The sequence below is a fragment of the Onychostruthus taczanowskii genome, unplaced genomic scaffold (genome assembly GCF_017590055.1).
Source record: "Onychostruthus taczanowskii isolate IOZ18803 unplaced genomic scaffold, ASM1759005v1 scaffold88, whole genome shotgun sequence".
Taxonomy (NCBI): domain Eukaryota; kingdom Metazoa; phylum Chordata; class Aves; order Passeriformes; family Passeridae; genus Onychostruthus; species Onychostruthus taczanowskii.
In genome coordinates, this window is record NW_024506773.1 from 2,555,343 (window position 1) to 2,627,431 (window position 72,089).

General features: G+C 38.5%; 1 protein-coding gene across 3 annotated transcripts; it reads right to left on the bottom strand.

Moving 5' to 3' along the window:
• Nucleotides 1-262: 262 nt before the first annotated feature.
• EZH2 (enhancer of zeste 2 polycomb repressive complex 2 subunit) lies at nucleotides 263-51,000 on the bottom strand. Of its 3 annotated transcripts, none has more exons than XM_041425202.1 (20): nucleotides 50,951-51,000; nucleotides 29,105-29,228; nucleotides 28,481-28,609; nucleotides 25,566-25,682; nucleotides 24,097-24,217; nucleotides 21,744-21,887; nucleotides 21,039-21,141; nucleotides 20,264-20,427; nucleotides 13,703-13,794; nucleotides 12,542-12,782; nucleotides 11,953-12,122; nucleotides 11,474-11,568; nucleotides 5,804-5,844; nucleotides 4,558-4,683; nucleotides 4,010-4,188; nucleotides 3,097-3,192; nucleotides 2,399-2,480; nucleotides 1,537-1,617; nucleotides 1,344-1,428; nucleotides 263-587 (listed from the first exon to the last, which is right to left on the bottom strand). In XM_041425202.1, exons 2-20 carry the CDS (start codon nucleotides 29,219-29,221, stop codon nucleotides 527-529), a joined length of 2,244 nt encoding a protein of 747 aa, XP_041281136.1. In that variant the 5' UTR covers nucleotides 29,222-29,228; nucleotides 50,951-51,000; the 3' UTR covers nucleotides 263-526. The 3 variants fall into 3 exon arrangements, with proteins under 3 accessions (XP_041281136.1, XP_041281135.1, XP_041281137.1); XM_041425201.1 differs by lacking the exon at nucleotides 50,951-51,000 and adding an exon at nucleotides 50,216-50,320 and having other exon boundaries at nucleotides 24,079-24,217; XM_041425203.1 differs by lacking the exon at nucleotides 50,951-51,000 and adding an exon at nucleotides 49,735-49,993.
• Nucleotides 51,001-72,089: the final 21,089 nt, after the last annotated feature.

The following is a 72,089-nucleotide window of genomic DNA, read 5'->3' on the forward strand; positions in this document are numbered from 1 at the left end:
GAGGATGTGGATGTAGCTGCATCCAAGGGAGCTGAGAAGCTGCAAGAGCTTGTTTCACCTGTTTCACTGAGGCACTGCAGCAGCACAAGCACCTGACTGCCATCTACACTGTTTCCATCTTCATCCTGATGTTAAACGTGACCAAAGTAACAGAAGGAGACAAGTATGGAGCTGCCTTTGCACAGAAGTTACAGGTTAAATTCACATTGCTTTCTCAAGGGGCTGACACAAAATTCCAACTCAATTCCAGTAAAAATGAAGAAGTTCAAGTATCCTTTATTCAAGGTTGAAAAATGTACCACACCACATTATTGCAAAAGTTCATAGGTACAAAACACTTTGCAGCTGGTGAGAAGGCAATAAAAAGTCAGGTTTTTTTAAAATTTGTTACTATAAATTACTGTTACAGTACTTTGCAAATACAGAATTTCAAATTGCATCATTTGTATTTTTCTAAAATTGCCCACAGTACTAGAAATTCCTGAAGATAAGGCAGCTGTTTGTTTAAAAGAAGAGGTAGCTGGTGTCAAGGGATTTCCATTTCTCTTTCAATGCCCACATATTTAAGGGCATCCGCTTGGCTATATCTGAAATACAAAAAAAACCCCACAAAATCACAAAAAAAACAGTACCATGGAACATTTCAGCTTCATTGTTCTGACAGAATGGCACCCCAGCCTGGAATACTCTCATGCTTAGATTTCCCATCATTCCTCACCAGCTGGAGTGTTTCCTCCTTGTGTGAATTTGCAGGTGCATAACACTGCTGACCCACTCAAGAAACTACTTTCAGAGGTGTTTGATCAAGAGGAGACGAATCACTAAAATTCCATACTTTTTCACCTTGAATCTCAGAGTCCTGAAGTTCATTTTCAGTACTGGAAAGCAACTGCATTTCTCCAGGATGACCTACACAGTATTGCCACTGGACAGCTTACTTTTTGCCAAGTAAGATGATTGTAGAGGACAGTTAAGGACACATTCTTAACAAACATTTGTCTGTAGTAATTCTGAAATTTCATTCTCTGAAATTCTTGCCTATTTCTGAATGATGGGGGAGTTAACTTGTACTGCTACCAAGGTAACCCAACCCAAGAAAGTCTGTCCCCATTTGTCACTACAGTTTGCTCTATACAAGCTGCTTTTCCAAGTTTGCAGGCTCTTAGCCAGCTGCATTGCTCAAATCAGTCTTGCTATGGCACCTGGCTTAACAAAACCAGTGTGGGGAGTGCTGCTTCTCAGCTGCTGAGACCTGAGGCTTGCAGGGGCCAGGCAGGCACAGGAATTAACTCTGAGCTGCACAGATACTGAAAGCGAATCCCATCTGAAACCCATCTACCCACCTGTAGTCAAAGAACAGTTCTTCACCAGTCTGAATGGCTCTTTTAGCAAATATTCCTATTCTGTGATCACCATTAACCATCATAACTGTTTTAAAAGAAATCAGGTATGTTAGTACAAATACTGATAAAATGCATCTTGAAGAAATACCAGTATTTCATGCATTGATGAAAAGCAAGTAAATGTGAAACTTACCTTTTGCATAGCAGTTGGGATTTACTGAATGGTTTGCAAATCTAATTTTGTTGCCCTTGCGTGTTGCATCAACCACAAAATCTAAGGGGGCAGAAAAAAACAACAAAACCCACAAATGTTGGCTGGGTCACCTACAAACACGTTTCCGAGTTTAATACCTAGTGTGCTTGGATCTTAGCAGATGAAGATAACTGCACAGCTTCTCCCATGGAAGAGCTGAACTCTGCTGTTCCACACGGTGCTTTTCCTTTACCTCCTGCCACAGTGGCACCACCTTAGCTTCCCATTGAAGCTTCTCTACCTTTATTCCACAAGGACAAGCTCCATAAATATGCTAAGTCAACACTGACATAAAGCAGCAGGGTTTTTTTCCTCATTTCAACTATTATCTAGTATTTTATGCTTGACACAGTGCAGTCTGTATTTTTCTTCTCAAGTGGCAGCAGTCACATACCACAAGTGGCTTTTTTCCCCCAACACAATTACCAACATAACTTACTGCTGATTTAGTTCAGTAAAATTACTTCAGACAACACCTGGCAAGCTTTTTACATTCTTTAGTCTACTTAATGTCCGCACACATTTTTACTCCATGAAGTTCTACTCCTCTTGTACAGTTGCTTGTGCAACAGGCTCCATCACTACATCTAGCTGATTAGCATTTAGAGGAAAAACCCCAAAGGCTAACTATCAACAAGATAAATCCACACACTGATAGGGAAAGATGTGTGGAAAAAAATTCTCATTGTTACCTGCTGTCTGCAGAAGAACAGGGCTGAACAAAATGCTAAGCATACATATTTTACTTATGCTGCCAAGGGTTGCAACTAATGCATACCATTATGCATACCGTAATACATACCATTATTCAAGTTAAACAGAAAGCTGCACATGTATTTGTCATACACTTTTCCTCTTCTGTCTGCCTCATCCTGAGAAATAATCTGAAAGAAACACCACTTGTAAAAAAGAGAAGCACTCCTCCATTGTGTAACCACAGCATCTTAATGTCAACCCCTCCAGCCTTTTGAAAGACAGGTGGGAGTTTTTTTATTCTCTGGGATTCAAAGTATTCCCAAACAAAGTGTTGTTTGCAGCAAGCATTTTGCACTTACCAAATATCCATACTTAGCTTTTAGCATAAATAAACTGTTTCAGAGCAGAAGAAAAGCAAGAATTGCTTCTCCTCTCAAAATCAGGATTGTGTACTGTACTCAGGGTTTTATTGCTACAGAATACTTAGTGAAAGCTCCTACTGACTTTCAGTACTATACTAAATAATTTGCCACCAAATTCCAAGCATGTCTGAACGGAAATTCCATCTAAAACAAAAAGAACATTCCAGCTTCTCCTTCTCACAAGAACCAGTTTCAAAATTCTTGTGACATTTCAATTGTGTCGCTCCTGGGGTCTGAGCCTGTGCCTGGAGTTACAGCCTGTGACACTGAAGTCAGCCACATGGCTCTGTCTGAACGTGGCACCAGGTTAGAGACAATGGCACCCATGGTCGGTCATTGTCAATGCATAACTTCACCAATATCCAGTGTTCTCCATCCTTACCTCACCACAGTATTCAGAGATGAATTCATTCTTCTGTACAGGATCTTTGATAAAAATTCCCCAACCTGCCACATCTGAAGGTGCCAATAGTAAGTGCTGTGGAATAGAAAAACCAAGAAGTTTTGATATGCCTGGCTTAGATTTGAGTTCAGGTTTTTTTCCATTTTGTTTTGTATCACTTTGTGAAATGTTTATGTTGGAACTCCAGGAGTGCAGACAAATCCAGAGTCTTCTAATGATCAAACACACACTAAAATTACAGCTTGTGGATCAGAAGATGTATGTAAAAGAAAAATGACCAAGTATTTGAAAACTACTAAAAATTTTAGTTTAATCCACTCAAGACACCTTGAAATGAGGGGGTTACATAAAAATTCATTTACTAAAGACTTCAACCTCAAAAGGTCTGCAGACAGGACCCCACTCCTCACTAGGCTCAGTAATCAACTATTTTGTGAGAAGACGTTCCAGAACTGAATGGGCTTTCAAGACTTTAGTAGACTGTACACAAGTTTATACATTAGAATCAACAACTGAAGAAAGAAACAGCTTCTAGACTCTGGATAAACTTCTTTATGCTGATCTGGGGAAAGACTGCTGAGCTCTTTAAAACAGCAGCCTGTTTGCAATTAAGAAGCAAAGCCTGAATGGGGAAAAGGAGATATTCTGCTGCCTTGATGCACAGAAAACACTGATTGGTACATGACAAAATGTAGATAGACTTAACAGCAGCACATGATCAAGCTAACAAGTGACAACTCCTTTCCTTGCTGTTTTGTTTGGTTTGGGTTTTTTTGTTTTCTTTTCCAGTTTGACAGTATGAGGGCAAAGAAATTCCATTCTCTGGCTTGAAAATATAAGAACACCTCAAAACCCAGGCAACAGACATGCAGTTGTATAACTCTGGACGTACTTTTTTGGATCCTCTCTGAATGCTGCAGTTCTTGCAAGAAACATTTTTGCTGTCCCAGTGGTCAGCTGCTCCACAAGTCAAACAGAGGTCAGGATCACACTCACGGACAGCCAGGTAACAGGGACACTGCTTGGTGTTGCATTGTGCTTTACAACGACACCCAGGAAAACGATTCTGGCCTACAAAGGAATGTGTGGAAAAGAAAAAGGCAAGTATGAAAAAATACAGAGTAAAATTAAGACTGTGCAGATTATAGCATATCAGAATATTTAACACAGCCACTGATATCTGCATAGGACATTCAGGAGTACTACAAATTCTTTCCTTCCCTGATTTTAATAACTCTTTCTCAATTTTAGATCTGAAGGCTGCTTCTGACTTCATGCAATGGCCAGTTACAAGGGCCAAATTAAACTGAACACGCTCACACTGTTGGACACAATTTGCTGCTCCTGTAACTGCCTGCAGCATGGACAGACTGGTAGTACAGAGCTCAGTGGTGGGACAGTGAGAGAAGTTTATAGACAACTTTTAAATGTTTTACTTACATTCTGAGCTGCACTGACAAAACTTCTCACAGAAGTTTTGAGCAATTACACATGGGCATGAGCTATCACAAGGCTGACGTGGGTGATCACATGGCTGATAGTTGTAAACGTGATTCGATGACCCATCTGAATAAAAATAGCAACATTTTGTAAAGTTGAAAGTTGCAAACAAACAATATACAGTTCCCCTCACTCTAAGGCAGAAATTTCTTTTCAGTCATTTAATTAAGAAAGCCCAAACATGAACAAAAAACCCAAACCCACAACAAGTGGGGTTAAAAACCCAAAAGACACAAAACCAGAACTGTAACCTTAGTGAGGTGTTTTACACCATTAGCTGCCTTCCTAGTGCACCTCGTTCTGCCATGGCTCAGCTGCTTTGAGTATTCAGAGCTGAAAGCTGTTTATGTGGAAAACTGAGAAACGAAACTACAATGGTATAATTTCCTGTCAGGACATGTTTTGGAATAGCACTGGTATTATTCAGCAAAGTAAATTTGCTGAAATACTGAAAGCAATTTTTAATGTGGAACAACAGTCAACTTTCAAACAGGTAACACTGGCAATGTAATCCCATTATTATTATTACTATACTACTGTGCTTTCCCAAGTCAATTTTCCAATACAGACAATGCTGAAGTCTTCTAGGCAGGAAAGGAACTACCAGGGACAAATCTAGAGCTTTACCTACACAGCAGCTATGAGAATTTGGCGCTATAGAAATTATATTTGCTATTAGTACTCCTGAGCTTGTTTTGGGTTTGTTTGAATTTGTAAATTTGTAAAAGTGCTCAAGTTAGCAATCAGCAACAAAAAATGAGAGAGACAAACTAATCAATTATTTATGTTGCTAGAAGTCCCAACTATTCTCAGCAATTTTTCAGAAAAAAAAAGACAACACTTTTTAATGCAGCTCCTATCCTTAATACCATTTTACCTGTGCTTCAATGAAGTCATACTGGACAGACAGTAAACTCAGCCTCCTTTCCTTTTTATTGAATTATACAGAGCTCTTCCAGCTATTTAAACCAAAGAGTACGTTTTGTCCCTACAACACGTGTGAGAGTTTACATTTTTAATTTTCATGCCCCTAAAATTTCTAGCTCCCCACAGAACATACATAATGGCCTAACATTAAAAAAACAAATAACCAGCCCCCCCCCACAAACAACCAGAACAAAAACAAAAAAAAGCAATAGTAGAATCTTAAAAGTTCAGGACATAAATTGAATGGAAAGATGCTAACCCTTTTTCAGCTGTATCTTTCTGCAATGAGCAGCCCACAACCTGCAAAAACACAAAACAAACAAGAAGGTTGACAGGAACTCCTCCTGCAGTGGGCTGGGAAAGGCAGCTGCATCTTGCACCCACACTTGACTTAAGATGAGAAAGTTTCTGGAGATGTGAACACCTGCTAACTGCACATGAGTCAGAGGGGCTGCAGCAGAACCACCCTGTCCCAGTCTAGGGCTTGACAAGATCAGAGCTCTGCAGGCTGCTCCCCCCACTCCCCACACCATTCCTCTAGTCCCAGGATTGCACAGATGAGCAGTCCCCACCCAGCCCAGCCTAGAGATGCTTAAATTCAGATGCCCTTGAAGGAAGCCCTGCCAAGAGCGGCTGCTGGAACTGCTTCTGGCAGGCAGGAGCAGCAGCAAGGGAAGGATACAAAGCTGCAGATCTGGAGGGTCATGCCTGAACAAGGGGATCAAAATGGGACAACTGTTTGCTGCACAGGACTTGGCCCCAGCACCACTCTGGTTGTCACCTACAGATCACAGCCAGGTCCTACCCTTCACCTGAGGAGCTCCAAGTACTTGACAGGAGACAGTGTCTGCCTGGCACAGCCATCCTGATGGGACCTCAGTATTCCTTCTGGCTGGACACTTTTCCCCAGGTGTCCTGGCTGGTGCTGCACTGAGCCTTTCCCCTTCTGCTTCAAAGCCTATACTCCTTTCTCTTATGTCCTTACAGTTTTTCTCCAGTGTCCCCTTTCTCAGGAAGCTCAGCCAAGTACACCCTTTGCCAGAAGTGGTGTTCTTGTTGTGTGGTGGATTTTATTATTTCTGTTTGTTGCTTTGCTGTGTATTTTTAAGAGTAACTTAGCTTTTGGTTAGCATAACATAATTCACTGTATTTGAAAGTTCTTGAAATTACATTTACCCTTTCATTTTGTATCCATTTCAGACTGCAAGCTCTTTGGCCAGGGAATGTCAGCTATTCCATAAATGGTGTGTCAGAAACAATCAAGCAAAAACACCTGTCTGGACCTTTAGTACCAAAAGGAAAACCAGACTTTTAATTTCATAGCCTTAAAATTAAAGGAGAAATCAGGTGTTTTATTTTTTCTTCAATTCTCTGCATTTTAGTTACCACTTGTATTTTAGTGAACACACATAACAAAAAAATAAGACTAAGGATTTGCAAAGTTTAGTATATCTTCCTTAGTATATCATGTAACAACATGAAGACAATATGGGAGAAGCCTCATTCCCTGGGCAAAATAATACATTGCCAGCTGCATCAAACAACCTCACTTTCTCTGCAGATTTACTGAGCTGCCCAAAACACTCATGAGCACAGGTACTAAAAGCTTCCCAGCACAGAACACCTACAAAAGCCATTCTGCCTTTCAGTGAATACAACACTCCACAGAAGTTTGCACTCCTTAAAAATATCTCCCACTGTAACTGCTTAAATAGGACTTTTTAGCTGCTACTTCTTTCATAAAAGCATAGCAGCTTTTACTTCAACTAAATGGTGTGCAGCGCCTTCCAACAGCTTCAGATAAATAAGATTCTCTATAAAATTGCCCTTCTAAAGCATTATTATGAGATTTAACTCAATAACCAATTTTCTTACAAGCACTGAAGGAGCCCATACAAGTTAGAAACACACAAAGGCAAACTTGTCCAAGTAACTAAGGCTGAGAGGAAAGAAGTCCAGAATCAAAAAGTACTTCCTATTAAGAGTGATTTACTCTAGAATAAAATGCTACCAACATATATTTATGAATTATGAGACATTGACTCCGCAAGAAGACACTTCCCATATGCCTAAAAGGAGTGCAATTTTAACTAAATTACTCTCATGCACACCAAACTACTTTCTTTCTTGTCTACCTGGTGTTTGGAAAATGTAACATACCATATTTTTGAACAAGTCTTTCACAGAAACTTGTCTGTCACCCCAAGATAATAAGAACCTACTAGCACAGCAAACTTTAAAAGCATTCTGTGGCCAGACTTCTTAAAATACTCTTTCATTAGCAATTAGCAGCTTCATTTTTTCTCCTAAGGTAAGCACAATCACAATGCACACAAATGCACACATACATCAACAAAGCATAAGTAGTAACAAGTCAAAGCAGAAGGAAAACTACAGGTGGCAGTCACAATGGGAAAGGCATCCATCTGCTCTGTCCCTCTTCTGGAGAGATTGGTGTCACAGGAGGGAGAGAGGGGCTGAAGACACACAGTGGCAGCAGGAACTGTGGGCAATGACAAAAGCCAGCAGGAAGCAGGCTGCCAACACTGACCAGCTCAACAGGAGTTTTGACTGGCACAATCCAAGAGTACATTCACTGCCTTGTAACTTCCAAAAACTGCCACAAAATGCTCAAGTTCCCCCAGCTAGTGCACAAAGCTGGAGCCTGAGCAAGCACTATACTAAAGGCAGAGTCATTTTTGTATCTGCCCTATATAAATCTGCCATCTCAAGCAGAAGCAAAAGGCAAGACCTGGTCCCATGCAGCAGGAAGCAAAGGCAAGGAAAAGACAAAGTTGCAAAAGCATTCACAGCTTGAAACTTCGTTACAAAAAGCCAACTGGAAACTGCGTAGCAAGTTTCCGAGCAAGCCGGTGGATTTGTACATCTGGAGGCTGACATCTGCAGGAGAGCCAGCTTAGAAATCAAGTGTTTCCAGAAGCATCATGACAGCAGCTGTCAAAGATATTGTTTTCTCTCCTAACAACCTATCAGATTTCTAAACTTTGCCAGTGGTTTTAGGCAGAAACAGTGTCAGCCAACCAGCACTAAAAACACTCTTTGGAAGAAGCTGCTCCAGCATTTCTTGCTTTGCACAGGGATACTCTGCTATCAGAAAGAGCACTAAAAATTCAAAATACATGCCAATTATGTCCAATATGTAGTTGAGTCTTTGCAGTGTTTGATTTTCTGGCATCACTCAAAGACTTCAGTCTCCCAGATCATCTTATCCACAGCCTCTCCACCACTCCAAGACTCAGCCTTCCAACCAGGTACCACACAAGAATATCTGTGCCAATGCCTCAGCTGCACCTTTTGTCTGATAACAGTGAGACTTTAAATCCCTACAAAAAGGCATCTTGAACTCTTGGCAGAACTATATAAGCTATTCAAACACATGCAGTGAACAGCAGTCCAGCAGAAGGAGGAGGAAAATGAGAAAGTGGGGGAAAAAAATATTTTCAAATAAAATTACTAAGTGGCCTCTGAATAGGGGATGAGGGAGAAGAGGAAAACCAAAATAACAAAGCAGCAGCTTTACATGGCCTTAAAATCAGTACCAAAAGAGAGGAAGGAATGCTGATTAGTTAAAGGAAATTCAACTCAGCTCCCAGCAATGGAAGAAAAATATACACATGAAAGAATTAACAGTACTGAAGTACACTTTCCCTCCAGCATACACCCATGCTTTTCAGAATTCTTTCTTCATTCAGGTTTTTTACTGGCTTCTATGCAAAGTACTCACTTCTCCTCAAGGCAGAGTTTTCTCAAAATAACAGGTTAATTTGATACACAGGCCAGGCTCTGACATTTACTGGTTCTCCAAAAAGCAATTATATTAGAAGTTGTCTTCTCCCACTGATCATCCTTATTACAGCTACCTTAACAAAAATGACACAGAAAGGAGGGAGACAAGACAATTTCTTATCCAAGAGGGGTGCAGTCTTGTCGGCTAGTTGCTCAGTATGTCCATAGGGCACCAAGATAATATGGGAAATAGGTAAAGTCTTGCAAGAAAATACTTTATCTGCTCTCAACTTGGTTACAAGAGGCCAGCATAGCAGCTTTTTGCTGCTGCTTTTCTCTCTGGTGACGCTGATTTAGCTCAAAGCCACATGCACACATGGAAAACCTGCAGACAGGTAAGAGCCCTGCAACAGAAAAGGGCAAAAGGAAAGGAAGGGCCTTCCTGGCTCTAGGTCTTGATTTACCCTAAGAGTGAGTAAATTCAACTAAAAGAAAGGTAAGAAACAGGAAGATTTTCAGATGGTTGTCCCAATTTCTAGTTGTGGGAGAACTTCAGAGTGCTCAAGTTACAGCAGGATGTAGGCAGGCTGAACTGCTTTCCTTTCTAAAAAGGCTACTGCCATACAAGAATGGAAACAGCTTCATTGCCACATATTCTGGGACATTATATTCATAAAATTATCTCCTTCTTTCAATGAGAGTTTAAAGAATTAAAGGGCATTTCAAAACTAAATTGCTACCAATAAAGTTTTTATATTGGCAACTAATAAGAAAGCAAATAAAATCAAGAAACCCCATGCAATGCAGTGTGCTTTCATTGACTTTGGGAAAAAAAACCCCCCTAAACTAAAAAAAGTCTGAGAATTCTTCCAAAACAATGTCAGCCTGATAATCATACAATCCATTTCAGCTGCAAAAATACATTTGAACATTTTAGCTGCTCTTTTAAATAGATGCAGTGGCACCATTTTTACAGCAATTTGTGTGAATCCGACAGCAAGCTAATTCTCAGCTACATATTCCAAACTTGCACCATGGCTAATAACCTAAATTTAAACAGCCAAGCCCACCAAATGCCCAAACACTTGAAAACTGTGCCAAGAGTACTAAAATCAATAGCTCTTGCTGAGAACAAAATCTTTTCCAGATGTTCACTCAATCTTTTCCCAGCTCACGTTGCCTGCTTCTATGGTACAAAGCAGAAAGATTCTACTCCACGTCAACAGGATCTTTGAACCAGTTCAGGAATTTCACTAGGCCTGGAAATAATAAGTAGACAAGCAAAGACAGAAGCAAGAAGAATTGATGGGAGAAGAACTGAAAGGACAAACCTGAGGGAAAATAAGGGAAGTTAAAGGGAGAAATAAGAAATTATATGGAAAAATGTGTACTTATTGCTTGCTAAAGAAATGTTTTTGCTAATTTTCAGTCAGCTTTTAGTCTCCTATGTTCTTATCTCTCAGAATAAAAATAATCAATGCAGAGGTGCATTCTCCAAACCTCAGGATTCTCAAATAAAAATGCATTTCACTGACAGACAGTAGCCACCAAGTTTTGAATTTCAACAGAAATTGTGTCAAATAATCGTCTGTTCTTCATTGCAGCTTCACTTCAAATAACAACTTGTTAACCTGGTTCTTTAGTTGGTGTTCTAGGTGCTAATGAAACTGGGGTGCTACAAAGGAATAGTGTCTCCTAAAGAAAAAGAAGGCAATCCTACTAGCTTGCTATCTGAAGCTTGCTAGAATGCACTTCATCATTAAAAAACATAGGTTTTAATTTTAAAATAACATATAGTCATTACTCAAGCCTATTGAAACACTTCTGAATTGAATGTTTATCACTGAAAAAAATAATTATACCGCACTATCTTGTTGCAACAAGCTGCACAGGTGATTTCTAATCTAAACAGGGTTTTGACTGCTTGCATCAATACACCTACAAGAACCTGGCTGTTAAAGAGCTTAAAAAGAAAGGAAAGGGGAAGAGAAGAGGAAGGTTATAGTTGTCAATGCAGTAAGATTTGGTCTGAAACTAAAACACCATTTTGTTTTATTGCTGTAACTTTTGGTTTTGGAAGCAAAAGAAGAGTTGCACAACTTTTCCTCCAAAACACTTTCTGTTCTGATCCCCTGTATCTCCAATTTATTGTTATGCTAAGGGTATTTAGTAACAGATTTACCTGTGTTTCCTTTTCTTCTTTCTGGGAGGAGTATCAACATCTTCAGCAGGGACTGGTGCAATAATACTAGATTCCTTTACTCTAAACTCATACACCTAACAAGAGATACCATAACACATCCACGATAAATCTCTCACTAGTACAAAGTTGCTCATATTCTAAGTTAGTATGATTTCCTCCAACCAACAACTTACAGATTATATCCAGTCATAGTCTCTTTTCAATACATTTAAAGTTGATTATTTTTGTCATTTAAGAACTGATACTCTAATTTAAACCTCCTGTAAATTTAATTTAAAAACAGTTTTAAAACTAACTTCTATGTATTTGTGGTATGAATTCTGGACCATAGCATTCTTGGGAAAACCAAGAAAATTAATTACTTTTCCCTTTTAGTAATCAATACTAGTATTTGTATACTTTAGCTTTAAAAGTAAATTGCTATGACTATTAGCAAGTAGCTTCTCTTCCCTTCTTACCTGTCTGCACGTTTTGGTCCCAATCAGTCTGGCAATTGCACAGAAGTTGTCATAGTAGGTGCCAATAAGAACTCTAAACATTGAAGCTTCTGCACCACTCCATTCCACGTTCTCTGGAGGCTCAATATTTGGCTTCATCTTTATTGGTGTTTGACACCTAGAATTCGCTTCTGTAATAAATAATTGAGAGTAAGACTACGTATCAACATTTACTTTGCCCTTCGCATTATGATTAACTGCAGTTAAAAAATATCCCAGGGTTTTTGTTGTTTCCTAAATGCCAGAAAAAACAAGCACTTTTCAGATGCCTCTTACAGAAACTAACAGCAGCTACTCAAATTAATGACCAACATGTAAATTGAGACAATGCAGACATTCTCTTAGAGTTTAATTCAACTCCTATTATTATTCTTCACTCCATTCCATACATTCCAAACACACATTTCCGAGGATCAGAAACAGCACGGATCTCCTAGGATTAGAAATGGCTTGACTTGTTTTTGTTGCGTTGGTTTTTTTGTCGTTTTGGTTCTGTTCATCCTCTCAAGCACCGCAGCTCACTGAATGAAGCAGCACTGCCCAGCCTTACCAGAGGAACTGGATGTTTCATCTTTCTTCTCTTCTTCCTCTTTATCGTTGTTCTCCCCGCCGGTCTCGGCGCCGGCCTCTCGATCGCTGTCGGTGTCCTTTGACTCCAGGACGTTGATGGTGGGCGTGCTGGGCCGGCTCGTGTTGTTGGGCAGCCGCCCCCTCCGGCGGCCGCCGGGGCGCTTCGGCGGGGTCTTGATGCGCTCCGCGGTCAGGGCAGCCGCAAACTCCTTCGCGCCCTCCTGAACACAAAACACCGCGGTTACAGCACGCAAACGGAGAAGTGCTTCCACTCGTGGGAGAACACCTTCTGCTCGCATCCTGAGTAACTTCCCACTGTTCTACAAAATAACCACGTGCACCAAGTCCCAGTTAAAGGCACTCCAACTGTGATCACAAGTACTTTTGATGCTACCATGAAAAAAATTTACACTTACAAAGAACTCGTGTCAGTACTTTTACTTTGGCTGCCAAGAGAAAAAATAATTCAGTAGAGAATTTCTATTTTCCCAGATGACAGAAATAAATTAAAATTTCCCACGGAAAACACCCATAAAATATGAGAACTCTTCTTGCACATGGAACTTAGACAATATGTGTTCTGCATTTTTTAAAGCGCAAGCATCGGTAGCTTGTTTTCTAGTGAAAAGGAGTATGATAAAGCGCAGCAAGTTTTCAGATGGAAAAATTGCACAGCTTCTCATACCAAAACATTTAGGGGAATTATGAGAAAGATTTGAAATCATATTATTAAATATTTCACTTTATTAATTTCCATCCTATTGCTTCTTAAGAGCACAAAGTCCCACACGGAATCAGTCTTTGGCAAACTAAAAAAAGCTTTATAATTTTTAGTTGTGATACAATTTACAAGAGAGTGAAGTCTGCAGTTCCTTGACTAGATTGGACAGAATAGCAGCAACACCATTATTTAGGGGATAGTAATATTTCTTCCCTACAACTATCTCAGGCTACATCTACAAGTATTCCTACTTAAGATGATTGGAAGTTAAACTTTTTCTCTCGCAGCAGCAGACCTGACTGCAAATGACCCACAAGCAGATGCACTATTCTAGATCCAGCATGCTCTTAGCTTAAGTATCCCCCTATACTGCAGCCAGCACTAGCACTCAGTGAATTTTGACATATAAAATTATCTTACCAAATGTTGATAACAGTGAGGTCCACAAGGCTTATTATCTAATGCTGTTTCTGTATTCTTTCGCTTATAAGTATTGGGAGTTGCATGGAATGCTGTTGAATCAAAACATCACATTTTTAAGTTTTCGTATAAAAATACGTTAAATATATAACCTCAAACTGCACCGAAAACATGAGGTTACCAAGACTTCACTAAAACCAGAATAAAATACTAACAAATGGAATAAATAAATAATAAAATAAACCCCATGTAGTGACATATGACTTACCACTTAAATACATAGAGACAGCACATAGATAAGTTTCAATATCATGGAATGGTTTGAGTTGGAAGGGACCTGAAAAATGAACTCCTCTCTGCCATGGGCAGGAACACCTTCCACTAGACCAGGCTGATTAAACCCCATCTAGCCTGGCCTTGAACATTGTCAGGGATGAGGCAGCCACAGCTTTTCTGAGCAACCAGTTCCAGTGTCTCACTTCCCTCATGGTGAAGAATGTCTTCCTTACATCAAATGTAAACCTATCCTCTTCCACTTGAAAGCAATTGTGCCCTTTTACATCAACAAAGGCAATCATCACATTCATTTCCTGTATGAAGGAAGATTTGGTGTATCATCCTTTCCAACAAAAGAACAGACTTTACTTGGTTGTCATGTTAAACAGAATTATTCAGGGCTTCTCCTATTAATGATCAGCTCTTCAATGTGTAAGATTCAACTTGTTAAATTCGTATCTTGTCAAAAAATCCAATCCACTTCACATTTTCGTCAGTGAGAAGGACACAAAAGCATTTTTGCTCTATTAGTTTATCAGCACTCCAGCTAAGCTGACAGGATTTAAGAATTCAGTTCCTGTAGCCCAGCTGCAGGGTAAAAACAAGTTAGCATTGCACAGTCACTCTGGATAAGTGAGCCAAGTCTGCACCTCACAGAGAAGTGTCTGGTGCTGTAGCTGAGAGACTCTGTACAGCTCTGACAAAGCTGCAGAACAGTGACTCAGAAAGGAGCAGAACGGGGTATGCTACACACGCAACACGAGCACCTTGATAACAGGAGGGCAGAGTTTCCTACCCACTCTCTTTGCCAGAGCCAGCTCTCCTCCCGGGCAACCCCAGCAGGGTGTTTTCAGGGAGAATGACTTTTCACCATTTTCTGAAAGTCTTGGGAACTCCTCTGTACCTCTTAGAGAGCTTTCTTGAAGCCTGGAAAACCTGCCACTAGACTCTCACCAAAACTCATACATTCAAGTCCCACATTATATTAGGAGTTTTTTGAGCTACTATCATTAGTTTTCTGCAATTGTCTTTTTAAAAACAACTCATCTGTGCTCAAGGAAAAAATACTTTGTTTTTTAGAGAGAGAGAGAGAGATATCAATAAATACTTTTTCCCTCTAAATGTGTAAACAGTGGCATACAGAACTGCAAGGAACAGAAATGAAGAAATGACTGAAATTTAAAAAGAAGACAGTACTCAGTGCTAGCTGTCTGTTTGCTAATGCTCCATGAAGGCCCAGAAAATTTGCTCAACTTAAAATGTGCAATTTCCAAACTATGCAGAAGCACTTATGCTGCAGTTTTACCACAGCTGCAGTTGGGTAACTGTAACTTACAGTGAAGGTTTTAAAAATTCAGTGAATAAAAAGTGCTAATACGTTCAAAATTAAAGCAGAAATCTCTCCCCTCCTACCCATATTAATCTAAAAGGGCTGTTCCACACCACCACTTCACACATCTCCTTCATTAGGTCATTTCCTATTAATTTCATTTCCAGATCATGCTAAAGGCTTCTCTCTCTCTGTCCACTAAGATTTAAAGACTCAACTTTTTAAATGCTCTTCCTTCCCTGTTAAAGCATGTGGGCAGAGCTCATTCTTCCCAGACAAGCTTTTAAAAGCAAACTTCATTTCAATGGTCTGGTTTGCAGCATAGCTCTGCAAACACCTGTTTTGGCAGCAGTGGGAGGGTGACCAGTTCTGTCTTGGAACCTTGGAAACACTTCATGTTTCCCTCCCATAAAGGAGGGTGAGTTGAAAAATCAAATAATAAATTCTATAATATTGTGCCTGTATTAATGACAGCAGCAGCTGGGAACCCCCCCAGGAAAGCAATGTACTCTTCCAAGGCTTTCTTAAAATGGCATAAACAAAAATAAAAGTAACAATAAGTAAATATCACATCCTTTTCTCCAGACAAATACATATTTTATAAATCTGGAAACACAAAAAAGCTTTCATTTGCTACATATGGGTGTATAGATATGCAAAAATTATTTACAAGCAAGTATAGGAATATCATTTATGTATATTGCTGCCATTAGTGCTCTTTCATCTCCCAGATTTAGTTAAAAGCTTTTATTGCTACACCACTTCTCATGTTTCACGTATCTTTCAAGTGTTCATATACTCTGTAGATAAAATATGTTACACTTTGTTACAGTAAGAAACCATGCAATTTAATGCCAAGTTATTTCACCTTTTTCCATCTTCTAAGAAACAATGAGATAATGGGAGCCCTTTACCCAAAAGTGGGAGGGAAAAACCCGCATGTTTTTCAACACTGCATCTTTAAATTTGCACAGTATACCATTTCATAAAAGATTCTTTTCCACTTAACTGTTTTACCTTCTCTTCATACCACATGGAAAATAATTTTTCAGCAAGGCAAAAGAACACTAAGGTGTTTGCAAGCCATGATCTATACCAGACTGCTGCAATGCACAGAAATTAAAGGTATTCTTTCTACATGTCACTTGCAGATGCAATCATTTCTCTCTCAAATTCATTTGTGCAAGGTCCTAAAATGAGTATTTTTTAAAAAAACTGTTTTCCTTTAGAAAATTAAGAAATTAGCTTGTAATATAATGAAACAAACCAAACTTTGTTATTTTTAGACTCATGAGACCTCAAAACCAGGCTACATCTGATACTTAAAATTCGGATCATCTTGTGTTCAACTATTTAAAAAACACCCAACACGGTACAGTAAAGACAACTACAGTAAAAGTCTACCACCTTTATTGCAAGGTAATTTTTTGAGAAGACTTGTTATAAAGAAAGGACCCAGGATAAGAATAAAACTATTTGTATAGCTGTATTATGAATTTTTAAAATATCAGTAGTAATCTTTTTCAAAAGAAAAATCACAGAAAACTTGGTAGAATTTCCTAAACACCTAAAGTCTGTATTTCTTTAATAATTTCCTCAAGAGAAATCATTCTAACATGGTATCCCTGAGCATGTTTTCTGTCTTCAAAATTTATTATCTGTCTCATCCCCAATGGGCTCAACTCTCATTTTCCATAATGTGAAAGTACACAGGCAACAGTTTAGCCTGAAATGTACATTTGCTTCATAGTCAAGCTATTTGGGAAATTCTCCCTACCTGATATTTTTCCTTCTTCTAAATTCTTTGTTAGTCCAGACATTTAGGCATAATTCCTTGCTGTCAGCAAATGAAGTCGGTACACAAGTTTTTTCAGTTATGTCATCACCTGCATATAAAGGGATTGCCAGGTCGTCAAGGGGACTTGACACGTTAAAAATCTAATGATAACTTTTCCTATATTTAACTCAAATGTTCTAGAACAAAGATTGGAAATGCCACAAAATAAGGCTAATCTTAACAAAAATAGAATCTAAGAGGGGGAAATACAAAAAGCAAAAGCAGACCTAATAGAATTCCTGTATTTTTTTTTTTTTTTTAGTTCTCTATGCCTTCTCCAGAGATTTACACCTTTCAAAGTACCAATGTGATCACTGTAGCCCACCACGTTACCAAAGTAATTCATCAAAAATGTCATCTGTAGAAGCCAGGACATCATCCCACAGCACTTGGCAAGTGCATGAAACAGAACATAGAGGCAACTGTCGAAATGTAATAAAAGTTAAATTGTTGCAGAGACACTCAAAATTGCTACTGTAGCCTTCCAATAACCAAAGCATTCTTTTTAACTTTTTTTTTTATGAGTTACTTATTCCAAGCAATGAGCTGGGTGAATTTAGACCAGCAGTCTTAAAATTTCACAGAAAACAAAGAGGCCCAACAACTGACTCTCTCAGTTTTTAACAAAAAGATTCCGTGCTCTAGACAGACACGCAGACAGACAGACACGCAGACAGAAAACAATCCTCTTTCCTTGGTATAACTACAGACAAAAAGAAAAGGAAGCAATGCATCCAAAGCAGTGGGCAGTAATTGTTGCAGTGGAATCTGGGTATGATTTCAGGGAGTGGCAACTGAAGCACCAGTTTACTACATTCAGGGTCCAGCACTGAGCCCACACATCGAAGGTCAAGAGATCTCTTTGCGGTGATTACGCATCCAATATGTTATCATCAGTGACAAGGAATGAGCTGCACAGGCTGTCACAAAGAGCACTGTCATAGCCAGCCATTGCACCCTCCATCTGACACAAAGGTAAGTCCTGAATGCTTCCACAGTGAAAGTGCTATGCATCCCTCTTTCTGTCATGGCTGGCCCTGAAATTCTGAAGGGATAATTTCAACTTTGGTCACTTTTAAGTAGGAGGCACAGTTTAAATAAAGCCTTGAACATACACCACTTTGGAAAGAACTCCAGCTTGCTTAAGGGACATATCAAAAGTCACCAGCAACAAGGACTTAGTAATCTTTTAGTATAAACACTTTGTCTTCATTCTCAAGATTATGAACACAGAGAAGGAAGGCACAGTGCTTTTGGCTTAAAGGATGCTGCTGATATGAGAACTGAAGTCTTTCAAGCAGTGACATGGCTCTGGACATCCTCACTGGCTGAACCTGCCACCCAAGAACATGTCAGAAAGTCTAAGACTGTGAACCCATTCTTCACGGCACTTTTATAAAAAAAAGTCTCTCAGAACTGGTGCCTCAGAACTGTGGTCTGGTAAAGTAGCAGGTATCCAGCAGGTAGTCAGCAAAACCTTTCAGTTGTACTTCTATCAGTCTGCAAAAAATGGCCATGAAAGGCAAATATATGTGTGTTTTAGAAGAGCAACCATCTCCACTGAAAAACGAAAAGTCTACAAAATCATTGAGAAAAATGAGTAAAATCACTGCAGCAGAAATATCTCAAGTCTTCAGAGGTGCCACTAGAATAAGCCTGTCCTCACTACGTCCAGACAATGCTATTTTGTTGACTTAATCAAAATTGGCCCCCAGTAGTCTGCTAGACTATTAAGAACGTCAAGAACTCCTAAAACCCCTGCCAGACAAACCAATTGCTAACAATCAGCATACAGCTTCACTCCCCTGCCCCACAGACTAGGGCTGCACACAGCACTTCTTAGAATGAGCATCCAGGCAACTAAGACACCACAAGACCTACAGCTCCACAGAACACACCGTGTTGAAGCTGGCTGGTCAAGGCAACAGCTTACTCCAGAAACTTACTGTTCCTGAACATTATGCAGAAATAACAACTTCCTTTTATTTTTTATTTTGCATTTTCTAGCAAGGCCTGTAACAGAATATAAGGAGACAGTGAAACTAACAGACCTAACTCCAAAATGCCCAAGTACTAAAGGAACCAGGAACATGAAAAGCTTCCCCCCTCCCCACCATCTGAGAACAACTCCAATTCCTCCTCAAACTGAAGGGCAACCAAGGGATATGAAAAAGCAGTAGCACTGTGCAAAGCCTTCAGTGTGGAGTACAAACACAGGCAGATTTTGCATGTGTGCTGGATGAGGAGCTGCTGACAAAGCACAAGGATTCCCAAATGAACATGCATGCGCACTCACAGTGGAACATGCAAATGAACAGCTAAGTCAAAAGCAAAAATTAATTTGGTATAGAGGGCATCAGAGTATACTGCTACAAGTTTAAACCACTTCATATTTGGCTGTTAGTTTCCCCTTTACATTTAACTCTCTGTCCAGAATAATTGTCTCAAGTAGCACTTCAGAATCTCTTTACACTTTGCAAGTGAAAGCCAACATCACTGCTAAGCTCTTGTCAGCTTGTTGGCCCAAAACAATGGGGCAACATAAAAGCAGTTCAGGGGAAAGGACATCACAATTTCTAAAACTCAACTCTCTGAAACTATTGTTCAAATAACCAAGTACAACTAATGCAGCTAGAAAGTAACATAGCAGAATAAAAGAGGAAACTGTTCATGAGTGTTCATTCTCCTTAGTGGAAAATGAAGCAAGCCTGATGAATAACGAGGATTTTTTATGGAAAAATCTATCCCATTCTCCATGCACAAATTGAGAAAGTGTAACACATAAACAATAGTAGAAAACACTGTAGTTTACTTGCAGACTATATAAAAAGTGAAGTGATGTTACAGATTGGTCCTGGAGTCAGGAATTCTATACAAAGTCCTAAATGCAAAAAGAATAACAAACTACCCACACAGGTGCATTCATTTTTCTGAGGTATAGTTTCCACTGCAAAATAATGTCAACATGTACGAGCTCTTTTCATAAACTTTAGAGATATTCCTGCTTTTATTTTTTCTTCTCTTTCCTTCCTTCTGCATTGGACCTTACAGTACTTTTAAGTCTCCTGACTTAGAAAAAACAGTAAGACATTTACGAGCACACTTTAATTGTACTTACGATGTAAGAAGCAATCGTATTTAAAACAGCGCCTACAGAAGAGTGTGTGAAAGGAGTGCAGGCTTTGCTCCCTCTGAACAGATTTAGCATTTGGTCCATCTATGTTCGGTGTGCACTCAGGAGGAAGAGCTCCAGGAAGCTGCTGCTCAGTAAGTTCTTTGTATCTTTAAAGCAAAACAATAGAATTTATTTATTGAATATAATTTTTTTAATAAAAGTGGTTTTTATTCCAGTACCACTCTGCATTTTCAATGACAACTTAAAAAAAAAACCCTAAGAAATTTATGTGTCAGCTAAAAAGGTCAATCTGTTAGTGACATGACAAGTTATTAATTCTATACTCATTAATACAAATTGACTAGGAAATAATACATTTGTTTTCAAGACCATCACGACCTTGTACATAGTATCATTAAAAAGGAGTAGTACGAGCATCATAGTATCATCATAGTATCATCCAAAAAGGAGATAAGACTTTTTTTAGCAGTAGCTTTTATTTTATCACTTCAAAAAATAACATATTATTAGACACATATAAGCACCCACTTTTCTATATTTTAAAGGGAAGGCTAATAAATATTTCTGTACTGCTTGACTTGGGGGAAAGAGCCAAATCCCTTTCAGTGTTACTTGCCGAAGTTACACAAATGCCACAGAACTAGCTGCAAGGGGAACCATTCCTAATGAACCAATATTTAATGAAGGATTTATTTTATAGAGGAATCTTTGTTTCATAAAGCAACACAGCAATATACTCTAAGAAATACATTCTTACTTCTCTTTCAATTCTTCTGCAGTACCCTTGTCTGGAAACATTGAGGAAATGGCTTCAAATATTTTGTCAGAAGGAAATCTCCGAGGTGGGTGGGTTTCTTTCTCTGTCAAGGAAGAAAAAAATTTTGGAAAACAAAAAAAATATATTTCTGCTCCTTTGCTACCTCAAGAAGGTGTTCAGAGAAAGGGGGTGTTCGCCAAAATTCTAATGCAAAAAAGAAATAAAGATTTTTATTTCCAATTTTTATTTCCAATAAAAGATTTTTATTTCCAAAAAATAATTATTTTTATTCCAAATCACTTACAATTTTAACTGTGTTAAGTGATTTTTCCTGATGAGAAAAACCTACTGGTAAAATTCAGATAGACCATTATTTCACCAGCAGATGGAGACGGAAATTCAGAACTCTGCCTGCTTTAGAATGATACATCATTTTCTGAGGAGTACCAAAGCATTTATTAGACAGATACCTGACTGATTTTTGGTGCATGTGACTGTCCCAGTACGCCAATTAACAAAAACGGGCAAAAGTGCCTCTCACAATGTTCTCAATAGAAATGTTGAACTAAATGACAAAGCAAATTATGAAAATTATGCTACTTTAGACCTGAAAACTATCACATAGAAAGATGGGTTTGAACAAAAGTATTGAGTGGTTAAATAAAACATTTGGGTTTAATTTTTAAAGTCTGCAGATAGACATACCCATCCTGTTACCTTCCCGATCTTTTTGCTTGTCATCTCTTTCATCAGGATTGTCATCTCCATCATCATCATCTTCATCATCACTATATTGACCAAGGGCATTGACCAACTCAACAAATATTTCATCATTGATAAATCCACATTCTGAAATCCAGCAAAATTGGGAGTGAACAAAAAAACACAAGGTATACATGAGGTATTTTTAATCCTCCCTACATTTTAATTAAACTAAGGCAAATGCTGTCATTTATGAAAAGCAATTTTGTAGTTTTCCCCTCTTAAACAGCAGTGTATAAACCAAGACCAGTTTAAAAAGCTCATTATTCACTTCTTAGACTAACAATAGGGAATAAAAGAAGAAAAATTCCCACAATTTTTTTTTCCCAACTCTATGTGCTATGTACATATATAAATCTCTCTTCCTTGTAAGATAAAAAATACTACCAGCTACATTATTTAAAAGATTTTATGCCAGAATCCCAGTTCCAACATGGTTAGGGTTAAGCCAGTCTGGAAATGCATGCTAATAGTCTATAAACCAATCCTTAGGCAGCTAAGGAATCTCCAGAGAGATTTTTGGTTGATCATTCCTTAGCATCTACTTCCCACAACAGACCACACTGGCTGGGTGATAAAAGAATACATCATATACAAAAAATTCAAGAGAAAACTAAATTTTACATATAATTTATTAGATTATATTCTGCATATATCTATTTATCAGTTTATGTTCTGCTGTGACATTCAGATGGCAAAACAAATTAATAAGACATTTCTGCACAAAGGAAAAATCATAGTTAGTGCTGACAAGAGACTATTTTTCAAAAAAAAAAAAATAAAACAAAACAAAACAAAACATGAACTATGTGGGAACTGTAGTGCTTATTATCATCCTTTTGAACCTGGACTAGGTTTGCATGTCAAAATAACTTGACAGAAAATAAGACTTTTATTACTACGTAGACAATGAAAACACCACTCGGATGTTTTAAATAGACTCTTAATATACATACATAGGTTAGCACAAATTGTCTCCCAAAAGTGCAATTACAGAGCTAGTTTAGAATTCTGACTCTTACATGGGAATGCCTCTGGATTACAGATTCCCACAGTATTTACATTTAATTACATTCACATAGCACAAATTACTGGGAGACTAAAAAAAGTCTATTTCTAATGTATTTTATATAATAACATAATAACAGTAATCGCCATCATAAACATGCATCTCAGGATGCTCAAACAGGACTAATTTTAAAGCTAAACTCCTTTAATAATAAGTTAAAACAATAATAGAAGACATTTAGTAGTAACGTCATCATTTTGACATAACCAGTTTTCTGACAGGGAAATCAGCAATCAGTAAATGTGTAAAAATACCCAAAGGCCAAAGCCCACAAACATTCCATGTTTCTTATGAAATACAAAGGCACCAGCTATAGTGAGGACATGAACAAGTCTAGTAGGGCTGAGTAGCATTTATCACTGAATCACAGGCTTAACCTTCATGAATGGTACACGATGAATTCAAAAAGTGTGGTTCTCTTTCTCAGACGTGTCAGCATTAACAGGAATATGATTAATTTTAAGAAGCTGCTCTCTGTTTGAGAGAAGGGGTGGAGTGTGTGGGCAATATCTCTGAGAAGGAGAAATCACAGTAGTCAAGAGAAACCTCTACAAGGGAAGCTGAGGCTTCTATAAGCCAGTTCTGAGGGAGCCCAGAGCAAGTGAAGTCGCCACTTCACTGAGAGTTTAGCAAAGTGAAGGGCAGATTACACTGCAGGTAGTCCAGCTCCCACACAGGAGAACAGATAAACTACACCTCAGAATAAGTATATGTAATACTTCTGTACCAACAGAAGGATACCACTTTGCTCTATAAGCTGATTTACAGAGAGGGGGGTTTTAAATAGCTAGCAAGTTCCTTAAAGAAAGGAAGGAAATAAACCCCCACAAACTTACAAGAGGTTACTCTGTTGAATCACATTTGCAAATGTTGTCATTATCAGAGTTTTGCATAATCATCCTGCCATTTTCTGCTAGGCAAGACACATACCCACATCACAATATCATATTCCAAAGCTCTGAGCACAAAACTGAATACCAAGAACCACTGTATAGTACAAGGAAAAAGCTAATGTGCTTAATTTCTCCACACTACTGCTTAAAACTTTGCAGCCTAATGAAAATGCAGAATACATTTAAATAAGGAAGCCTGTTACACCCAATGTTTACACAACGCAGAAGTTGTAGAGATACTACTGTAACAATCACACATCAAGCTCTTAAGCAAAACTACAACAATAATTTATATAGGAAGAAATGATTAGTATACCTGAGTGTTTGGGCTCACCTCTGTCTCCATGCACCTTCCCATCATAATTCTTAATCAGTTCTTCAATAAAGGTACCATCCTGGTCAAGCACTTCATCTCCCATATATGGAATGTTATGTAAAACAGTTTCATCCTCTACCTAGGAACAACAGTGATAACCAAACCACTTTAAATTGTGTTGTCAGGTGACCATTTCTGTCTTGTTTTTCACTATCTACAGGACTCTGCCTACAACAGTAAATTAACTAGCTTCACTGCTTTAGCACATTTACCATTAACTAGAAAAACAAAACCCTCAATGGCTTTCAACAATTTTTTGCATTCTTGGTGACTGGCTCAAAATAGTAAAAGCAGCTCCTAATCTTAAGGTTAGCAGAGCGTTTCCACAAAGTTTCTAATATGGAAACTCATTAAGTTATCGGGCTTTGGGAAGCTTGCATTTGGTAAATTCATTCGTCCTCTCTTGGTTCTCTCTTACAGTAATGTAGGAAAGCACAATGGGAACCACCCTTTCATTGTTTCCCCAGAGATAAGAAAATATGCTACAAAAAGACTCTAAATTAAAGTTGTTTAAAGAGCAAACAGAGAAACATGCCTGAAAATTTAATCTGAACTCCACTGTCCCTTTTTTTGACTCCATATAGACTAAATGCATTAATACTCCCATGTTTTATCAATAGAATTTACGGACCTTGATACTCAGCATCTTTCAATAGTACAAAAGAACCTTCTATTGTTAAAAAAAATACCAAAACTTTCCTGCTGATCATGATTCTGTACTCATCCAAAATATCCAAACACTGTTGAATTGAAAGCAAAGAGAAAAAGGTGTGAAAAAATGGTGTATGTATACTGATAAAAAACCTGTTGTTTAAACCACTTCATAACAATTATTATCAAAATAACTAGTCAGCAAAGGTGGTCCTAAACAAAATCATGCGACAAAGATTTGCAATAAGCTAAGCTTTTCCAGAAGTCAAATACCTATATCAGAAATCTAAAGCTATGGCTACTGCACACAGTAAAGTTAATCTGAAAAAAAAGGGCATACTCAGATATGAGAAAAACCATTATGTAGGGAGACTATTTCAGGATTTAGTTCCCTTTATTCCACAAGAACTTTATTCTGTTACAAATACGTTGGTTGATTGCCTTACATTAAAGCATTCATATCCCTCAGAAAACATTTCCCACTACACTAATTTGATACTTTGCAATAAAACCACATTTGTTAATGGCCACAAAAGACAATAGGTCACCTGAATTAAATAAACTTCACAGCAAGATTTTGGAGATACTTAGGTACATAGAGGACAAATTCAGTTTGCAAAGTTATCTTTATTTTATTTGGGGGAGCTTATTACTGCCCTATTACCAATAGGTAAAGTATGGAAGGTAATTGGCAACAGATTTTGTTGGCATGCTTCTAAAATTAACACCTCCCTTTTCTCCATACCTTTCGTCTCCCTACACTTGCTCAAACTTACCATAAAATTCTGTTGAAGGGGAGACCAAGAGTACATTATAGGCACAGAAGCAACAGCATTGAGAGTCTTCAGTGGGATGACTTGTTTTGGAAAATCAATGTCACTGGTAACAGAGCACTGAAATAAGAAGTTGAAGTTACACTTACATAGCAACATCAAGAAAAAAACCAAACAAAAATAAATCACAGAACACTCTACCATGTAAAAAATTCAAAGAGTTTCTCAAAATTAGCAATATCAACCTTTGAAAAATACATCAATTTTTTAAAGCATAATAGGAAAAATAGTTTTAGCAAGAGAAAAGAACCTCAAGAATTATTTCTATGTCAATATATTTGCTAATAAATCATGACTGCATTTTTCCACTTATTATTAAGTGGTTGTGATAGTATTTTACTCAGACTATTCAACCTACAATACAAATTAATTTTGGTATCTCAAAACAGATTTAGTACCTGTTGCTGCTGCTACACTGACGTTAGTGTATTCACTCAGACCATCTGAGGGGCAAGTGAATTCCCCTGGCTTCAGATCAATACACTGCAGAAATCATGTATTATTTATGTTATAGAAATAAATAAAATTTTACTTTAATGCCAGCAAGACATCTTATATAAATAAAAACTCCATGTCTTTTTAATTCCTGCCTTGTTTCCCAATTATTGTCTGTTTATCCTATCCTCAAGCCTTCCATCATGCTCTCTGCTTGCAAAGGAAAAATTAAAAGTAATCCTTAGTATGTAACTCTGGATAGATCAATCAATTTTTCAGCTACAGGACTTCTGTTTTGGATATTCAGAGATTCATGTAGCCTTCAAAGGATAAACAATCCATAGAAATACAGACAACAATTAGGTTATTCTTGCATCTCATCAACAATTAACAAACACAGATCAACTTTTCTCAAATACTTGAACTGCAGTATGAAGAACTCTGGGAAAAAGTTATAAGCAAAAGCAGACAGGAACATACAGAAAGCTAGGAGATGTACAACAGAGAAGATTTGGAGGTAGGTAAAACAAAGTTTAGAACAGCTATCATAGCTACCTGAAAGGAAAAAAGGAAGTGGAGACAAAAGATCTTTCTCCTTTCCAGAAGGGAAAGATGAACAGAGCTTCACATTTCTAAAGAAATACACAAAGTAATGTAACAAACAATATACAGAGACAGTACCCTGGCAGAATGACACAAGCCAGATTTATTTCTTTTCTTTTTAATCTGCAGCAAATGAAATTAGATTTCTGCTGTGTATATTAATATTCTAGGCAGCATCCGATGCTACTGCTTCATTCCCATTTCAGGTTAATGTTTAATTTTCTAGCTAGCAGCCACCTAGCATATTTTTCATGTATTTTTTAAAGCAAAATACAAAAGTAAAAGAATTACTTTTCTCTTTGGAACTAGAAGTCTCGGGCTGACAAATGGGCTACATCAAAGTGACTCAGTTTGGTGCTCAGGCTCAATTACACTGCTCTGTTGTTCTGGTATGGAACTCAGGTTGATGCCAGGTAGGCCTGCACAGGGCATGTTATGGTCTCCACTTGATGCTGACTGTCACCAGCAATGCCCTGCACTCTTCACCAAACACAGGAAGGCTCTCACACAACCTTTCTATCTCTAGCCAGTGTCTTATGCAACTCTGAAGAAATTCAGCATATTAAGAAAAGAAGATTTTTCAAGTAGTCTTTTGAAGTCCCCAGCATTTTTTCATCTCACTTCTCTCACTATAAATTATGGCAACCTTAAATCAAGCATTAGACTTCTGATTCATGAGACGGAGACTGGATTGAATGTAGTAATTAGTGTGCTCTATCAATACAGGCAGGAAATTAACATAAAGAATAGTGAACACCATGTTGAAAGAAAAGAAAAAAGAGGAACAATCTTCTACCAGCAAAATAAAAGTGAAAATTGGATGTGTAACTGTGTCAATTATTATCAGTTCTAATCCACACAATAGTTATAGAGCTGTACATGAATAATTGCATATTCAAGAACATTTAAAGGATAACACACCAAGGTCCTCTCCTTCTTGCATTTGAACATACATGCACATAAATGCACTTCTGTGACACAGTCTCACTCCCCAGTTCTGCACTAAAATTTTAAGGGAAAGAAACTCTGCAAATTTATTTGCAGATAAAGTACTTTGGTTTGCTTTTTTTAACCTATTCACAGCAAAGTCTTTTCATTCTCGCCCTCCTGAAAAGAGTTCACTTTTCAGATTATTACAGATAAACACCTTCAAACTTGTTAAGTGTGAAGAAATGCCTAAGAGCAACTTAAAAATAAAGTAAATTAAGCTGGGATGAATACAGAGAGCTGGAATGGGCTTAAATCACTGTTGAAGCTACCACAACACAGAACAAAATCCTGAGTAACATGCTCTAGGACGACCCTGCTTGACCAGGAAATCTGCACTAGATGACATCCAGAGGTCCCTTTCAACCTTGCCAATTCTGTGGAAACCATTTTAGGTTTAGGCATTTAGCTCAAATTATGCCACAACTATGGACGTGTTTTTCACAAATTTAGCACCCAGTCTGCTTGTGCAACACAAGGATTCATTACTCTAACTCCAACAGGAGCAACACTAAACTCCCAGTACCATGGAGACAGAACAGTTTTATTTAAGGATGCTGAGGTATGATCCAATCATTATCAGAAATAAAGAAGTTTCACTTTTGTGTGTCATTCAAAGCCAGGTAGCCTGCTACATATTTATTCCTTTGCAAAATCATATGATCAAAGTACACAATACATAAATTCTTTAAGAGACTCATACAAAACACATTGAGCTGCCAAGTCATATCATGCTGAAAAAAAAATATAAAGAACAGCCAACTTTCCAGTAATAAAATGAAAATGTGCTAACAACCTTGTAAGTGGAATTACCACAACACATGTTAACCAACCTCCCTGGTCCCGCGCAATGAGCTCACAGAAGTCATGATGTGAACAGGCTGTATCCTACGTTGTTTCCATTCTTGATTTAAGATTTCAGTTCTTTCCAGTATCTTCTGACGATTAGAATTAAACATACTCTAAAAATTAACCACAACATTATAAATAAATGAAAGATTCTAAATTCATTGGATAGCATCTTAAAGCATTCTAACATTTAACCAGACATGTTATAACAAACAAAAGTGCTCAAACCATACAAATTTAGTTTAAACGTCAGAGAAGTTCAATATAGTTCATGATCTCTTTCTTCCATTCATACCATGTTCTCACATTTAGAGAGTCACACATTTAGCATGGAACTAAATTCTAAATTGAATTTGAAAGAGTATGCAGCTAAAGATGTTGCCATATTAGCTCTCCACAACCTCTTCTGATACTTAACATTCTTGACCCAATCACACATAAATGTATCATACATGTTTATAAGACCACAGAGTTAAGACAAGTTCTCAGTATCTTGACAAAGTATTCAATGAAATTGTTATAGCAAGTGTTAACTGAAGGACACAAACTACAGAAAATAATCAATACTTGTAAAACTTAATAAGCAATAGAATCAAAAGATAAAGTACCTTTACTTCATCGGCACGTCGGAACCTCTTGAGCTGCCTCAGTCTCATGTATTCTGATTTTACACGTTTTCTCCAACAAATTGGTCCCTTCTCAGATTTTTTTCCGGTTTGACCCATGATTATCCTACAAGAGACAATGTCATGTTTGTATTACCAAATCTGACACTGCTGCTTACAGAAATTAAGATAGGAAAGCAACATTCCTTTAATATATTTCATATTCAATTCCTTTAATTCCTTTTCAATCACACTCTTGCAATACCATCCCAGTCCAAGAGAAAAAACCAGAAAACTTATTTAAGTGATAGGCATCAGAAAACAGTAATTTTAATTGCAAATCAGTGGACCCTTCATATTTGCACTTCTAATGCCTCTATGCAAAAAGGTATCTGATGGATTTAAAGGGGTGAAGAGGAACAAATCAAGATTCCCACTGCAAAGACAAATGCTGGAATCATTGCAAGTAGCATTGTAAATTAACTTCCGGAGAACTATCTTCACGGCAGGCAAACCTTTTCCTCCTTGCAGGAAGTGTTGTCTTCACTAAGACATCAACTCCTACAATAGACTTCTGGAGCTAACATCAAGTACAGAGGTACCCCAAGGATACTCAGTCCCCCCACCCAGCCACTCAAGCATGAAAAAATTGTAGAAATTCAGGCAACAAGTTTTGAAACAGCCAGAATAAGAGACTTTGCTCTTTTCTCAAGTATTCTATAAGACCACAAGCTGCCCACTGATTCCACTTTACTGATCACCCTCCTAGTGCCAAGTGGTTCATTTTTACGTTACAGGACTGTTGGCAATGAAGTTGTATTTTTATGTTATAATCCAAATGCCTTGCTAGAATATGCCAATCTGCTCTTTATTTTTCAAAATCAAGGACCGTATGCTACAGCTATGCTGGCAATGACTATTTTGACAGCATCCTGAAACTAAACCACTACATCAAAGACTGGCTCCTTCTCAAGAGCTGCATTGTAAAACCTGCACTATTTCAGTGAAAAGCTCAAAATATCATTCATGTGGTCTGAAAGGCTGAAATATCCAGTTGCCCAGGGCTAATACATTCTCAAACAAGCATAATCAGTTTGAGCAGAAACAATTCCAGCCCTTCTAATTATCAAGGCAGGTTAACATGAACAGAGGTGTCATCTTTGGCCTCAAATCCAATGCCCACTGCTACCTTCAGGGCCCCAACTACAGCTCCCCTAACAGTCATAGGTACAGCTTTATCCAAGTTGCTGGAAGCTTACTGCTCTGTCTTCAGCAGTTCTGTAGAGGTCAGATTTGAGTTCTATCAGACTTTATGATGATGATGAGAGGGAGAAATCAATACAGAACCTGTTTATTCTCAAGACTATGCATTCATTTACAGTGAACAAAAAGGCAGTAAGTCTATAAAAGCCTGAACCCCTTTTCATGCAAACCTTAATAAGATTTAAAGTAATATTTTGCAAGAAAAAATGTTGGGGTTTTAGATTTAGGATGAAAAAATAATCGACAAACAAATAGCAGAATTTCCAACCCAAATCATGGAAAACACCCTTTGAGGAAAGAAGACACGGGATACAAATAACTACATGATGTACCTGACTAGACAGAGGGTGAGGACATTTATCTCACCATGGGGAGATAAATCTGGAACAAACTATCAAACACAGTTGCCCTGCATCCATGCACAAGACAACAAGTAAAATCCACTTATAACTCATTTACTACAACCTTAGCAGTTACAAAAGATAAAAAATTAAGTGATACTTAAAAAAATAATTCTAAACCACTCATGTTTGAACACAGACAAGATAATCAGTGATTCAAAGTTCATTATGATACTGACTAAAGAGCAGCAGAAAAGCATTATGAGGTACAGAAAAAACACTGTATCATATGCTGAACTAGGCAAAGTAAAAACATTGAAAAACAACCCGTTAACTGGAAATAAATTAGACAGAATAAGTACCATTAAATAACAGACAACCTCAATTTGTAACAGTACAGGACATCAAAATTGCTTCAGTTATGATTCAGCCAAAAGACATGGAAAAAACATTAATGAACTCAAAAGATAAATGAAAGCTCAGCTGATGATATTGAAATAATATAGCCCATAAAACTGAAACACAAATTACATTTACTTGCTCTAATAGTGCCCCAACCACAGCACTTCTTATTCTAGTTTCCTGGCTAATAACAAATGACTCCAGCTTAAAAAAAAAAAAAAGCTTTCTTGACTGAAATTAAATTGCCAGATAAGCCCTGCTCATCAGAAATCACATATAATTGGATTAAAAGCAACAACAAACAGACAAACCCAACAGAATTTCTGTCTTTCTTTCACACAATTTAAGTACAGTCCCAAGAAGACCTGAGAGAAATACAACCCCTTTAATTAAAGTTAAAAAAAAAACAACAATGTATTCAATTTCCCAGCAATGAACATCATAGCTACCTGTTGTATTAAAATGGTAACAAAATAATACTTCATAAGATTAGTACTTCCTTTTAAAACAGTATAACTTACACTAGGGTTATTCATCTGAAAACAAACATGACTTTTAAGAACACTGTCCTCTTGCACTAGTTTCCAGTTGCTATCTGGGGTACAGCACAGACAACTTAATGGTCAAGTCACTAAATTAACATGTGATAGAAAATGAAAAAAATCTGCACTGGTGCTTACATCAAGTTATGGCAAGAAAAATTCTCCTACAGAAAGCCAAAATATTAATGTGCAACAAACAGTGGGATATACATCATACATTAAGTCCAATGTGTATAAACAAATTAGCAAATACATCTTAAACGGTAAGTCCATATTAAGAGAAAAAGCACTTAGTGGAAAGGAAGCTTATGCACAGAGAATATAGAAAAATTTTATCTAGGGGGAAAAAACATGTCTTGGATGCATGTTTATAAAAACTTTTCAGAGATTGTCAAAATTAATATATTACTGGTATCTGAGCAGCAGAGCCAAGTGAAGCGTGTTTGTACTTTCAGGCAGTCTAACATAACCAAAGTAGAATTACAGTGTTGCTAACACATGTACTGCGGTAGGAGACAATTGGGTTTGTGTCCCAAATCTCAGAAGAAAGTACAGAATGAAAATAAACCAAGGCGGGGGGACAGGCCAGGAAGAGCATATTCAGAGAGTTCTCATACTGCTATTGACAATCTTCACATTAGGACTACAGACAAATGCCATTGATGATTTCTCATGTCAGTTCAAAGGTCATCCCCAAAACTTTAAATTTAAAAAGCTAGACCTGAGAAACAGGGATAAGAAGTTTCCCAGGCAAGGACAGCCAGTGTTGGGGAGCAAAAAACAAGAACTAAGAAAGTAGCGTGCTGTACTCTACTTCCCATCCCTGAAAGCAAAAGTAACTTGGAGAATTAAAAGACTTCAGGGAAACATCAACAACATCCCTGGGGGAAGTTCAGGGTGGTAGATGCTGTCACAAGTACACATACTAGTGGTGTACTTGCCTAGCACCTGTGTGTTAGACAAACCTCTCCCAAATCACTTTCTTGTGCACATAAACAACAGAACTGGTACTCTGAACAGTAACAGACTACACAGTTCCCACTTTGCTAGGTAGGACAAAAAACCACACATTTTCCTTAAACTACGTTGTATGGGAGTCACAGCTAGAACTGCAGAGCAGAGAAACTAGTGAATGTTAAGATCAATGTCAGAACTAGCCAACTTTTCAATAAAGTTTCAGAATATTCCGTACAGGAGCCGAAGTGGCACAAGCTAAATCCCATCTGTCTGAGAATGGTTAAGTCTTTCTTAAGACAGCACAGTTTGAAACAGTTTCCATTTAATAAATAAAACATGATACTGATTATCTTAGTGCAATGGTCTGATTCCGAGAGCCCTTAGGCCTTGTCCCTCTTCTCCATTCCCATTTCCCCTTCTGAATCCCACCAGTTGTTTGTATTGTTTTAAAATCTTATTCTTTGCCATTTTTTTAATCCTTTTGAATAAAATGGTCCAGAGAAACCATCTAACTGCCAAAGAGCCAAGTCTTGAGAAGTCCTATCCAAAAAAAAAAGAAAAAGAAAAGAAAAAACTATGTAGCAGCCAAGTAAGTTATTTATGGGCAGAGTATTGCCTCTCCAGAAGAAATAGGAAGAAAGCAAGCAGAACTCCAAAGAGCAGTGATACTGTTTTTAGAGAAAGCTCTTCTCCCAAAGTGCACTATCACTTCCATGCACAACCTCAGCTAACCCGGACAGATCTCACCTGGCATCGCAGGAAGGAGGGAAACCTTGCTATAACTCCCTGGACCCCCTTTGCAGAGGAGAGAAAGCTGTGGGCTGTCTCATTCCAACTGGGCAATCACCCCAATGCCATGAGAAAAAAGGAATAATTTTACTAACAAGAGAACCAATGCTATTCCAGACACCCACCAAGTACAAAAATATAACAAAACTAGCCCCTCTTGAGGGGAAAAATAAAGGGGTACTAGGAATGAGAAATACTAAAGCCACCTAAACACAAATTTAAAAGAAAAACTTACAAGAAAATAGAAACAAAGACATAGGTGCTCTTGTCAGTTTCTACTCATACTCGCATGGCTGGAAATAAAACCCAAAAAAATGGCAGTGTCCTAAAGCATATACATGTGTTTTTTAAACATAACCTGCTGAGCATTTCATAATCCTGTACACAACCCACATCTTTACAGTAAGTTTTTAAGAAAATTCATGCCTATAAACTTAAATCAGGCAACCTTTATTTTCAGCAGACAAATTGTGTACAATACGTCTAGGATTCACAATAAGACAAAGAGGTGTAGAACCATTTCAGCTCAAATTGCTCCTGTTTTGCCTACAGAACATAGAAATAGCCTTATTTAAAGACAACGTCCTATTTTTCTTTGATCATTTTGGCAATATCCATCAGTGACAGACAAGCACACAGATAATTCTCTAAATTAAGCAGACTATTCAAACAGTCATACAGCTGTCAAAAACTATATTTAAGCTCCTCTGGCTGCCATGGCAAATTTCAGGAAAAAAGATAAATTAATGAAAATTTTCAACTAAGAAGCATGGGAGAACAAATGAGGGGGCCTGCCATTTTAAAAGAACACTATTAGTTTGCAATTGTACTTAATATTACACAGTATTTTAAACTGTAGAAATATTACATTATCTTCCCACTACTCAGGATCCCTATTTGGAGGTATTTATGAATCAAAACATATTTTGTACAGTACAGTATAATTTACAAGTTCTTTTTTTGTGAATTAATCTACACTCATTAGGTTATTCACATACTTTAAATATGTAATGTAATACAGCACTTCAGAGCACTCTTAACCACCGGTTTCAGTGCAGGGGGTGAGGAGACAGTGAGGCTGCGGAAGAATCTAAAACCCAGTGGAGAAACTGCATTTGAAATGTGATGCAAATAGAATAATGAAATAAGTAATCATGGGGTTTTTTGATGCCTAGAGTAGTGGGAGAGTAATGAAGCTATAAAATAATTCAGATGGGGCATGGGCAAGCAGGGGAGAAGTACTGCTTCTACCTCCCACAATGTGTGAGCCAAATGCTTTCACACATGCTTCTCAAAAGCTGATGTCCAGAGGAAGGTGTTCAACTGCAGGACCCAGCTCAATGGATGACAACAGAGTGCTGCTTGATCTCCCTTCCAGCTCACCTTCGGCACTGCCCACTGGAGCCCTGTCTGGAAAGGGAAAACTACTGCCACTGACTGGAAAGCTCAAAGCCTGCACTGCGCTGGCTGCAGGAGCTGTCACTTCAAACACTGTGCCCTTACTAATTTAGAGTCAATACTACATCAGGAAGGTACTCACCAAAGTGACTTCCTCAGCAGCAATGGTACCTTACCATCATCCCACCCTTCCCAACTCTTTTTTTTCATCCCAGTAAGGCTCATTAACTAGATAGAACTGACCAATGATAAATAAAAACTCACTATGGCAATTGTTTTCAGAAACACAGATGAGTTTCATGATCCCATCCACAGCTGTGGCATCCTCTGCACAACTATAAAGCAGGAAGAATTTTACAGAAAATCAGGCCAGCGCTAGAGAAAAACTAGTACAGGCAGTGAAACCACAAACGGGCACTGGTTTCATACATCAGTGTGCTCTGGAGTGGCAGGCACGCTCTTTTAGCTGGAAGCTGTTATCAGATCCTGACAGCATACAAGTCTTTCAGCCTGAGCTTATGCAATCTTACTAAAGGACAAATTATTATATAATAAACCTACCTGAAATCCACACAGAACTCTTTCAAGCATCTACAGAACGTAATGAGAAGAAAAAAAAAAAAAAAAAAAAAAAAACAAACCAAAGAAAACCAACCACACCCTATCACACCCTTCCATGTTTATTCACAAACCAAAAAAAAATTTTTACTTGGGCAGCAGAATTTAGGACAACTTTTACAGTCAACCCAAAAATGCAGAATTTTAGCAACAGAAAGGATTAACAACATTTTTCCACAAGCCTGCAGAAAAATTCAGTACTTGCTAGAAAATAGGAAAAAAACCAAATACCCCCACTAAGAATGCATTTCAAGTATAAAAATTCAATGAATTAAGCTTAGACCTGAAGTTGTTAACTTTACCAAACCACCTCATAAAGAACTAATATAATCTTTTTGTTACAAGATTTTACACAGCACAATACAATAAAATGATTGTTCAACTGCAGCCAACTATTTTTCAGATATGTTAAACTAAACTTCACTGCTTAGAAACTCTTAGAAATTTCCTTTTAGTATTCTGTTTCGAACACCCTAAATTCCAAAACAGATAATACAGTCCATGAACCTATCCTAAAACTTTCCAGACAAAGCAGTTTCCAGCACTCTTACTACAACTACCAAGCACCTGAAAAAAAACCAACAAACCAATAAAACACATACATATAGCCAGACTTCAAAAAAACTGACTTGAAAATAAATTCTAAATTAATGCTTTAATCTACCAGGCCTGTCTTCTACATTTATATCAAACTTTTAAAATAGCACAGAGAGATTAATAGAAAAAAAAAAAAAAATATGTTCAAACCCCAATATTCTTTTTTTTTTTTTTTTTTTTGATTAAGTAAGAAAAATTGTTCAGTTGTGATTTCAGAGCTGCTAAGTCTTTCCACATTAAGTTATGCAAGCTGTAGGTGGGTGGTGGGGAAATGACACTCACAGAAACTCAAAGGGCTTTTTACCTGTGCTATTACAGCAAACACACAAAAAGATATGACCAGAAGTTTTACAGTTTCCACTCTGCTTTCTGGATTTTCTAAAGCAAAGCAAAACATGGTTTTCTTTCAAACTTATCTATATAAAATACCATATTCTCATTTCCATGGGAAGAAAAATATTCCCAAGGCCACTGTCAGCTTGGGTATTTCAGAGCCCAAACTAGACCATCTCTATCTCTGAAATACAACATAGGAAATTTTAACACAGTTTATTAATAGTATTTCATAAAAACAACTACAGCACATTTAATCTTTTACAGAAATAATGAGAGAAATAGATGGGTATAAACTGTAGTGGGTTTTACTATTTTATATCACATAAATGTGGTATTTTAAGTTTGTAGCACAGTTCAACCTATTTTTAAACAAGAAATACCTAAAAATACTTATATATTAAATTTATATCATGTTGCTATTCCATATGCTGAAGTACACTATCATTAAAGGCAGTTTAAATTTCAAGAAATAACTTACATCAAATGCTACCATCAGTTCAACTACAAGCCTCAAATACTATTTGGTGTCAGTTTGACCTGGAAAAGACATCATCTGTCCACTGTATCAATGGTCACTCATTTCTACTTCTACACAGCCTTCTCTACTGTGAGTGCTTAAGTGCTTATGATTCTGTAATCAAACTAGGTCAGGCAGGGAAAAAAAAAAATCTGTCTGAACAGCCCAGAAATGAACATACTTGGTTTTTAAATACATTTTTTCAATAAAACCAGCTTCACATGCCAGTTTGTTCAGCAGCCACGGATTTGTTCAATGTGTTCAAGCCATGAATTCTTGAATCCACACAAGGGACAGAGGGGCGACATTGGGGCAGAAACAAGAGGCAAAGAACTAAAACTGGAGAGAGCAACAGCTCAGGCTTCAAAACAAGCGTTTGTGAAACCATGCCATCCCTCTGATACTCAGTTTTACTGGTGCAGAAAAATTATACTTAAAAAACAGAAGCAGGAAGCATTTATTAAGCCACCCATGCCAGCTGCACCACTCTTTGGGCAGATAAAGGCCAGCAGCTTGTATTTGCCTACAAAGGCTTAACCAGTACTGGGTTCTCTTTGGGAGTATGTAAAAGAAAAGGATCAGTTAACTGATCTAAGCAGGTAACTCCAAACATTTCATCTAGTCCTCCTCACCCTGACAGGCATCAGTGGTTCTGGATGATGTAGGTTAACAAAACACTCGTGATCAGTTCTGACAAGATTACATGCTCTGCAATAATGTTCTTGATCACTCAAGAGATGGAAACTTTTACAGGCTATTATCAAAGACAAAACTATTAACTAATTAATCTGAGGAAGGAGGAGAACCATCAACAGCCTTATATGTACCAATGCCAAGTCCAAACTGAGGAGCAATAACTGTGTGTGAAAATTCAAAATATTTCCTCTTTTTCCTCCTCAAGTTAGCAGAAAACCCCTGGCTTCCAAGCAGAATTAAAAACCTGCCCTGCAGCATGGGTAACAACAGCATCCAAGACATTTTAGTGTCAGCCCTCACACCAACACAGACTGATGCTGGCTATAGGCTTTCCAGGTAATATGGCAGCTCCAAAAGCAGAAGGTCTGCTGCTATAAATAGTCATGTTTTTATTATAAGCAGTCTCATCTTACAAGTAAGCTCCTATTATTGTGACAGCTATTTATTTGTAATTACTATTTGCAATGCTAAAATACACTTCAATTAGTAGAATCCCTTTTACACTACCCTGTCACTACAATATTGGGAGTTATGTATCACCAAGTTGAAGATTTTGCCTTTACTGAAACTGCTGTTAAATCCAAGGCCAGTGTACTTTCTCCTTTCTGATATAAACAATGGTTACTAGCTTATTAGTAATTACCTAACAGAATTTCACTTTGAAGAACATTTCAACCAAAACTAAACATTACCTGTTTGCTTTTGGAAGCTGATGACAAATACATCCTAGTGTACTGCTCAACTAGAACCAGGAAAGGAAGTGGGATCTTAAAATGGCATTTATTTCCTCTCTTCATTATCTGTCTACACAACCTCAGCATCTCAGATAGACTTTATATAGCAAATATGGTAAGTTTGTGGTGATCAGTTACTTCAAATTACTTCAATTATATTTTCTGCACTCAAAAGCATAGTTTTCTAACTGGAACAAAGCTGTTGATGCTGGCATCATAAATATCCAAACTGGCAAGGAAGAAGTGGAACCATGAAACCAGAGTCAAGAGAAAGCAGAAAAAAATCCTCTCATCTTCAATACAAGTAAACCATTCCAGCATATCATCCACTTGTCTTAGACTAGGATATTTATCTTCCACACCATGTAAAACATATAATTCACACTGTGTAGTTTTTTGCTCTTTACAGCACTTTGCACAGTCAATGCAGTCAATGCATTAACTACTTCTGCAGGAGTAGCTTTCAAGAAGCTGTTTCCTGCTATCTCTTGATCAACTAAAGATTGCTCTGAAAAGATGTAGTCAGTGGCAAACAATAGCAGCAAACTTGCCTGCATCACCTGATGTGCAAGACAGATGAAAAGCTCATGTAGGTTCCTTCAATTGCGTTCTGCCACGTACATTTCACATCCCACTACAGCCACTCAACGAGTACTAGCACAAGTCAAAGGCTTCAAGGCACGTTCTATTTATTCCTACAAATATTCTTTCAGAATACCACATGTAAGCTCCCAAACTGCTGAGCACACTCTTAAGAATGTGTCATGCTTCTGTCTGTTTCTGGGCCTTATCAAAATTGGACGAGTCACTCCGAGAATTTCAACCACTACATCATGGAATTAACTCCCTGAATAGCTTGCTTTCCTACACAAATCGGAGCTAAACCCAGACAGTCACAGAATTTGAGCACTGTTCTAGCTCTTCTACTGAAACATGCTAATCTATGCTAAAATGAAAATACAAGAGGCGACAGGACTCCGTGAGGAATTTCGTTTCCGTATAGGAAGAAAATTCTTCCCGGTGAGTGTGGTCCAGCATAGGAATGTATTAAACAGAGGTGTCAGAATCTCCACTCTTGAAAATATTTTAAAAGTGGTCTGGAAAATATTATTTCAGTGTTGGTCTAACCCAAGCTGGAGACTGGATCAGAGGACTTCTAGATCTAAAACTATTATACAAGTCAATATATCTCTCAGCTGGGCCCATCATCTCAAAACAAGGACCACACTATTTCTAAAGCTCATGCCAGGGAGTTTATTTGCCTTTTAAATTTCAGTTAATATTCAAAAGATGAAAACAATGAGCACTAACACTCTCAGTATTTCAATCTGCTACAGACACAATGTGAAAAACACTACCATTAAAGGAACAATAATTTGTGAATTAAAATGCTTAAGAGCTTAATCAGACTAAACTCTTGGGTTTGGTGTACAATCACAGATTCTCATAATCAGCAGAAACGTTAGTCTCCTTTAACAACTCCATCAACTAGCTAGTTCACACACTCCTTCCCACTACCATTCCATGTGTTGGTTCATTTGAAAGACGCCTTGTCTGGTTAACAGTACAGTTAGAACTTTCAGCTCTCTCTCTCAGAAACTGTAATTAAAAAAGATTGGAAAACTCTTCACTAATTACAAAAGCAGTCTAACTAGAATGCTTGAACTGAACATTATGTTTAAAATAAATAAAAGGCCACATATAAGGGCTGTTACTTTCAAATTAGTTGTCTTCATAGCCTAATGGGGTCCTGCTTCTCTTACAGCCCAACATTTGTGCCTTTGAAGTGCCACGTTTTTCCGACCTTTTACTTTCTGCCATTTAAGGGACTACAGCCTTAGCTTGCACTCAGCATATTTAAGATCAGAAAGCTGATCTCTACCCTTTAATATACCCTGGTATATTAAATGGTTGGTTGTCTTCTGATTCGAGGTTTGTTTTCGCTTTTTTCCACTTTTTTTTTTTTCCTAACTTAAACATAGACTTGAAGAAATCACTAAGTGAGTCAAGTGGTAGACACATTCACAACAGGCAACTATTCTATTATTTGCTTCCCCAAAATGTGTTGAAACATGTGCCACCTCAATTATTTCTTCCCAAACACAATGGGTTTTTGGGCCTTGTTACTACCCCACTAGCTCTTTAAGTTAATAGCCATCAATTCATATTTCAGGATACTCAAGACTAATGAGATGCTCTCCTGTATCTTTAGAGTAAGAACTTGAGCTAATTTCAAAACGGGCTTATAGAAAAAAAAAATCCCCATTTTGTGGCAATTTCTCACCTGGCCATGACAAACTACCTTGATCTATGATATACAAAATGATTGTGCACAGCCTTTTCTCTTAGCCACTTGTACATAGGTGCATCTCAGTGAACTAAGAGCACAGTTTCATTACATATTTCATCCAATAAAACTACTTATTTGTAGTAGTACTACTATGAAACTAACTATATTAATGACTATATTTTTATTTGCAGGATTATTTCCTGAACGAAAACCAGTTACCACTGGAGGGGTTATTAAAATTTTATAATATAGACAATACCTTGAATCTGACCTAAGCAGTGTGTCAGAATTTCCTCTAAATGGCTGATTTTTAGCCTTCCTTGTGATAACAAGGCTGATGAACCCTTCTGCATATCTACTCTACAGGAACTTCTGATGCAAATGGTAAACATTTGTGCACAAATGTGACATGGTTTACTGTCCACTAAGTTACATTTATGCTCTGTAACAGTTGCACGAAGGACTATAAGTGCTCTGGCATTACGAAAAGCTTCAGCATGAGCATATATTCTATGAAAAATAAAAAACTTAAGAGATTGGGGAAGTCATTAAAAAGTAAATTACTAGGGAGAAACACCACTTAGAGCTGCAGACACTGACATGTCAACAGAGAGCAGCCCCTACCCAAGCAATGCCACTGCAGCCAGCCACCATTCCAAAGACACGCTGTCACTGCTCTCTGCTCCAGCATGTAACATAATTAGATACAGTATTTTACAGCAGCTACAATCCTGCACTGTACACCTAGATGTTGCAAGGGAATGCTCCTATCTTAGATATTAGGAATTCTAACCCTCAGTCCAGATTTGGTAGGAGCACCTGCTTGCCCCCCACGTATTTAACTCCTGACTTAGGCTTGCCTTGATCATAACACACACTTTCCTTCATCAATTACTGTTTCCAGTCTGTTTTTAACAGCCGAGGTAATCTCTCCAAACACAGTTCCTCATTACTGCCCAAAGATATCAGACAAAAACTGCCAGCTTTGACTTTCAAGCATCACCCCTACTTGATGCTGGCATTGCTACAAAAAGAAGCCCTTTTACTTGCACCTGTGCTATCATCTCCCTCCTGACAGCAGGAGCATTTTTGCAGCCATTGACAGAAGCAAGGAAGTTCTCGGACTGAAAATATCTTGCTGCTTTTGACTGAAGAAAGTGAGCATCCAGTCATTCTGGCCCCACCTAAAGACATTGAGCCATGGTCTTACGCCTTCCAATTTTCAACTCCTTGTGACAGTACTAAATGCCTACGTCTGCAGATCAGTTTCTGGATGTGCTCAGTTCACGCCACTTATTTTTTTAAATGCTCTCCTCATTAAGTAAGTCGAGGTAGTTCAGTTTTACTGACACACAAGACAGGAGGGAAATATGTCAGCTCAAGGGCTCACAGAACTCATGTTTTCTTCAATCATGTTCCCCATCAGATTTTTTTTAAATTCTAAATATTAGTTCACCTCCTACAGCATTTTGTTTCTTGCTTTCTCCCCTAACAGTTCATTCACATATACGGTTTAACACTATGTTGCATTAAAATCCTTCTCAGGAGTTCCTACCATTATTATATACTGACCAGGCAGATACTAAAAACTCCCTCAGACAAGGAAGATAGAAAGAAAGAAAGAAAGATAGAAAGATAAGATATAAGAAAGATAGAAAGATAAGAAAGATAGATAGAAAGAAAGATAGATAGAAAGATGAAAGAAAGAAAGAAAGATAGAAAGATAAGAAAGATAAGAAAGATAAGAAAGAAAGAAAGAAAGAAAGAAAGAAAGAAAGAAAGAAAGAAAGAAAGAAAGAAAGAAAGAAAGAAGTGTCAAGAAGCTCTTTGATATTAAATAGAAAGATGTGGTCCTTCACTCTCTTTTGCTTCCTGGAAAAACATGAGAAACCTTAATCTATCTTCTTGCTCTTTTTTAAATGAGAATCTCCTATTTTTCTGCATTAGGAAACTAGCAAAGCAAAGCAACTGCCAGTATTCAACACCCCTTACTGTATCTGCCAGCATGTTAAAAACTTTGCTGCTCAGAGTTTACAAGTAACTCTTGATCTTCCAGGAGCATTTCAGAGAATAATCAATTCATGTTCCTTAACATCTAAAATAATCTTAAACAATCTTCTTCAGAAATTTAAATAACAATCATTAAGAAAACCTACAAGAACTCATCTATCATGAGAAAACCCCCCAATCATTTTGAAAGTTTTTGTAACTAACTATAGGTTGATCTCAGCAAGATCCCACAACAGCACTGGTCTAAATATCAAGCTTTTTTCAGATTTTCTGTGAGACCAGGAAGGAGAGCACTTTTTTTTTTCTAAGAGCACACTGCCTTTGGATTTATTTTGGCATTATCTCACTTTGTGGGAGTTCTTCATTTAGAACATTTACTCTTCAAGAAACACTGGTATGGATGCTTCTCAGTTTCATTCTCTTCAGTAGAGAAAAACAAAAATGTTATGTCTGTTTATAAGAAAACAAGATTTTAATACAAATAATTAGATATTCAATACATTTCCTTAAACAATTCAACAGCAGAATACAAAAAGTAACAGAACATAATTTGTTTTCAGACAGTCCTTAAAAGAAAAAGATAAATCCGTACTGGAGTGTTCTATCTGCATAAGCAAGCCTGCAACTTTCAAAGCTATTCTTCCCTTCAAAAAATCCTTCTGTGTCCCCACTTCAGGATTTAGAGAAGTAAAAACAGACATTAAATCATTACTGAATACCACTTAAGGACTAAGAGTAACCCATTTAAAAGAAAAAACTTCTGAATTCCCTGCATTACCACTTTCCTCCAGCATATTTCAACATTCAATACTTTTAGAAAAATACCAGTTTGGAAATAAAAACAAGAAGTTCAAGTACTTGTCCACTTGGGTGGGGGGAGGGAAAAGGGAGAACAGGGAGACCATAACCAAATATTTTATATTAAAGACTGAACCAAATTGGCAGTAACTGAAACTGATTGACATCTCACTTCACTTTGGGCAACGTGAGCCATACACCATGCACCAGGTAATGCAACTATTTGCTTTTCACTTGGATATGTGCATCTATAAACACTTTTAACATTTGCATGGATGAGTAACATTATTTGGCTCAAAAAACAAACAAAACATTTTAAAACTCCAAGCAGCACCGCAGCAACAAAAAGTTTCAAGCCCGAATTTGATCATACTTTTTACAAGTCACAATTAAAACCATCCCACGTTCCTTACAGCAAACCAAGCCTGGCTATTTGTCAGGAGAAAGAGTTTTATGCATAAAACTTGAGCGTCACCTTTGAGTTGCTCAAATGTGTACCTCCAGAATTTCTCTTTTCACACTCATTCACAGATACCCAGAGGAGTTATATGACTCCCACACACATTCCAATTAACCTCTGTTGCCTAACACCTCCATCTCTTAAAAATTTAGCTTTTTGATATCCTGGATAAATCTGGCAGAAAAAGTAACATTTGCTAAAAACACTTCAGACATGTCTCCACAGGAAAAATAATTTATGATGAGAATTTGAAGAGCATAGTCTATTCCACCTGAACTTGTTTTGTGGACACACCTTTTATACTCTAAAAACTAAAATAGCCACAGGTCTTTCTGTTCAACCCATACTTGCAAAAGCAACACACATTCCACACAGGAAAAGCCCTAATGCACAACAATTCAGGTTCAATAGTTATTCCATATTCCTTCCCTGCTCAGGCAAATAACCTAAAAGCTTAACTTTGAAAGACATTACACTTCCACGTATGCAGAATTTACTGTAGAGCAGTCTGGCAAATTGAAGCTGAACTGGTATTTGCCATTTGCCTGAATAATTTCAAAATGAGCTTCAAATGATGAAAGTAACCGCAAAAGTTACTTAAAAAAACAATCATTTAAAATTTCGCAAAATAACTGGGCCTAATGTATGGCATACTTATTCTGTAAGACATACAGCAATAAATCCACCTGCACATTATATTAGATGTTGCTTAAAAAGGAAAAAAAACACAGATACTACTTTTCCAGAAGCTTGACTTGATACAGAAAACTAATTACAAACAGCTTATCTTGAAAAAAAAAAAAAAAAACCAGAAAAAAGTAAAAGAAAAAAATAAAACCCAGCATGCAACCCCCAAAAACTCCACCACTCTTCAGTGAAAAAGAAAACATCTCCCTTTGGCTGTGGAAGAGAACTGCAAATACTAAATAAGGTCTTGGGACCTTATGGCCCCCTGCTTCAAAGCAACCATGTAAATACATTGTTTTATTCTTAACATAGTTTAACCACCATGAACGGTTAAACTATGTAAGACTCAACGTATGTCGATCTCTTCTTCCAATAATTACTGGATTTAGCTTTGCACTAAACACATTGGCAATAAATACTCACTAGAAACATGGCACAAACATGGACACACAACAGGAAGAAGTTATCACAAAGGACAGAATTTACACTGTCCTGGTTATATATGGTAACACTAAAAAACAGATGATAATACCAACTGTAATTCATTTGCCATGGTACAGTTCCACGGGTAAATCAAGTATCTATAACACACATACGACTTCTTACAGAAGCAGCAAAATTAATTCCAGCTCCAGAATTTTTTTCTTATTAGCAAAAACGAAATCAAACTACACACCAAAAATATAAAGCTTGCCAGATCCACTCATGTTAAGAAACATGTAAAGGAAACCAGCACACATTAAAAAAATATTAAAATTATATATGAGTTATAAGATTTGAGTTTTCTTCCTTTCAAATATTTTGTTTCTTTAAATTACATCTGATGGCTTTGGGATTTAAACTGAACATGCAGGCTGTGAATAGAGAATGCATGGCAGGAAAAACTGAACTAACCTTGTAAAAGGCAGAATGGAAAGGAGCCAGATGCAACAAATAACTGACAAGGGAAATAGGCCTGGTTCTAGATCAAAAAAACAATTTAAAAATATAAAGAAATCATACCCTCCTGTAAAGATTTATTTTCAGTTCATATCCAAAAAAACCTAGAACGTGAACTGCAATTTGTACTACTTTGCTAGCATAATTACACATACAATGTTATTCAAGCAGGCACCATATGTATATACAAAAAAAGAAAACTAATAGCAAATTCTGAAATATTCTGTAATTGTGTATCAAGGAAGTCTATATTTGCACACAGTAAGACACCAGTTTTACCTCATTTGCTAATGAAATCATATATATCCCAATTAGAAGCTTTGGAAGTACTACATCACATTTTCAAGCAAATGACAACACTGTGCTGATCCACTCATATCATTACACTGTTATTTTTATCCACAGCATTCAGATCACGCACAGTATGTATCTAAATGTCCAAATGGCCTTCTTACTTTAAGAGTACTACTGATTTTACCATTAGATAGGAAGGAGAGAATGCATTATAAATCATTCCAAGTCAACAGCAGTTTTTACAAACAGGCACAATAAATGAAAAATCCTATGTCCAAGCTTCAGCCAAAAGCTTTCTTAAATAAGAGCGTGATCCACACTAATTTGGGGGTGAGTGCCGTTTATTTGGTTGTTTTTTTGTGGACACAGCAAGGACATTAATAGACATCCTCTTCTCTCCCAGTATTTTTAAATTACAAACCTGTGGCTAAATAATTTATTATATATTTTAAAATTCCTTTCTTTTTAAGTATTTTTAAGCAAGCTTAATTTATCAATTTCATATGCAAATTACACCTTTCATTCTTCTTAATAGTTGTCTCTAGTCAAGTTTAGTAGTGTTACTTTACCTCTTAATTCAGAACCAAGTCCACAGTCTGATCCATCTTAGTGGAAATCTAGGTGTATAATCAAACTGCCTATTACTATCAGTTACAGAAAGCAGCATGTTTTAGAAAATTTCCGTTTCTTGCTTGGAGAGCAATAGAACCATCCCTCAATAAATTTTATTTTTAGTTTCACCTCATCCATAAATAGACCTACACACTATCATCCCAAAGTCTTTAACTGATCTCTCTGAGAACAGATAGAATACCTGCTTTGTAATTCTGTACATTGTTTTCCTTTTAATCTTTAGCTCAACAAAACCCTTGGGCATATACTCAGCTAAAAAATAAACCTGAGCATTTGACTAACTTGTAACACGTGTTGTCACCATTCCCCTGTGAAGCACGCCTCTCTCTTCTGCATACAATTTACACAAGATTTTGCTGGTTTGGATACATTTTATACAAGATTTTAGTTTGCCTAACTGTTCTCCTAGCAGACATAGCTACTTTAACTAAAATTATTCCTTAAACTATGTCAGTACAGGAGTAACTCATCCATGTAAAGACTGACCTAGCCACCCCGGAACAGTTGTACAAATCATACACTTAGGTGTTAAATGTGTAGATACATTTATAGATAGATACATTTACAGATGCTGTCTTCAATCAGACACCACTTCAACAGGCCCCGCACAGCTCTCCATGGACCTCGCTAACGGAAGGAACGGAAGGCTGGAAGTAACTCCAACATTAAAATAAACCTCCTGTTACTGTCCTACAGCTTCTCTTAACAGTGGTCTTGTTTGTTAATGTGTTACGCAAATCATTAAGAATTATATTTACAGTATGCAGCCCATTTCCTTCACTCTTTAAAAAAATCTGGTAAAGTGAATTTTGCTTGATTAAGTAATACTGCCAAAATTACTTTAACGGCTCAGTGAACTTCCTTGCTTAGCAAAGGCCAGGTTCTGGTTCTGTTCCTGAGATCTTCAGCATCCTTGCTGGGGAAAATGTTATTCCCCCTAAAGTTGCACAGATACTTTTCCTCAAGTCAGCTAAGATCCATCTGTAAGTCCTAAGAGTAGAATTACAGAACTTCCAGATTACAGCCAACACTAAAGTTTTTCCACCGCACTTTTGCTCAAACACAACGTAAAGCAGACATTTATTAAATGTGCCTTCTGTCAATATTGCAGCCATTTTTAAAAACAACTCTCACTGTTCAATCACATGAATATAGAACCATCATCTAAAATTGTTATTCAGTTTCACCATTACAACTGTGAACTTACTAAAATGCATCCATGATCTATACAGCTACAGAAGCTGAACGGTCTCATGAATGGTGACAGAACACTTCTTTTGACTAATTGCAAGAGGAATTTTAGAGTGCACTAACTTTCCTGGGAGCACTGCTGGCCTGCACTGGATTGTAGATGTAGCTTATTCTGACATAAGCTTCTTTACAGAATGGGTCTTGCACTCTCTCTATATCTAATACAGCTCATGCATTCAATTAATACACTAGAAAAATTCCCTTCTCCCTAAGCCAAAGTTTCTTTGCAGGTAAGAAGTAGCACAGGAATATTTACATTTCACCTATGAAGGTTGCAATGTTACAGAACAAACAAAAACCAATTTGAAAGTATGTCTTCAAAGAAATCACCATATTTCAGCTTGTTGGCAATTTTAGCAAGAAAGGAAAAAACACAGCATGGGGGAAAAAAGTTGAGCTTGAATTTCAAGTCTCTGGCCTAAACTTACACACTACCACTTCAGCTCGTTTTAAACTGAGCAGTGACATTTTATGACTATTTGAAGGTGTAGATTTCCAGTGTCTGCCACTTTTCAAGGTGAAATTACATATTAAAAAATCTATGAAAGAACCCAAAAGTTTTTCCCAATTTTCCTCCTAAATTAAAGTCTTGAATCCTTCCAAAGTTCCAGACAAAAATAGCAGTTGGCATCTCATGGAACATTATACTGTCACAGATTTCTGCACAGGTTGTTTAACTTTAATTGTTACTTTCATTTCTCGTGGAGGCAGAGGAAAGGAAAAAAATATTTTTCCTTTTTTTCTTCTTGTAAAGGAAACTCCAGAACAAGAAATGTGACCTTTTTTATCCAGTACTTTGTAAAGTACTAGCTCTTAAAAACATTCAACACATCACAGAAAACTTCTGAGTCACATCTCCTAAAATACTGGAAGTGTGTTTTCTGAAAGACTTAGTAGCTTTCAAATATGCACATTTTAATAATCACTAGTGAGACTAGCTATAGCACACTATGCACAAGTAATACTCACCCTTCTGCAGATGCTTTATTGTTACAACAAATAAACATTCCCTGGACTCTCAATTTGATATTTGGGGACAAACAAAGAATGGCCTTTAAATTTTTATAAATTGCATAAAGAATCTGAATGGGCCAACCTCTAAAAAAAATCTTAACCAATCTTTGAGAAAAATCTCCACTCAGATGTGAAGATTACACTAAACGTGCTGGTAAAAACTCTTCGCTGAAATCTGTATTAGTAAGAACCAAACTCCAATAGCTGAAACTAGAGTTGATAGACTTAAGCAAAGACAAACCCATCCTGCTAGAACTAAATTACCTTCTCCTCACTGTTAAATGCTTCTCATCGGAGAGAACAAGAACTTCCAGCTTTAAAAACGAAAAACTTTTCTCTTGCTCCAATAAAATCAGTATGGTGCTTTGTAAGTTAGAAATAAGTATCTCGAGAAACATACAAGTTTGTTGTCCCATTCCTGCCACACATTTTGTGCACGCACTGCTTTTCTTTCGTGCATGAATAACAATTTTGGTATCACCTCGAAGACCTGGTAATGTTAAATACATGTGCATGATGCCACAACACACCGATTTCTTTATTCAACCACACATTTGTTGCTCTCAGACAGCTCAGCCCGGTACTCTCTTTCGCACCTCCCCAGACACCCTGTCTTTAAACAGTGCTCCGTATCGCCCTGTTTGGCGATATGAAACACAAAACTCCCGAATTTTCAGCTATTTATGAACTTTATTGCGGCGCTCCGGATGATCGGGATCGCACAGTGTTCTCCACGATTAGGAAGTTCGCCGGAGCGGCCGCCAGACTGAGCTCCCCCCTGGCCCCTCCTGAGCTCCCTCCCTGAGCCTGGAGCGCCCCAAAGCCGCGGCGGGAGCCCCCAGCCCAGCCCTGCCGTCCCGCGGCTGCGGGCGGGCGGCCCGGGGCGCGCTCAGCCTCCCCGCCCGGCCGGCCCCGGCTTCCGGGAGCCCGGGCGGACCTGTCCCAGCCTCCCGGGAGGAGAGGGACGAGCTGCGTGCCGAGCTGCCCACGGCGGGCACACGGATTTCCCCTGCCCGCCGTGCGCCGGGCTCACACACACGCACACCCGCACACACACACACACGCACACCTCCCTCTGCCCGCGCCGGAGCCGCCGCGTGCCGCCGGCTGGAGCGGAGACGAGGGGAAGGGAATCGCCGGGTCTGCGCCCCGTTCTCCCTCCTGCCCTTCCGAGGAGTGACGGCGAGCTCGCCCCCAGCCCGGGTCTGCGCCCCGCCGGGCGGGGATCGCAGCCGCCGGCCGGGCTGGACGGAGCCAACTTAGACAAAGGGCACTCCAGACTCCATGTCTCCCCCTTCCAGCTGTCACCGGCCGGGAGCCCGCGTGTCTGCCCGCCGGCCCCGCGGGAAGGAGACGAGGCTGCTACCCGGGAGCCGCCGCCGCCGCCCCCATCCTGCCCTCTAATCCTCCCTGCCGCCCCCTCCCCTCCTCTCCTCCCCTCCCCCATGACAAAGGACCCGGGTATAAATAGCCGCTCCCGGCGCCGGCGCCGCCGCCGCCTCAAGCCCGCGAGGTGTCGCTCGCTCGCTCGCTCGCCCGCTCACTCACCCGCCCCCCCGCCGCTCCGGCTCCGCGCCGCCGCCGCTCCCGCCGGTGCCACCGCCAGCTCCGCTCGGCGCTCCCGCTCTGCCTCCCTCCGCCTCCGGCTGCCGGATTCACCCTCCCGGACCGAGCGCCAAACACGCCGGCCCAATCGCCATCGCGCTCATTGGCGAGCGCCGAGCGCCGCCCCCATTGGACGGACGGACGCGGCCGGGGCCCCGCCGGGCCAATCGGGCGCGGCGGGGGGCGGGGCGAGGGGGGGGCCGGGCCCGGGGCCGCGCCGCGCCGGGGAGGCTTGAAACTCTGCGGCCGCCTCACGTGCGGAAGGGGGAGAGGGAGGGGAAAGGGGAGGGAGGGAGGCAGGAGAGAGGATTGGCGGGCACCGGGAGGGGCCGCGCTCCCGCTCGGCGCCGCTGCCGAGTTTGAATCGGTCCGAGAGCGGGAGAGGCGTAACGGCCCTAACGGTCCCGGGGGGCGGGAATGTCCGGAGCGGGCCCTCCGTCCCCACCGCCGCTCCGCCTGTTGCTCCCCCGGCGCGGGAGCTCAGCCGCTGGACGTCACTCCAGCCTTTCTCCACCTTCAGCAGAGAAAAATGAAATTTCCAAGATAAGTTTTCCTGGCGGGTACTTAGCCCTTCCCTTGTGACCGCATCCCTTTCCGATGCGTCCCGCATCGAGTGCCTCTTCCGAGATACACTGGAGCCCTACCCTTACTGCCACAAGTCCCGTCATCCTTCCTTACCAAATATCACCTCTCCTCTTCCTTGTGGCTACCTCAGCGCATCTTCAGGGCCAGAAATGCGCAGCGGCCACTGTCAGGGGGTTCTGACTAAGAAAATCTCTCACGGAGGAAATAAATCACAAACGCGCCCACGCTGCCAAATCACGCCGTGGGCTTGCGTGGCTCACAGATCTGACACGTAGAGAAAACGAGGATGTATCAGCCCTGGAGGCTGGGGACAGCCCACGCCCGCGGGGCAGCCCGCCGCTCCCCGGCGGATGTCTCGGCCGGCTGAGTCACTTTGCAGCGCTGCTGCCTCGCGTCCGCCTCTTTGACCTTTGATTGCCCAAACTTTACCGCCGCCAGCCCTCCTTCAGTGCAGCCACTGGCGGCTTCCTCTCCCTCGCTGCTCCGCATCCCGCGCGGTTTCCCCCTGTCGTGGGGGGATGTCATAAATCGCAGCAGCAGCAAAGTGCTCGCTCCGCATCAGACTCGCATCCTGTTGCTCGCTACGTGCTGTCTCCAGCCTCTAAGGTTGCTGTCGTTTTCCCTCGTTTCTAATCCACGAGCCGTGCTCATCAATCTTGTTGCCGAGGTTGTGTTTAAACCTTGAGGGTTTGTGCACCTTTATTCTGCTGCTCTCTGGTCGCTCCAGCCTTTACTCTGCTTCAGCAGGGAAAAATAAAATCGCCAAGATAAGTGTTCTAATGATACTCTCCACCTCCCTTATCACCAGATCCCTTTCCCATGTGTCCCACATCGAGTCCCACTTCCGTTGTGCACTGGAGCAATTGACATCCTTGTTTCTGTCATCCTTTCTCGCCAAATATCAGCTTCCCTCTTCCTTGTGCTTCCTAGCACTACCTTAGTGCTTCTTCAGGGTCAAAATTCAAAAAATGAGCAGTGGCCACCGTAATGAGGTCCTAAGTGATAAAAATCTCTTGCTGGGAAATAAATCACAAATGCACCTTCATCCTCAAATAATGCAGTTGGCTTATGTGCCAAGTGAGGCTCGGTGTTCTACTTAAAGGCAACGTACTTGTGTGTTTTTATAGTCTCTTTCTATGTGAAAGTACTTAAAATTTCCGGACTTAACTGTGTATTAAACTTGGAGCAAGGTCTCAAGTGTGGGCATTCCTACACTGTATGTTCTTGATTTACCTCATGGCCTTGAAAAGGGGTTTCTAATAGTAGCTATTTTTTTTTTTTAATCTCTGGGGTTTCATAAGTTACGAGCAAAAAACATGCTGCAGAAATTGTTTCCTCTTACAGTTACATGTCATATTGTCATATTGTGGTAGATAGCTATAACCTTCCTCTAATTCTAATGGAGTAGCTGACAATTGGGAAGATTATCTTTAAAATATTACATCTGAAAAATATTAGTCATTTCTGGAAATTCAGCTATTTTGAATCTATTCTGCCCCAAGATGGCTGCCACCACCAAAATGGCTACCCAGTCCCTTCACAATTTAGGTTTTGTAATTTATTTTCATCCTTCAAGTTGCACTTCATGAGATCTGGTTTTGGTCAACAAGGAAAATAACAATTGCTAGATGAGGGTGAGGTAACTCAGTGTAACAGGTATGCTCAGCCACAAGGTAGAAAGATCTGCATTACAGAACCTCCCCTGTGAACTAAACCTCAGCCCTGATCACATCCTTTTCCTCTCTTGCACAGAAGATTATTCATCTGCTATACCTGAAACTGATGCTTACTAGAAAACCGTACATGTTTTGAACTGAGTTACTCTTCCTCCTTTGCACTGTACAAAACAACATCTCCACCAAGGCTCCATTCCAGGCTGTTGAAGTGATGAACTCCTGTCGAGAAACTCCAAGACAGTTTCTTGGAGTTTCTCGACAGGAAACTCCTGTCGAGAGTTTTCCTGATCCATAGTTTTCCTGATCCATAGATTTCCTGATCCATAGTTCAGGCTGCCTCAAACATCCTGGAGAATTTTAGTAACAGTTTGATTCTCTACACAGGAGTTTAATGTTGCAACGACCTCCCTACAGACTTTCTGTTTCCACAGAGTAAACCACCCAATGTTGTTTTCTATTTCTTCTGTATTTCTGTGATTAAAGAGCAACTATTTGAACAAGGATCTGTATTATGCAGAGACACTCAGATTGGATCTTTAGGCAAAAATAGTGCAACAATTTTTGAAAGAATTACAAAACCCGGTATTTTGAGGAGTGCTTCTCAAAGGAGTGAATTCTGGCGGCAGCATGGAACAGTACTTTTGAGAAAAGTGGCTAACATTGAAGAAATATGCATGTCTTACAGGACAATGAAATAAAATCAGGCTAAAGAAAAAAGTATCCGTTTTAGACTCTTCTGGAACTGTTAAAAGCATTTATCCTTTTTTTATGGCTAACACACTGTAGAAGAGCTTTTTCTGTGTTCCCAACACATGAATGTAACAGGTACATTCATATTGTATGTATGACTAAAATAATAGAATAAGGATTTGTCAGTGCTAGATCACCAGCATCAATTACACATAAAAATAACTGTTTGACAGCATCAGAGGATGCTCCTAACTATGATTGCTTCTGGAGGGGAATATTTATGTGCCTCTTTTCACTCTTTAAAGAGCGACATTCGAGTCCAGGAAAAAGAAAGTATGAACAAAATTTTGCTACAAAGCAAAATTAACTGTTAAGCGGTTTATTTTAGATATTTTTAATATCTCGAGTAAGGTGGTATTTCCAAACCATAGGTTATTCTTTATGCACTATTATCCTAAGATTTCCTTGTAGTCAGAATCGTATGGTATTTTTTTCCATCAGGCTGGGGGAACCAAGCAAGACCTCTTTGGGAACTACCTTGGCCTGGAATAACGAGAGATGTTGGCCAGTTTTCCCCTTGCCTACCCGTTTTGGTTTTTTTTTCAGGAGAGTCACAGCAAGGCTGCCCCCAGCCCCGGCAGCTCGGAGCAGACACGCCGGTAGCTGCATCTGTAATTCTTGTAGATAAGCTGGTGACTTGCTGATGGCAGCGTCGCTTTCCTTTGTGTTCCGGAATGGCAGCGTAACAAAGCTGTGTGCAGCTTGGGGCTGGCTCTCCTCCGTGGCGCGGGCTGGTGGCTCCTCGGATCGGTCACACAGCCCCGAGAGGCTCAGCCTGCTCGTGTTTGAGCTCCCTTGCTTCCTGGAGGGGAGGGAAGGAGGGTGCACACCTGTCCTGGTTACACCTACCCCTACAATCAAAGCCGGTAGCACTGCCAGTAGTGTTTCATCCAGCAGAACGTTTAGGAGCATGATTTTTGTTTCTTTGTGTTTTCCTAACCCTGTACTTTTCCAGAGACCCCAGCTTGCTGTGTGTCTGAAATTCTGCATTTTGGTCCATGTGAATTTGATGAGATTTTACAAAATGTTTACATTCATGGAAATGTAAGTACAATCTAAAATCTAAAGTAAGTGGAGTCTAAATAGCATAGCACAGCAATGATTACACAGAAGTCAGCATATAAAGTGACATATCATAAAAAGGCATATCAGAGGCCCTTTTAAAGTATTGGCCTCTTGTAACATTATTATTAAAAAGCAGGGAGTTTGTATTAACTTTTAACAAGTAATTAATGACTATGTTTCATAACTAGCCACTTTGAAATCAGCTATGTTTTAAAATGTTTTACATTAATATCTTACTGATACTTATGGACCAATTTCCCTGAAAGAAATGCAACCTCATGAACAGTTTTGCACATCCTTTCTGACCTCTTTTTTTTTCCCATTTGCCATATGCTTCTCTGCAGAATTGAATTTAATAATCAGAAAATAGGCCAGCATAACTGTGGGTATGGTGCTCATTAGGCTAAAGGAGGAGGAGGAGAGAGTCATTGCAAGACATAACATATACAACAGTGTCTGTCAGACCAGCCATGTCTCAGCAGTGGTGCTTGAGGGTTCTTCATTGCCCTTGCTGCCTTCCTCACACTCAAAAGCAGGGTGCTGTGGCCTGAGGGTACAGGACCTGGGGCTTGGAAAGGACAGCAGCACAGACCCACAGCCAAAGGTGTGCCCCCAAAAGAAGCACCACGCCTTGCTCTAAGGGTCCCTGCTAGCAGAGGTTACTCCTGCTGTGGACTCTGCCTGCTGTGCAACTGAAGGAGTGGCTGCCAATCCTCTTGATGCACTTTTCGCAAGAGCCAGTACCTGGAAACTCACCCAACCAAAGGAGAGATTCTCAGTGCCAAACATGTTCAGTGGCAAGTGTGGGCATATTGTCTAACAATGACAATTAAACAGACTGCAGGCATGGGAAAAAAAGGTGTAACAGGGAGTAGCTTGCTAAACATAGCCAGGATTTGATGCAGCACTATTACAGGAAAATGCACAGATTTCTGTGCCATTTATGGGCTGCCTGCATCCGATGCTGTGAATAGTAACTCATGCAGCTGGTTCCTAGCTCTGCAAATGCATCAGTGGCACACACGCACCTCACACACATCCCCAAGTAACAGAAAGCTGCCTCTCCTTTCACTGAGTGTTTGACTTATGTGTCATGATAAAGGTATGTAAAACATTTTTTACTGGGTATAAGTGTTTTCACTATGCTGCGCCACCTCAGCTCTGTCATACTGTGTTCAAGGTTTTACAGAGGATGCAAGACAAATAAAGATGGGAGCAAGAGTAATGCAAACAGCTGACACAAACTATGGCTCTATGTTAAATGCAGAACAGTATCCTTTTGGCTAAAGAGAAATGTTGCTGAAAGGAAAGCTTCGTTGTTGTTTTTATGCAACAATTTAAGCAGCATAAGTGATTTCCGTTAACTTTTTTAACATGCAGAGATAAAGCTTATTGCATGTGATCATCCATTTCAATTTGTGAAAGTGGTTAATTGACTTCCCCTGCCTTCAACTGGAAATGAACTTGTTTTTAAGACTATCTGTAGGAAATTCTTTCACTTCAAATAATCTTCTGATGATTTTGTGTCACAGGAGCTGCTTAAATTGTGTGAGAAAAATACTTCCTTTTCTGCTTGCATTTTCCTTTTCTTTTTATTCCTTACCTGACCTGCATTTACTCTTATATTCAAACCACTTAAAGGTCTAAATGGTATAATATCACAAAATTGCCATGAAGACATATGCCTAAGAACTTAAATTGCAAAGCCCTGGCCCCATTTCCAGGTGGTTTTGGCAGTGTAGCTGTATGATACTGCTGAGTGTGCCACTCACAGGGGAGAATTTTGCTGCAAATTTAAAGGTTCGAGTGGGTATTCAATAAGTGTTGATGTATGATGGTTTCCCATCAGGCCAAATCCGAGATTAAAAGCCTGAGCTCTATTTGAATATTGTGTTTCTGATATGTCAGAGTTCTCCAGAGGCAGTGGCTAAATTACCCTAGCAGATGGACTGAGTTCACTGACTAGAATCAAATCTTCATGTTTGGCTGCAGAATGTACTTCTTCCAACAGCCGCGTGCAATATACACGTAGTGATAAGTCAGCCTGTTTGCAAAAGCAAATGCAGTTGTGAAATCATTTACCCCTCCTCGTTTTCTCTTTGATATTTATGTCACGTCTTTACACCTTCTTTGTAAAGGTACTGTCCTGTCCTGTTCTGTCCTAGAATTACACAATCCTGACATCTAAAATAGTAGGAGGTATTTGCTCTTAAGGCTACCCTACATGTCTGTTTTGAAATGATGCATATTATGTTATGTATATACACATAAGATCTGACATATTCAAGGTTAGTAAATTCATAAGTGAAAAATGAAAATAATGTTTATCAACATAGACTTGATTAAACTGAATGAAAAACTGAATGCCTTTATGGGAGAAAACTAGGAATGCCTATAGTTTGAAAGTGGATGTGATAAACTGTTAAATCTAGCCAGGAATGGTAAGTTATATCGTCAAAAATGAGTCTAAGAAGATGTATGGTAAAAACTTTACAGTGAAAGTAAAAAGGCAATGATATTCATCCAATCATTAAGTAAACTAATACGAGCCATAAAAATAAAATGTTCACAAAAGTTTATGAAGATGTACAAAGTACAGAATATCTATCACATTTGTACCCCAGGTTTTTTCTCTTCCAGTCTTAGCCCTCGATAAAAACATCCACAAATGAGTGCAAATTTAGAAAAGGGATTACCCAGACCCATTCACTATTGTGACATCGTGTCAGTGAGTTTATTTCCTAGGTATAAGGGTTTCCAATTATTTCTCATTATTTCTAATTTTTTTTTTTTTTTGCCAAATATGCAATTCTTTGTAATATACACATCTCTAAAGATCAAAATGGTAAAAAACAAGTATACTCTGCTGCTGGTCTGAGAAAGCTGTTACTGGCAAAATAATCTATTTCTAGAATCAGAAGACAATAAGCTTTTCATGCTTTATTACCATGCTTTATGAAAGGATCACCATTGCAGTGATTTGTATGCATGTACAAATACAGACAGACCTGTGCAGTAAACTCCGTCATGCAGTGATGCAAGACTTGGTCATGAGACTGACAGACAACATTACATTTTATGTGTCAGCTGAATATGCTGGTCAGATATCTAATGGAAAGAATAACCAACTTGAATTTGTATCCAACTTGTATCATAGAACAAAAAAGGTCATCGATTTAACAATTTAGAAATGTTACATGTCACTTTCCTCTCTGAAGCCTTCATAATGGGTATGAAACATACAATTAAGAGAAATTAAGGGAACTGGACCTTAGCCAAGAAAATTATGAAATAACTGAGTGTCTATGCACACTGATGCTGGGAAATGTTTTTTGAAGGATAGATGGCTGACAACTACATAAGTGTTGAAACCTTGTCTATAATTTACATTTAAAAAGTCAGATTTTGCTCTCAATAGTGCTTAAATAATACTGAGGACAGAAACCCATCTTTTGTTTTCAAAGCAAGAGAGTTAAAGATGAGAAAAGGAGAAGACCAGGCAAGGCCTGTGCTGCACTAAATTTCTACTGAAGATCTTAAAATATGCCAAGTCACATTGAAAGATTGCTTCATGAAGTTTAGTATCTGTCAGACTGACGGTGTAATTCTGATTTTCTCAATCTATGTGGGCCTTAAGTGAATTTTAATTGGCATTACTCACTGGGAAAGTGAGATGAGATTCTAAGGCTGTAAGTAAGAAGGACTGAGTCAACCAAGGGAGTGAAACAGTGACTAACTAATTAAGTGAATGAGTGAGCACGGCATTGTTTGCTTTTGTGATCATTTATATGCATGAGTGAATGGCAGGGCTATTACATGTGTGTGAATGAGCAGGTCAGGGTTGCTGAACAATCCATACATTTGTGTGGTCTTCCCATCCCTTGATTAGACTAATGAGCCGAGTGTTTGGAATATTAATGCATGTAGACTAGAGCTAAACTTGTTATGTAGTTGGGAGACAAATTAAAAAAATATGATCTATAGCCTGTCAAAGTCTGTTTTCAGTTTCATATGTGTAACTCTGAATTGGGTAATCAGCTGCTCCCTGGCAGGTTGCTTCCAGCTCGTTGGTGTCGGGGAGCTGAATGCTACACTATTCCTTCTTCCAGGATTATTGTTGTAAGTGACATTATCAAATCTGTTTGTAGTTTATTGCAAATCTAATTGTGTCGTATAAACTGAAGCGTTATCTGACAATGAAATGATTTTCTGTCTTATTACACTTTCATAAAAGAACAGATTTGGCTATCCTTATGTCAACTATTTTGCTTCCAAAGTAGTTAACAAGGCTAGCAATAATTTTGGCACCCTCAAAGCTTATTCCTTCAAATAGCACAAACAGAAGCAGAATAAAACCTTGTTCTCTTATGTCATATATAATTTATGTTCTGTTGTCACTTTTCATTCAATAGCTGCATGCAGTTAAGAGAATAGGACTCAACACCATGCTGAAATTCAATCGAATTACAGGTATGATGAGGGGATATAAAGAAATGGTGTAGAATTTTGAAAAACTTAGTGGTTTTTCCCCTATGGTTTTTTTTTTAATTTGTTTGTTTTTTTAGGTTTTTTGTTTTGTTTTTTTTTTTTCTTCCTGAAGACTTGCTTATCTTTCTATTTTTCTCAAAAAAAAAAAAAAAAAAAAAAAAACACCAAAAACATGTAAATTCCAGTAGTAGAAAAGGTCAAAGAAAATATATCAAACACTAGTCGCTACCAGCATTTCAACAACTCTGATGTCTTGACCTGAGCTGGAGAATGCTTTTAATTATTGTAAATTATTCTGAATTTGAAAGTCAAGTTTATGGGAAACATATGTATATTACATAATTAATCCTACAGTTTTTGTAGGCTCTTTCTTTCAGCATGTTGGCTGATTGTTCCAGTACAAGATATTTCCTGATCCTAAGCCAATTTCTGCCCTCTCATCTGCACTACACTCTTTCAGAATGTTTCAGTAAACTGAGCAGCTGGCAATATTTTTTCATATATCTTATGATCTGACAACATTTTGCCATTCTTTAAAAAGCATGAATCCTTTGCATTTTGCATCCTCCAGGTTTGGATGGCAGTCCTCCAGAGAGGGACATGATTTGGCAAACAAAGTGATTTAGCAAAATGCTGATGTTCTGCATATGCTGCCATCTTTTCCAAGTGTATTTGGTCTTGAATTAAATGCCTTAGACTACATGGTTAGCTTTACAGAGAGTAACATTTTAGGATTCTTGTGGTTTTCCTAGCCAAAAAAGCTATCTGATTTTGCAAGCAAAATTGTCACTGATATGTGTTCAAGCCCAATGTCAAAGGTAAATTTTGTGACTTATGCTCTGATGGAATAAGAGCATATAATAATATGCTCTAATAATTTAATAATATAAAATAAGTATGTCCTAGTTATCCAGGCAGTGGTAAAACTAGGGTAGAATTTCATTCAGGTCTCATGACAAAAGTGATCAAACTCAGGAAAAAACAAAGGTTTAAATTACTGAAAAAGTTTTAAGTGGCAAAACTGTTTTATAGAAAACAGTGAAGTATCAGTCTATGTTTTAAACTGATGCTTAAAATGTTTTAAAACTTCTGCAGTCAAAACATGTATTCCTATCTAAGGCTACTGTTAGCAGCCACTTTATTAAGAACTGAAAATTGGCTGATGTTCTTCTGAGACTCTGAGTCTCCTAACAATTCCAAACAATGCTATTGAATAGAAAAGGCTGAACAACATTTCTATGAAATATACTGTGTTTCAAAGAACAGGGTTTATAGGTTATTTCAGTCTAGTTCCTCAGTTTATGATTAACTGCTGGGAACTTGAGGTGTGAGGAGTAGATGGTCCAGAGAACAGATGTGATTTACTCTTCTTTTAGTTTAGTTTGTGTTTTTTTGCAACTACATTTGCATGTGCTAATTCTCACATTTTCAAAATAAGGATGGGATTAATGAATGTTAATAAAGTGCTTTTCATGCCAATAGAAAAGGAGGCTTTAGATCTCGGGATATGATCATTAGAGTGGAAACTTACTTGTGAAACATTTAAATTATTTTCAAAGTACATTCCATATTGCACGATCTGAATGCAATATTGAAATACAGTATTGGAAGATAAGTAGGAGTTAAATCATGCCATATTTGTTTTGGGCGGCCAAATACGTGGAGTCAAAAACCTTGCCCACAGCTGGATCAGCTTTTCAGATAAGAAAGGGCAATGTTCCACCACAGAGCAAGCAAATGATTGTCTGCATGTAATTCTTGCAGATCTCCAAAAGGTTGTGTTCAGGCCATGGCTTGACATCTACCACGGATCATGGAGGTTAACTGAAGAGTATTTGCTTCATGAAGTTATGTCATGGTTTAACCTCAGCCAGCAGCTAAATACCACACAACCACTCCCTCACTCTCCCCTGCCTCTCTGGTAGATGGGGAGGAGAATTGGAAAAAAAAGATGAACCCCACAGATCATTAGCAATTAAAGAATTGAAATAAAGCTGATAATAATGGTGGTGGTGATGATGATGATGATAGTAATAATAATATAGTAATGGAAAGGGGAGAGAGAGAGAGAGAGAGGAATAAAGCCCAAGAGAAACAAATGATGCACAACATATTTGCTCACCCCCTCTTGATTGATGCCCAGCACATCTCCCAGCAGTGATCAGTGGCTCCCAATGTCTGAAGGTGCCACCATCCATTGCTGTGTTCCATCTTTAACAGTCCAGTGTGTCAGTAGATTTTCTTGGAGGCTGGAGCATTATAGGCAATGTGATACAGCCACTCCATGCCATGCACTTCAACCCAGGTGTCTTTTATGTTCTTTCAGAAATGAGTACCATTGTCTCTCTTTTTGTCTGGAGTATCATGTCACCACAGGCCTTGCTTTTCAAGGCCCAGGACAGCGTTCTGGGCGGTGGCTTGGGACACAGGATCTGTGTCCGGCCATCCAGGGGCTGCTTCCACCACTGTAAGCACATGGCCCAGCCCTGGTGTTAGCTTCAGGAACGCATAATCACAGAATGATTATATTCAAGTGCTTTTATTGAAGAGCTCTGGGTGTCAGGGGTACAGACCCAAATCTGACTCCCACATGGGTTCAGGATGAACACATTTTTGTACCCTTATTGTTATATAACAACATATTAATTGTTAAACTTATATTGTTCTACTGTATACATTGATCTCATCTAAGTGTGGATTTTGTCATTTCTATCAAACCCCCCTAAACATAGTTTCTCATTATTCTTGTTACAATTAAATAATAATCATATCCAATTACTAAACAATCATCACATTTAACAATCATATCAGTTATCATATAACAATAATATAATTTATCATAGCCATTAAATTATTATACAGGTTCAGTTTCGCATGATCCAGTAAAGCCCAACATTTTCCCAAGGACTACCCTAACATTTTCCCAGGGACTACAAGGCCCAACCTTTCTTTCCAACTCCCTGAATATCCCATGCTTTTAGAAACTTTTTATCACTATACTATCACTGGTGGGTTGGTGGGAGTGTGTCACAGTCATCCTGCCAGGCCTCCCATGGTTACACTGTAGACACCATCGTCCACACAAGCTTGTCCTGCTTGATTGCAGTTCATGTTTCACATTCATGGATAACATTTGTGAGAGTGTCCATGGATAAGTCCCACCCCTCAGTCATGAGCCCATCTGTGGGTTACATCCCTTCCTTATGGCCCCAGGAGTCATGGGCCCACTGAGCTGAAAATAGCTCACACTTATGTTGCCAATCCAGATACACCTGAGATACTTTAATCTTAGCAGCCTGATCCACCTGCTGGTTATTCTGTTTTTCTTCAGTGACCCAACTCTTGGATACTTGAGCCATCTGCCTGATGTGTTTTCAAACACAGGGTCTCCACCCAGGCATCAGTAGCTTGCCACAGCAGTGTCAATTCCACGATGGCAGTGCTGCCAGTTATTCTGTTTCCATCACTGCAGCCACTCCCACAGAGCATTTGCCAATATCCATGAGTCAGTGTAGACATAAAATGCTAGACATCTCTCTCATTCAGCAATGTCTAAAGCCAGCTGGATAGCTTTCACATCCACAAACCTTCTCCTTCAGCAGTTTCTGTGACTTGTCGTAGGGAACTCCTTATGATGCTTCCCTACTATAGGAACAGAGATGGTCCTTACAGGACCCACCAGCAAACAGGGCATTTTGCTTCTCTCTGATAATGTATTATGCAGTGGGGCCTCTTCAGCACATGTTACTTCCTCCTCTGGTGACAAGCTATCAGATTGCACTCTGTTTCTTAAACTAGACTAATAGACAAAAATAAATCAACATCTGAATTATTAATTCTATATTTTATATTTGGCTTTATAGTATTGCCTGCACAAAAGGAGAACCTTATGAATACTTCTGTGCATGAGGTCACTAAAGATTATGGACTACCATCTGGAAGTGCTCACTTTTCCACCTTCTTAGCCCATCCTTCATGTAGCCTATTCAGAATTCTCCTCGTGCTCCCTCAGAGCATGGAAGTTGAATGCGTAGGCTTTGCACATCACATACTCTCTCGCAGTCCCTCTTTCACAAAGTGCCTCTCACAGGTCAAGAAGTTCACGTCACTGTGAAGACAGAGAGGATCAATAATAAAGAACTGCTGTCATTTGGCAGCTGCTCATTGACACATATTATGAGTATCCAAATTTATTTCATCAGCTTTTGCTGCCATTCTCTGTGTATAGACTCAAGGGACAAGAAAACAGCTACAGAAGCTGCATCATTAAAACCTGTTTGTACAATGCTGCGGGCATGTCCAGTGTGAACAGCTTCAGATTCATGCTTTTTGCACGTTCTCAGAGCTGCAGCTCAATTATTTATAGTATGTACAGTGTTTTCCTGAGAAAATGAATGAAGGCAAGTAAAGAGAAACTTTATTAATCCTGGGATTCAAGCTGTATCCAAAGGACACTGGCAGTTCAGAGGACTTTTCTAAACTGCACAGCTGAGAAACACTTATCCCTGTGCGCCTTACCCAGCACACAGAGAATACCACATCAAAAGCACCAAATCAGCTTCATTAGATTGCATAAACAGAAGGCTTTGTGTTTTTATTTGCTTTCCTTCTTATTTAAAAAAAACATCAAACTTAGAAAATTGCATGCAAAATTAAATAAATGAAGCCCTACATTCATAAACACATACAGTTACCTAGTTAAAATGTAGGAAGTCAGGAAATGCAAAAGTTAATATTCTTATGTCAGCAATGCTGTACTGAATGGAGACAGTTTTCTCCTCTTGTTTTCCTTGTTATATTTATTCAAGTTTGTGGCCCCTCTCAAACTGCAGAAGCTTCACAGTTTTTGAGAAAAAGATAGTAACATCCGAATTAAACCAAGTAGACTGCTCACACTTGTATGTAAAAATGTGATTAAGCCTTTGCTTAATAATAAAATAAAACTCGAATAAAATTAACTGAATACATTAATTGCTATACTTCTGCTGTTGATTGTATGCTGTAAAATAAACCAGATGTACACTGTGGCAAATTAATAATATTATCAAGTAGAAGCTTGATATTCACATTCTGTGGTTGTTAATGTCCTACATTAGTGAATTAGAGAAAATTCTGTGCTGTCAGATATGGGTTTTTTAATTACCTTCTACTCATTAGTCCAAAGTGACCAACATCCAGTAAGTTACTAACGAAGAGAGGAATTCCAGCACCTCTCTGCTGAAGGAGCTTCAAAATATATATCCTTCTAAGGACTGCTGAAATATCTTTATCAATTAGCATATTCTTCATTTTAAAATGTAAGGCATTTGGCAATTTATTAGCTGCACAACTTTTCAAACACAATAATGTATAAATAAAGGTCTGAGACCTGAGTTAACTGGTTAGCAATCTTTCTGAAGCATATTTACAATATGATTGATCACCAATATTTTACAATGCTAAATATACAAACAATTTCAACTGGTTTTGTGCAGTGCATATTGTATATTTATAAGTTATTGGGGGGGAAGGTGTCCCCTGGGGGGAGTGTGGCCCCGGTTTGGTTTAATTTTTTTAAGGGAGGAAACATTTGAATGTTTACTATTTGCTATTATTTTGAATTTGATAATGAATATTTCATTTGACTGAAAGGACCAATAGGAACAGCATGTACAAAAATGCCCAATTATAATAGGATAAACATTGCTCTGCTGATCCCAAAACCTACTTACAGTTCTGTCTTCTAGTTGAAATCAAGTCTGCCAAGAATCACATAATTTTGATCTGTTTAGAAGAAAAAGTCATATGTTAGAGCTGGATTTGCAACCTAGCTTGCAAATAAGCCTACCCTGAGAATATGAATGTTTCAAATTAACAGCTAGTCCCAAGCTTCTTGTGTAAGTCTGTTGTGAATGCTGAGTAAAGAAAAATGCAGCCTGCAGAAGCAAGTGGAGACCTTGAGTAGCTGTTATTTGGCCATTCAGTATTCATTGCCCATAACCAATGGCAGTAAAAATGTTTATGAACCCCGTTCATTTCCCATGGGATTAGTAATGTCAGGATTTGTACAAGAGCACTTTATCTTCCATTTATGCATCATACTATAGATTCTGAAGTTATAATTATCTGTGTGCTTCAAAACATAATGTGTGTGTAAAGGAGTCTGTTCCTTTTTATAATGCATGTAAGCTATGGAATACACCAATTCACCAACAACAATGATTTTTTTTTTATCTGTTCATTTCAGAAATATGATCTGTTTTATCTTCTAGAATTCACATTTATTGAAAGAAAACTAAAGCCTATATTCTTGCTATCCACAGAGTAGCAGAAGGAGGGATCAGAAGAGCATTTAGTCCTAGTTATTAAGTAGCTGAAATTTAGATGGTATCATCAGTAGAGGCTGCTTTGGTGGATAGAAAAATGCTCAGATTTAGTCCCAGTACCATACAAAATCAATAATATATACACAATATCAAATATGAGTGTAAAAGTGGATAGTTGGGTGTAATTGAAAAATTATAGAGGGCCCTGTTGTGACTTCTTTATGAACCATCTGCCACATTAGACATATGTAATATATGCAATATAGAGATAGTGTAGGCCTGCAGAAAGTAGACTGCAGTTTTACAAGATATTTTTTCCGGTTTTCAGTCATATTAAAAAGCTGTTTGTCATGAGTAAATTCAGGGAGGATAGAGAACATCTGCCTTGTAAAATTTAACTCAAGACAAATTGTATTTGGCTTGACTTATTTTTTTTTTCCTCTCTATATGTAAAAAAACATAAACAGATTTTTTTTTTTTTTTTTTAACTAGCACTGCAATCTTTTGACAGAGGCTGCAGAAAGGCTTGCAAACACTTAAGATAGTAATCTTATTTTCAGAAAAGCAGTGGTTGAACTGAGTATATCATTTGGTGAAGCAGTGGTTCCCCAGCCATTACTTGGTCACCAGTTCACTGTGCTGTGATGTTTAATGCCCTGCTCTGGCACTGAAGTCTTCCATGCAAAGTTCTTCATCCGAGGCCATGGACACACTTGAAACATTGAGAGAGTTTATATTGGGTTGGTCTTTCAAATTGCAATGGGCATTGTGGTTTTCATGCAATGCTGGTCTGTGTAAAATTCAAGTTTTTCCTGTCATGAAATCACAGTCTGATTTTAAATTCATTTAGCATCGCATATGGCACTGAGCTGTGATCCTACCTCATAAGCTGCTAGTGTCCTAATTTAGGAAATAATGTCCGCCAGAGACCTAAAATGGATTAGACCAAAATGTTAACACTGGGAATAACCAAAACTAATGCATGTTTTCTATCCTTAGGGTTAATAACCTTTTTTGGAAGCATGCATACCTTGTAATAAAAGGGGCAGCTTATTTCTAATTATGGAACCTATTTTTAAAGAAAAGGAAAGCAATATACTTGTTAGTCAAAGACACCAAGATAAACTCTGAAAAGAACTGTGCACCTCCTTATTACTGGAAAACAGTTATAGATGCAGCAGTTTAGTTCAAGATCTTGCAAAATTTAATTTAATTATTGCTATCTGTCTTGCTTCAATTAAGACATAGTGTTGTGTAAATTGAAAATTCCTAATAATTTTCTGGATTGTTTCCAAATGCTTCAGTTTTTGAAGGAGATCAACCAGCTGAAATGTCAAATTTTGCAAAATGATAGATATACTGTGTCCAATATAAATATTTGTCTTCCTTGATATGGCACAGGAATTTTTATAGTGCAAGAATATGATATCTCACTTCATCCAGGTGCTTTGTGGGTTTATTGGCTAAGTGATTTGTGCTAATACCTACACCTGTTTTATAAGTATTAACTAATTAAAAAATTTTGGATAGCAAGGAGTAGTATCTTCCAAGATGTTAAAAAAGTATTTTTAGTAGGATTTACCATTTAACAATTTTGTTTTATATATTATTCTCTTCAAGTGCTTTTCCACTGTTAGACCCATTTCCTGGCAGGCTACTCACACCTGTGAAAATCACGCACACACTGTTTTGTACTGGAGGAAGAGTCAAGAGGAGCAGCATTTATCATTAAAAATAAAATTTACTAAACCAGTCTGGTCTGCAACATTGAAAGCTGTGACTTTGTCAGATTGTATGAAGCTCTCATGAAGGATTTAATCCTACAGTTAAAAGAGGATGATGGACATATAGTTTTTAGAATTATTGATGTTTTTCACTGATGTCTTATTTTATTGAATTATTGTCCTTTCTAATAATTGGTTTCTAGTTACTTCTTCCCAATTTTTTTTTTTTCTGATGTGTTTTATTTAAGCTTACCCAAGCATAGCTGAATTCACTCTCTCTTGCTTGAGTATCCTCAGAGTCAGCTCTTGAGCACTGCAGGTCAGGCTTAGCAAAACCTTCAGGACCACAATGTAATCACACCATGGTCTGAAACAAGGAATCAACAGCTATTTCTTGTTACCATATATTGCATACACATTCAAAATATACATTGAAACCTGTAATAAACCAGAAAAGGTTGAAGATGTTTATAGTACAGCTGGTCAGCTTTGACATTTTACAAAGTGTATAAACTGTAAAGATGATTTGCAGTATAAAGCACATGTTTGCTGTGCAGCACATTTAAAACAGTTGTAGGCTGTCAGGTTTTGTTGGAAAATAAAAGAGGTATTTACAGTTGAGTTGCTTTCTAAGGTACAGAATCAAGGTTGTTTTCCTTCATCCCTTTTTTTGGAAGAGCTAGCCAGTTCCTTACTCACATGCCCAGAGTTTGGGCTCCACATGCTGAGAGATGCCCAGATCTCTGCTAGTCCCAAACTGATCAGGAAAGGACAGGAAAGTTGCAAACTTGTAGGGGATCAGGGAACAATAGTAAAACTTGGGTCTTAATGTTAGAGAGAAGTTATTTTTAGCAGAAGCCATGCTTTTGTGTACCTGGATATATCAGTGAAGATATAAACAGAAAAGGACATTTATTATAGGCCTTATTTTTATAGTTAGTAGATAAACTAGAAGTCTAGTTTCTAATTTAGTATGAATGTAAATAAATTCTAAATAAAGTCTGTCTTTAACTGATGGAACAAAACTCTACTGAGCAGTAAATTAATTCATTTAATAAATCATAAGACAATTCTGAGGTAAATGTGAAGTAACCCCTACTTTGGTGAGCCCACGGAGAGCTGAGATGTCACTGCAGCTGCAAGGTGTGCAAGGAAAGCCACCTGAGGTAAGTTTTGTCTAGTACAAATACACATTTAAGAATTAATTATGTAGCTGGGCATTTCCAGGGTTTCAGTTTGTGTCAGTGTTTTTAAGTGGCTTTGGTGTTCCTGAAATATATTGAAGTGTTAAATGTTATGCAATGCTTTCCCTGAAATGGAGCCGCACTGGTGCAACCGAAAAGGGGTAAGGACAAAAGAGAGAAGTAAGCAGCAGGAGGAAGGGAAGGTTTTTTCTGCACCCCTGTCAGGAAATCAGTGTGGAAAAGAAGAAGGAAATACAAATATCTGAGTGTAAATCAGTGAAAACCTGAGAATGGGGGTATGCATGAAGCAGGGAGGGGAAGGCATTGAGATGCTATGTAGTCTGTAAATAGGCAAAAGGAGAAAGAGTTATGGAGTCAGCTAGGGTTTAAATATCAAGTGCAGGATGTAGTGCTTCTGGTAGCCACTGTTAGACCTGATGAGCTAGAAAATACCTTGAAGATTTCTGTCCTAAATACAGCATCTTAGTAGCACTGCAGTCTTGGGAGATTACTTTGAGGGGTATAGCACTGCTTTGGTTTTTTCTCTTTGCTTTTGGTCTCATTTTCTCTCGCTGATAATACGTCTGTGCTGACGGGCTTTAGGAAAACCACCAGCTTATCTATGAAGCATAAAGAAAATCAGTTCCAGCAAAATAAGTTTACTATTACCTCCTGTTCAAACTCACTCATAGAAATGTAAAGCCTGCATATCCTTTTTGTCTCTCAGTGGTGATGGTTTAATTGCTACACAAAAAGGAGATGGATGCAAATCAACAGGCTTTGGGTTTCTTCTTCACTTTCCCAGATGTATTTGGGTTTTGGATCCATTCACAGTTTTAACACCTCTTTCTTTATTTTTATATAAGAGAACCGATGAAATGCTGACTTTTATAAAACACCTCATAAGCCTTGGCTGGCAGAACATCAGATATAATTAGCTTAAAAATTGGCTGAACTATTAGCTAAAAAAATTATTTTAATTTTCCAACATGATTTTTAAATGCCAAATATTCCCCGCAAAAATAATAGTAGTAGTAGCAGTAGTAGTAATAGTAATAATAGCAATGATGATGATGAAAATTTGCAGCTCATTGCACTTAATTTTTTTTGCTATTGTTATTTTTATCTTTTTAAAATGAAAGCAAAATTTAGATATATGTCAGAATGTAAATGCTTGGACTGGCTTCATATAAATTTTGGTTACTGGTTTATGCAGGCAAATTAAGCAGAATAATATCATCTATTCCTTCTATACTGAGTATAATTTTTAACATATACAGTGAATACTGCAAGTTATGCAGTGGTTATAATGACAGGAGAATAAATTAATAATAGTGGTTTTTTTCTGGTTTGAGTTCTGGTTAGTGCAGGCAAAAACACAGTGTTAAAAAAATGATTGGGAAGCAGGTTTCTACTTAGAAAAATAATACTTTCCAAAAAATGCAAAAAACATTTGTATTTATAACTAAAATACTAGTTTTAGAATACTGTATTTATAATACAGATATTTAGACAATAGAAATTATTTTAAGCATTTGTTCTCAGTGTTTTGGGGGAAAAAAAGGTTATTTTACTGTATGAAATATCTCATCTCTCCCTGAATTTTGCATGCTTGTACTGCTGACAAAACTACACCCTTAACTACTTGTTAGCGCTCACAGAGCTGCAGAGCTGATGGAGAGTCAGCTGTGCTTTACCGATCCCCGCGAAGCCCTGACGAAAAGGCCATGGGAATGCGCATCCCTGCGCTGCCGGCGGCCCGGCTGCGGCCGTGCGGTGACAGGGACGCTCGGCTCGGGCACGTCCCGCCCGGGCGCAGCCAGCAGGGCGCTGCCCGAGCGCCTCGCTCCTATGGCACTTGGCACGGGCACAGCCGCGCTCCCAGCGGGGCTGGTGAAAAGGCATCCAGCATCCCGGGGCCGAGGGAATCCCAGCCAGATTCTGGTTTAACCGAGAGAAAGCCCCGGTCGTTGTGCTGACGAGCACGAAGAAATCTGCTCGCTGGGGGTTCGGGAAAACGGAGAGCCGAGAGGATCCATGTTTATCCCGGTGTGCCGCCTGGGGGAACGCAGTCGTGTCAAATCCAACCCCCTCCTACTCAAAACTATAGATTTTCTTACAGTTCTTCGCTTGCAATGAATATCTACTTATACATTCAAATGCTAATTATAAATGTCCATTGAGACTACTCACTTAACATCTTGATTTATATTCAGGCTTAACCGTCACTTCTAATTAATATTCTGTTTAAGCCTGTATAAATAACACATGCCATGATTTAAAGCAAAATAGTTAAAATGGTAATAAAACAAGCAGGTAAATTTCCATATGATGTTTACTTTTTACACCCACAGAACAAACTCTTGTACGCTAATATGTTTCCTTGTTTTTATTATGTTTCCCTGCTTCCTGCGGAGTAGGAATAAATAATTTTAAATACAAGAAGAATATATACTCAAAGATCCTATATTTTTTTTATTTGACATTTGTTGTTTCATGGTTTGGGAGTTTTTATTGTCCTTTTGGTATTTTGCTGTATTTAAGAGAATATATTCTCCCTCTTTGAGTCACCATTTCTTGTAATTATCCTTTCTAATATCTCTGCATTCATCTGCAGCGGAAATTGAGAACTGCCTTATTTTGTACACACTGAATGACCCAGAGAAGCTACTCTGCAGTATGGCTTATCACTGGCAGATCATTTCTGCTTTACCATATTAGAAAGAAAGCTTAAATTAAGAATTTTTTATTTAAAAAATTGAAAGCCTTTAGACTATGAATTTGTCTCAGATACCTCTTTGCATATAATTGGTTTGGGGTTTTGAGAAAACATAGTGTTATACCCCTCATAAAAATAAAAAATAGGCCATAAAAGGACAGTAAAGTTAAGTGACATGCATAACTTGAAATTAAAGTACTGAAAATATGGGAAGAGCATTTTCTCTTAACACAGATGCACCTCAGCATTCTGCCCAGCAGCAGAAGATCATACTCTATATGCCTCGCTGGCTAGGAAAAATGGGAAGATTAAATTTTATGTTAAGGACATATCCAAGATAGCTGAGGTTATGTGAGTAATATTCATATCTTCTCTGTGTTTGTTTGATACACATGATATAGTAACATCTTTCTTGTAAAGGCTAAAGAGCTGCTGTTTTAGTTACTGTGAAGCCTGTGGATGATTTTACATAAATGCTTAGATATTCATTCTGAATACAGCTCCAAACAAGACAGGGTTGTACATAATTTCAATTAATTTATTTCACAGCCAGTAGTATTGCTTTACAACCATCACAACAGTGGCAGAAATTAGAGCTTTGCTTCTCTCTAAGTCTGAATAACATTACAGTGAAATTTTTAAGCAAATAACCTCCAAAGAATAAAAGATGCTATATGAAGTAATTAGATGGGATGCCAACAGGCTGGCCTCCAGGTTATTGTTAGAGTCATGAAATAATTACTTTCATTTTCATTGACTAGTTTGTTCCAGAAATTGCTTTTCTGAGGAGTTGCAACCAATATGTAGATACATGAAAAATAAGGCTCATTTTAAGAGCACTTTTTGATTTTATTGTGACAAGGAAATTGTTCACGCTCCACAATGAGCTGAACTGTCAGTGTGTGGAGCTGGTGCCAGACAGACAGAAAAGACACACAGTTTTCTGTGCTGGACTTTCTGGGACTGGGCTCTGCTTAGTTCCCTTCTGAAAGGCATTGAATTCTGCAGGACTATTCCAGATCAACTTCTCTTCATCAAAGCATTTTTGCTTAAACTTAATCATAAGTATTGCACCTACTAGCTTTGATAGACCCAATGAAAATGGGCTCTATACTCGTAAGTTTTATCTGCAGAATAGTTTCTGTTAACATATCTTAGACACTACTGGATTGCAGGAGATGAGTGTTACCATCTAGTGATTTTAATTAGTTAATCTACTTTGCAGTGGAGTTGGCTGGTTGAGTCAAAAATTTCTGGATGTAATTTTAAAATGAAAAAGAAACAAAGTATTTATTTACTGTTCATTTGTTTTCTATTCATT

Bases quoted from the DNA above. Each gene is read 5' to 3' on its own strand.
- EZH2 (XM_041425201.1), bottom strand. From the start codon at position 29,221: ATGGGTCAAACCGGAAAAAAATCTGAGAAGGGACCAATTTGTTGGAGA. The intron at 21,142-21,743 runs GTATGTCTATCT...CTTCCTTGACAG, and splicing joins TCGGGAAGGTAACAGGATGG to AGAAAGAAACCCACCCACCT. The intron at 4,189-4,557 runs GTAAGTAAAACA...ATTCCTTTGTAG, and splicing joins TTGTCAGTGCAGCTCAGAAT to GCCAGAATCGTTTTCCTGGG.